The following is a 72,089-nucleotide window of genomic DNA, read 5'->3' as shown; positions in this document are numbered from 1 at the left end:
GTGGCCAGACTTGACCACGCTGGATTACAACCCTACCACGAGTGACACACTCAAGGGGTGCACTTGGTGAACACCAAAGCTCCACTGAAGTAAATCCTGATCCATGGGGTGTCTCCAGCACAGCAGCTCTCTGGCTGTAGTTGCAGCTGGTCCTCACGGCTGATTGACCTGGGAGTCAATTCCTCGCAGGGACACCAACAGCAACCAAGGCTCAACTACAACAGGACAGTGCACACAGCCCACACAGGGGAGCACCTAGAAGGCCCAGCTCCCTGGGGAGGCTGAGCCATTGGACCCTACAGGACACCTACTACACAAAGCCACTCTACAAATTCCAGGATACATAGCAGCTCTACCTAATACATAGAAACAAACACCTGGAAGCAGCCAAAATGTGGAGGCAAAGAAACATGTCACAAAGAAAGAAACAGAAGAAATCTCTAGAAGAGGAACTAAATGAAATAGATCCAAGCAAGCTAACAGATACAGAGTTCAGAATTTTGTTTATAAGGATGTTTAAGCAGACTATTAGGGAAATAACTGAGAAAATCGATAACATAATAATGTACGAATTTGAAATGAAAGCTACACAAACTGAAATGAAGAATAATTTACATGGAGTCAACAGTAGAGTAGAGGATGCTGAGAATCAAATCAGCAACTTGGAACATGAGGAAACAAAAAAACATCCAACCAGAAGAGCAAAAAGAAAAAAGAATCCAGAAATATGAAATAGTATAAGGAGCCTCTGGGACAACTTCAAGAGATGCAACATTCATATTATTGGGATGCCAGAAGGGGAAGAAAAAGACCAAGAAGTTGAAAACCTATTTGAAAAATAATTACAGAAAACTTCCCCTACCTGAGGAAAGAAATAGACTTACAAGTCCAGGAAGCACAGAGGGTTCTAAACAAGAGGAACCCAAAGAGGCCCACAGCAAGACACATCATAATTAAAATGCCAAAGGTTAAAGACAAAGAGAGAAGCTTAAAAGCAGCAAGAGAAAAGCAGTTAGTTACCTACAAAGGAGCACCCATACACCTGTCAGCTGATTTCTCAATAGAAACTTTGCAGGCCAGAAGGGAGTGGCAAGAAATATTCAAAGTGATGAAAAACATGGAACTACAACCAAAGTTGCTCTACCCAGCAAAGCTATCATTTAGAATTGAAGGTCAAATAAAGAGCTCCACAGATAAGAAAAAGCTAAAGGAGTTCATCACCACCAGACCAGCACTACAGGAAAAGTTGAAGAGTCTTCTTTAAGAAGAAGCTAATGAACAAAAGAATCTGACGAACTAAATAGATCCAGAGACACTGACGCATGCAACAGATAATCATATTTCAGAGGGAAAAGGGAAGAGGGGTGGAGGGTGGGAAAAGATTAAGCAAAGATGTTATATGCATATATGCATAACCCATGGACACAGTTAACAACGGGGTGAAGGCCTGGGGAGGGGGTGGGAGGGAAGTGGAGGGGGTCAATTTGGGGGGGGGGGAAATGGGACACCTGTAATACTCTCAACAATAAAGATAAATTTTAAAAAAACAAAAAAAACCTGAGACTGGTTGAATGAGATATAGAGCAATCTACCAACCCAACTTCTGGAATGTGAACTTCCAGAGAAATTTCAGAGGAGGGAACTGTGGGGTTCAGAATGAGTCACCTCAAGATGTTCCTCTGTGCTATGCAGATTTTTTGAGCTAAAGACAACTTTAGCCCAGGCTCAAGAGATACTTCTGCCCCTCCCTTGATTACCTAGAAGAACTTGAATTAGGTCCTTGCCCATGATGGGAGATTATCAGAGATAATCTCCTTTGACTTAGCTATAGGTTAGGACAAACTTCTATTTCCTGTAATACCTGCTCTTCTTATCATCCTGCAATGACCCTTTAAAGTTCCCAAGCCACCTTACCTCATCTCTGACTCAGGATGGCTTATATACCTGATCCCCCTTTCTATCCCTGAACCTTTCCTGCATGAGGGTTCTCTGACTTTCTCATGATTGTGGAGTTCTCATTTATATGTATATATTAAATTTGATTATTTTCTCTTGCTAATCTATTTCATATCTGTTTGTTTTGTGTTTTTATTTCATGTTTATTTGATTATTAGATCAGCCCGAAGAACCTTGAATATAGAGAAAAGTTTGACATAAGAAAGATTAAATGAAGGTAGGGGGAATTACAGGATAGTTAAGACTATGTACTCTCTCTTGAGTGTGGTCAAAGGTGTGTTCACCTACATGCACAGAAAGAGTGGTTAGGGCTTGCGTAAGGAAAAGATAAGGCTTTTACTGAAGAAGCCTGGACTGTGACTACCCACCATGACCTGCCTGTTAGAAATTCATGATCAGATCACCCTGTGAAATTAGTTTCCGTAGAACTCCTTTTCATCCACTTAACTGAGCATAGTATAAGCAAGAATAACAAGAAAAGAAAAATCATGAAATCCTTTTGTATAGTTAAATAAAGAGAGAATATGGTGAAAACAACTAAAATTATATTGTTTTAAACCCCACAAAAACAAAAAAACATGGATAACGTTAGACTCAGGTATACAAGATTAGGTTAAAGTTTCTCACCAGAGTCTGATGTCAATAAAGCTAAAATGTATTTTGTAATTCTAAAAAAAAGGTATATTTAACAAAACAGAAATAAATAATATTTATACAGGATACGTGATATTCCACAAATATGGAGATTTTTCTCTCCTGGAGTTCATACAAGTCAAAGTATAGACATCTTTAAAAGTGTTTAGTAAGTTAAGATTGTCACTAATATGAGAGAAGAATTTCAAGAATGTCTTTGCATCCAATCCAAATGCCATTTTACTAACAAGTGATAATCCATTTTTAAAGTCAAGATATTTTTCAAAGCCTGCTTTAGAAAAGATTTGGGATTTTTTTTCCATTATTTCTTTTCCCACTTTCTTTTCTTTCTTCCTCTTCATCTTATCACATCATAATAAAGAATGAAAGCACATTTATCACCTCTAAAAATAAGTAAATAAATAAAAAATAAAAATGTTTGAACAAGTCATTCAATGATCAGAGTGATCTTTTACACATGTTTGTTAATCTCTGCTTAAAATCCTTTAGTAACCCTCATTATTCACAGGAAAAAGCAGTTATCTTCAAGGAGCACTTAAGACCAGGGTCTAACCACATATTTCCCTTCATAGTCTTTGTATGTACCAAGGATTTCAAACTAGAATGTCAAACCACAACTACTTGTAAATCTTTAAATGTTTAATCCTTTCTTTTCTCTCTGAGCTCACTTGTCACCTGATGATCACCTATTTACCACACGAGTCAGAAGAAAACTTACCTTCTCTTCAAAAATTTCTGATACTGCAGGAACAACTTAATAGCCTTTCCTTTGTAGACTCATAGTCTTATTAGAATGACTAGTTGACAGGTTTGTGATATGTGTGCAAATTAAAGAAGTCCTAAATAAATGAAAAGATATCTCACTCATAAATCCAAATAAACTTAATCATTTATTTTGAGCTTTGTCTTCCAATGTTAAAATTATAAAACAAACTGGAACTGTATTATTTTAATTGCTGGAGAAGAATCAGGTCTGTTTGGAAAAAGGTGGTGATATTCTTCAAGATGTATAAGGACAACCCCTTCATCAATTAGTTGTATCCCTTTTTCGTAATCGCTAGATTCATAAAACACTGTTATCTGATTTCAGCAGTTTTCCCCATGAAGTCTTTATTCTTTTTTTAAAATATGTTTTTATTTGATTTTTAGAGAGAAAGGAAAGGAAGGGGGGAGAGAGATAGAAACATCAATGAGAGAGAAACATCATTGAGCAGCTGGCTGCCTCCTGCATGCCCCCTACTGGGGATCGAGCCCAAAACCCCAAGCATGTGCCCTGACCAGGAATTGAACCTTGACTCCTGGTTCCTAGGTAGATGTTCAACCACTGAGCCACACTGGCTGGGCATCCCAGTCTTTATTCTTGACATATAAATAGTTTAGAAAAGAAAATACCAGAGAGAAGGTAAGAAGTTGAGGAAATTTTAGGTCATTTAATATTTCTACTTCATTTTCTCTAAATTAAATTGAGTTCTGTGTAGAACCAGGTCTTTGGACAACTGTTACTAGAATAATTACTGTTAATAATTTATACTTAGTGAATTTTCTTGATTTCACATAATCGCTACATGTGTGTCTGATGTATTTGACTAAATTTCAATTGAATTTTGGAATTAGTAATTAAATAACTAATAACTAAACTGGGAATAACTAAATCTAGGTTACCAAAGTTTGAAACTAATTTTTAAAACAAGCATAACCTTTAGTAAGTATATTTGAATTTATTCTTAAAGCAATTGTAAAGCTAAAGTGGAAGTCTATGTTTATATACATATATTCAAAAATAACCTCTTCATCACTGACAAAAAATATGTACTCAATTTTCTAGTGGTGATCTGTAGCAAGCTTCTAGCTGATTAAATCCCCTGATAAGATAAGAGCAAGGCTGAAAAACAAATTCCATGATTTAGAATAATCAATAGCAGCTCTTCATACTTAAGTATCATAGCTGAATTCTATGCCAAACTAACCAGTTGAAAGGAGAAACATTCAAACAGTAATAAAATATACACAGCTTCTCAATTTTGATGACATTTTAAGTTCCTTTAAAATTTAAGAGTCTGATTCTTATTAAAGAAACATAGGACATAAGAGTTAAAGCATAAAAAACAGATAAAATTATTTCGCATTGTGCTCTGGCCGGCGTGACTCGGTTGGGCATCGTCCTGTGCACAGAAAGGGTGCTGGTCGGACGCAGTCAGGGCACATGCCTGGGCTGTGGGCTCATCCTGGTTGGGGGCGTGCAGGAGACAGCGGACTGATGTACTCTCACATCAGTGTTTCTCTCCCTCTCTCTTCTTTACTCTCTCTAAAAATCAATTAAAAAATTTGTAAAGGAGTAATTTATTTAAAAAAAAGCTCTTGCCAGTGTGGCTCATTTGGAGAATTGTCCCATACACCAAAAGGTGGTGGGTCCTGTTCCTGGTCAGGTCACATACCCAGAAGGGCACATACCCAGGTTGCAGGTTTGATCCCTGGTCAGGCATGTACAGGAGGCAACTGATCGATATTTCTATCTCTCTCTCTTTCTCTCTCTCTCCCTCTGTCTCCCTTCCTCTCTCTAAAATCAAGAAAAAGCATATCCTCAGGTCAGGAAAAAATATTATTTCCCACTGTTACAGATTTCACCACAGTGATACTTATTTGACCATGAACTTCCAATAACTGTCCTAATTCTCTACCTTGCATTTTAATTAAATTAGAATAAAACCATTTTTCAAAAATCCATGCAAAATATAATTGAATTAAATTTAGGAAAAAATCCCATTTAAAACTTTGTCTTCTTTTTGGGCAACAAACTGTTAGGTTTTATTCAATTAAATTCTATAAATATACATTTAGTTCTTACTTGCAGCAAACAAGACTTGGCCAATAGTAAAAAATAACTACTTACTGTGGACAAAAAAGGGATTCTTCGGAGAGTAACCTCAAAGGGTGGTCCTAACTGGGCAGGTCATGGTGGGTAGTCACACCCCAGGCATATAACACTTTTAGTTAAAGGTTTGTCTTTGCCTTAAGTAAGCTTTGTCCACTGTTTTTGTTCATCTAGGTTAGCACATCTTTGAAATAAGCAAAATCACCCTCAAGAGGACACATAATCTTAACTATCCTGTAATCTAATCTCCACCTTGTTTTCCCCCACTTCCATATAATCTTCCATATGTTCCCTCCTTAATTTCAAATGCATAAAAGAAGCTGCAAAACTGTCGTTCTCATAAGCATTTGAGATCTTGCTTCCCAGCATTGTCATCAGTTTGGGCTCAAATAAACTCTTATAAAAATTCTCTACAGGTTTGCTCATTTCTTACATTGACAATACTCAATAGCTCATGCAACCCAGTGAATGTATATTAGAATTCATGATCTCATTTTTATCACATTTTATATTATTTAATGTCCATATTAACTGACCTGTCATAGTTTTCATATCCTCCCGACCACACTCTCTTGAGGAAGCAGAAGTTCAGATAATAAATAAAATTTCTATTCAAAAAGTTCATTTACATCTCTTTTCAGATTGAAATAAAAATAGTGCTATTAATGACTCCTTACAATTTTTTTTTACTCTAAAGTAATGTCATTCATCAAGCCATAACAAGACATGAAGGAAACTAAAATGCATATTACTAAGTGAAATCTGCCAATCTGAAAAGGCTAAATGCTCTAAAATAATTGTCTTTTAATTTTTAAAATAAGTACTGTCATTCCATCTTTCCTGATATCCCCCACCAATCCAAGGGCACCTGTTTACTCACTGGGTTTCTACCGACTATGTACCCTTAGCTAAACTGCTTAACTTCCAGGAGTCCTGATTTCCCACCTGTAAAATGGAGATGAAAATAATCATGACTTCACAGGAAGGATCAAATACACAGAAATTGAAAACGTTTTTAACGGTGCCAACAACTGTTGGCGGGAGTTGCTTTTATCATTGTCCATTCAGGCATCCGAGTACAGAAAGGCTGTTACAGATAGCTGGGATGATGCTCACAGACGGTAAAAATGGGTGTTGAATTTAGGGTTGCTTTCTTCTTTAGTGATTGCTAAATTGCTAAAATTTTTATGAGCTGCTAAAATTTTTATAAAAACATTAAATTTTTGTTTTAAAACTCACGAAACGTCTGCAAATAAGTTGGAATGGAATTGACTAGAAGAAAAGGGTAAGAGAAGGGAAGGAAACAAAGAAGGTGAAGGAGAGAAGGAAGGAGGGAGAAAAGGTAGAGTTTGCAGCACCTATTTTTTTATTGAGTAAATATATATATATATGTACATATATATATATATATATGATCTAGACTCCACACGAGAGCTATACAAATACAAAAATAACTAATAACCAAAAGAGAGAATATAGTAATCCATATAGGAGTTACAAATAAAAAGATAGGACAGTTTGGAAGAAAAATTAAAGTTGTAACTACCCAATTAACCTACACCCTGACTTTAAAATCTGACCAGCATCTCATCTGCTTGCATAGAAGTGATCTCACCGTCTCTGTATTCTTCACAACACCATTGACACGAAAGAGGCTCACCATGAAACAGAACATAGTCAAGTGTACCAAGAGGCAGGCCCCTTCCCTTCATCTCTGATTCATTCCTAGGAATTTTATGCCTGTCTTAAAGAATGACTGGTTTGGATGAATAGACATGCACGTTATAAATCTTCAGATTTCTTCTTTAGTCTAGTTTGGTAGTTCTCATATTTTAGCGTATGTGTACTATTACTATTTGGCATTTTTGTACACAAAACCATGTTCAGTGTACTTCATGGACTGTGTAAAATATTCTCAGTAATTTTCAGTGTATGTGGCTTTTGTTCTGTAGGCTAATTGCAGAACATAACAGCTACTTAAGGTCTGAATCACTGCTTTTATTGATGGAGGAATTCCCCCTGTGATCTATGGCTCTAAATCACAGAGATAAACATCAGTCAAAGGTCCATTAGGAACAGGAAAAATGAACATTTCCAAATCAGCTTTGGAACGAAATAGGTTAGATCTGAGATTGGAGTTTTGTGTTAAACAGCACCTGAGTTTACCTTTAGAGCAACAGTGATTACTCTATGTTATTGATACTCTAATTGTGAATGGTAGTAAGCTGCAAATATTATGTTAAGTGTAGGTTTACTGAAGTAATGATCTTGTGATTCAAGTCTCAGATTTGCAAAATAAAGAATAGACTGTCTTTATATTCTGACAGTGGAGAAGCTCAATAGTGTATAAGCCCTCTCTTTAAAAACACTCAGCTTTATTCTACACTGTTTCAATTCACCCATGTATTCTTTTTTTCGGTCACAACATCTTAGAAGATGCAAAGAAAGAAGTTATAAAATTATTAGACTAGTAGGTGGAAACAGCTCAAAGGTATCATAAGAAAAGTTGTGAAGAAAAATCTCATTGAGATAATCCTAACCAGGAAATAAAGGTCAATTAGCTCAGTGATAACTAGCTCTGGTTTCTGAATGCCGTGGAGAACTCGGAAGGCTGAGAAGGAAATCTTCCTGGCAATGAAAGTTTTGATTAAAAAAAAAAAAAAGCAAACAAAAAAAAACACTATAGTGACAGACTCAAACAATTACAATTCTTTGCCTAGAAGAGAAAAACAGAAGAACTAGCCATTTTGGTCAAAGATACATCTGGCACATAATGGTGTTGAACTAATGTAACCCAAAATCAAGGACAAAAGAGAAAGCAATGGCCTGTCTTAACTTATAGCAAGAGGAAGACGACTGAAAAAAGAACAGATGCCCTGACCGTACAGATGAGCATAATAGGAACAGTTGTTGAGGGATTGTGTAAAATCCTTAACTCTTTGTTCTTTTGCACAATAATACTTCCTTTCTTTCACTTGTTTGTGTCAGATGTGGTTCTGCCTAAAGGAAACAAGAAGATTCCAGAGCTATGTTTTTTTATGACATCTGTTACACAAGTTAATACCATTTACTACGCTTTCAATATATATTTGAGATGAACACAAAGAAAACTGTTTAAGCCTATCCAACATTTTTATTCAATACTTGTTTGCCTTTTCACTTTGCTTTTACCATAGTATTTGACAAAAAGAAACTTCCTTTACCTTTCTGAGTTCAAAGTTTTGAGGCGCTTTAAACTATGCATTCCCAGGAAATAATGTCCAAAATTCTAAATAAAAATAATAACAGAATAATTAATGGACTTGATTGCAAAACAAAACCAGTGCAACTCCAAACAAGAAAATCATGTAGTATGCATGACAAGTCTAAAGGTCATGTGTCAGCGTCAAAAAGCTGTGGTAAAACACTTGACAGCCTCTTACTGTTTAAAGAAAACGTGTGTCCCTTGCACAATATTGAATCCATGACATTTCTCTCTCTGCTGGTTCACTGTGATTTGAATACATTTCTTTTCTCCTTATACAAAGTCCTCTGTATTTATGAATATCATGACTTAGATAGGAATTTATATTAGTCTTGCCTTCATTGCTTTAAGTAATTATGCTGAGCTAGTGTGTTCATTTTGGTGGTTTTACATCACTATTTTTATACTGAAATGTTTACTGTCGTATAAAAATGTTGTGAGAAAAAAATCAGTAACTGATGTATGAATGCTCACCCTATCATATGAAAAAGCCCTAATGTAATTCAAGCACCAACAGTGTAACGATGCCCAACTGACACAAATCTAGGCTACTACACTCAAAATTTAGCCTAAAAATTAGGCAAAATTGATGTAAAAAGATACATGTCTTTGTTCCTTTAGGAATTCCAATATTCAATGTAATTGTTCAATCTGAATAAAAAATTAAAGTACACATTTATTTCCTCAGTAATGAAAAAGTAGAAGTTAAAGTTTGACCAGGTAATAAAAATATTGTCTAAGTGATAGGAGCATTTATAATTTCCAAAGATTGAGCACCTGAATTAATCTGAAATATAATTATATTACTTATAAAACTGTAGAACACATATACTTATGTAAGCAAGGATTTAAGTGTTTTTTCTTAGGCTTCTTTCTCCTAGGCCTTTGCACCCTGCACTCCCCTTGATCCTGGACTGAAGCAATTAAGGAGGTGGCGCACTGTGAACAGTGGGTTAAGATATCACCTTATGGAGACATTGCCAGGCGACCAAGACCAAAAGAATGACCTCCAGGACTGCAGGTAGCTGCATTCCATTCCCAGCCTCAGTTTGCCCCCTATAACCCGATCCCTTAGGCCACTCCTGAAGACAGGTTTTGGATGCTCGTAGGCCCCCTGTCTTCTTGGTTGGCCGGCCTTCTCCATAGACGCCTTATATGAGTCAACCCTGCCTCCACTGAATTGGGTGCAGCGACAGGCAGCCCAAGCCCCACTGGGGTTTCCTGGTAACATAAGCAGTGTTTATACTATTACTATCAGTTGGGTACTTTGGATTATTAAGCATGTTATTTAATGACAGAAACCAGATGTAATTTTGTGAGGAATGAGTTTATCTCATGATTCAGTTTCCATTTTTACTCTTTCTACCCAATAGTGCCTCAAAGTTATTTGTATGCTAGGTTTTTGTGTTTTGTAAAGTAAATGTAGTTTGGTAATTAACTCTTGGGGATTTTGAGCAATGGTTTAACATCTATCTTTTCATGCAAGTTTGTTATTAAAGAATTTTGTCATCAACGCCTACAGAAATTTTACAATAAAGAAGAAAAGATGCTATCTGTGATGTCTATTAAACATTGATCTCATTTTACAACTTCTGTTTGCTTACTATTTTTATTTTATTTTGGATTTTTTCCTATTGTGGATAGTGATAGTAATAGACAGTATAGTAAATGACTATAGTAAATGTGATTTACTCTTAGAACAAGTTTTTTTAACTATTACATCATTTCTAATAAAATTAAATATTAATATTTTAAGAGAGACCAAGGAAGTCCTGTGAAAATTATCTTTCAAAATACCCTCTCCCCAGGTTTCTAATGTGAGTCTTTGCTATTATCTACACAACCACTTACTTTGTAGGTTAGTCCCTGAGAATTAAAACTCCCAGCCCTGATTAGCGCTGGTCGTTCAGCAAAGCCCGTACTCTGGAATAACACAATCATTTCAGTCTTGTACTCTACTAAATATAATTTTCTTAGGTAAATCTAATACAAAAGTCAAAGTCCTGTGACAAATTGCAAAGTCCGTATAGTACTTTTTGAACTGTCTGGTGTTTTTTTTTATATAATGAGGTCATATACAAATGTGGGGGTGTCCTAGAAAAGTAGGGCTCTTCCTCCTGCATGCCACTTATTATCTCTGTTGCTGTGAGCATATTATTTAACATCTTTAAGTGGGACTTACCTCAGTGAGAGGCACAAACATTAATAAGATAATATATAAAGTCTATAAAATGGTTCCTGAAACATATGAAGCACAAAATACTATAGGGCAACTTATAAATACATAAATAAATAAACACAAAATATTTTTGAATCATTTTATTATATTAAATATATATGCATTATAAATACTATATATTGTACAAAACAAAAATATAAATTAAAGTATAAGATATAATTATAACATGTATTATAAATATTATGTATAACATGTAATGTTATATGCAACATACACAATGTATAATCTATTTATAGAAATATTATATATTAGATTTATTGTGTTAAATATTAACATTTATTAAAAATGTTATTCTTAATATTATTGTAATCATTGCTCTTTCTCTTCTCTCTGTGCTACCATGTGTTCCACCCTAGTTACATATTTGAGAACTAATTGTATTTGCTATCATGTAAAATATCTTAAGTTCATTAATAATGTTGTCTGAGTTCTATGTTTATTTTAAAACTTAAATCACAAAATGATGTGAAGAGGTATAGAAAATAAATTGTTTTTTATTGAAAATATTTTTCTATTCTGCTACTTTTTAAAGAATTTTTCAACTTCAACTATGACTTGGTGAGCAAACTCCATCTGAGGAAGAATGTGAGATAAAGAGGAAAATAAAACTATAAGATTGACATAAAACAATCATTTATCAGTCTCTTCAACAATTTCCATCCAAATTGAGCTCTTATTATAGCACTATGTCTGCTGCTTTTATTATTGTGTTTACAATGATAAACTGGTTTTGAATATATACATATACAAATGTAATAATCCTATATTTACAATAGATATGAAGATAAATTCAGGAATTATTATTCCATTTTTCTTTCCTTATTTCCAATGTCTTTAATATAGTTAGTGCAATTAAACAATTGTAACTCAATCTGTCATCCTATAGTGATGAAAGTGCATTTAAAACTCTCCCTGAACAGGAAGGCCAAAGTGGAATAAATGAGGAAATCCTCCTTTTAAAGTATATTTATGTAATTCCAAACAAATGGAGTGGACCTCTCTTCTATCTTTTTTATTAAATAAACAATCTGCCTGGGAAAGCCACATGCTTCAGAGATTACAAATAGAGCACCTTCCCTCTGTGGAGCTCTGAAGGCAACAGGAAATGAAAATAAATGAGAAATAAGCATTGACTTCTGGCAGGAAAGTCATGTATCCGGATTCAAAACTGGATGAAGGACAAAGATCCAAAGAAGATAGTCACAGAGAACCATTGACGCTGAGAACAATGCCTTGTTTTACATTTTGACCAAGCTACACAGAAAGGGCCCAACATTTCAAATAGCACATTTCGCCTAAAAGAGATATACTTTGTTAGGTTTTTTTGTTTTTGTTTTTGTTTTTTTTACTTTTTATTATGGAAAAATTAAACATATAAAAAAATAGGGAGAAAAGTATCCCATGTACTCATTACCACACTTCACCCTCATCCCACTCCAAGTCTTTTTGAAGTAGATCCCAGACATCATATTATTTCATCCATAAGTATTTCAGTATGTACTCTAAAGACAAAAACCTTTAAAAAACATAAGTATGATACTATTATCACATGTATGAAGTATTTCAATATAAAAACTGCTCATTTCTATGTAAATAGATCAACCATTTTTCATTTGACTTTTGGGTTTTGTGTCATGCTTAGAAATGTCATTAAAATGACATTAGTAATAAATAAATTTACATATAGTTTCTTCTAGTAATTTTTTAAATTAAAAAACCATTTAGTAAGTTTTAAATGATTGCCCAGGACATGCAGAGTCCTTAAGTGCTGGGAAGAGGGATAGTGACATGTTAATCAGAGTCAAGAATGATTAATTCCTTTGCCCCCTTCCTCACCTATAAAACATCTCCTTCCAAGAAGCACCCTTCCCGACCCAGTTCCAATGGCCTCGCTACTTGGGCCAGAGCCCCGTGCGGACCCCATGACTTCTGGGCAGCTGCCGCTTCTCCTTCTTTCTTCCTCTTCCTCTTTCTCTCCTCCTTCTTCTTAAGAAGTACTTTAACTCTTAAATTCTTTTCTTACATAATTTACTAATTAGGATTTCCAGAACATTATTAAAGTACAATATCATCTTCTTTAATGGGAATTAAAGTATGATGCTGGGTATTTATAATGGCAAAAAAATAAAAAATAAAAATCTAGCTCTTTCTAAAAATACTAAGACCTTATGTTTTTTTTCCCCCAAGTAAAAATTCTGTCCTGTACAGAATAACAAAGGACAATTTCTATTTAATCCAAACATAGCCAAGAGCACATTCATACTCCACTCCTGGTTTTTATCAATAGCCAGATAAAAAGAAAAAAAGTCCTTAACTGCGGTAGTACAGACTGTTTTAAGTAGTTTTAAGAGCTGCTTTTAGCTACCCACACAATTATTTTCACACACACACAATTCTTAAAATTATTTCCAACAAGTTCTTGTTGTAGACTCCAGCAACGTGGAAGAAACTGGCTAGCCCACTCCTCTTTTTTCTCTGTGGTTTTTGTTTTTCAGGAAATTCTACTTCACTGACAGTACTCAGTAACAATTTCTTAACAATAATAAGCATGGCTATTTGTTAACTCTATTATCATGTTCTTTTTTTAACTTTATTTTTATTGTTTACATTATTACAGATGTCCCCATTTTCCCCCTTGCCCACCTTTCTCCACCCAACTTTTGCCCCCTCCCGCACTCCTGCTGTTTCCCTCTGGCCATTGCCACACTGTTATCTGTGTCTATGGGTTATGAATATGTGTTCTTTGCTAATCCCTTCACCTTCTTTTGTCCATTCCTCCTGGCCTTATCATATTCTTTTGTCACCTAATAGTGAACCACAAAGACTTTAATTCTAGGTCATTTAGGAATGTTTAGCATTAGCAAAATCCACAAGCTATCACATATTCCTTCAATCCTTTTTGAAGTCTTAGTTCTCTAGCTTTAGATTTACCTTTTTTTAACTTTAAATAATTTTTTTATTTTTCAATTATAGTTGACATACAATATTATATTACTTTCAGGTGTACACTCCAGTGTTTAGACATTACATTACTTACTAAGTAATCTTCCTGATAAATCTCGTACCCATCTGACTCCATACTTAATTATTACAATATTGTTGACTATATTCCCTGTATTGTACTGTATATCCCCACGGTTATTTTGTAATAACTAATTTGCATTTCTTAATCCTTTCACCCTTTCACCCATTTCCCAATACCCTTCCCATTTGGCAACTCTCAAAATGTTCTCTGTATCTATGAGTCTGTTTCTGTTCTGCTTGCTCATTTTGTTTTGTTTTGTTTTTTAGATTCAATTGTTGATAGATATGTATTTTTCTTCTTCTTTTTAAAGAAGACCTTTTAACATTTTATGTAATACTGGTTTGGCGGTGATGAACTCCTTTAGCTTTTTCTTGTCTGGGAAGTTCTTTATCTGTTCTTCGATTCTAAATGATAGTTTTTCTCGACAGAGTAATTTTGGTTGTAGCTCCTTGCTTTTCATCACTTTGAACATTTCTTGTGAATCTTTTCTGGCCTACAAGGTTTCTGTTGAGAAATCAACTGACAGTCTTATGGGAGCTCCCTTGTAGGTATCTAATTGCTTTTCTCTTGCCACTTTTAAGATTCTCCAAAAGAGATAAACTTTTAAAAAAATTATCAAAACCATGTTCTCCTAAAGGTTGGATAACATTTGGTTTTTGTAATTATCACCATTCCAAAAATAGAGAAATTAGCTAATTAAAAGAACTTTCAAGTCTTTTAGTAATGTGCGTATTATAGACAAAATTGCTTTTACAAGTTTATTTTTGCCATATTTTAGAGGAAAGCACATATGGGTAAAATTCTAATGTTTTATAATAATTCTGTCTCTCACTATGTTCAATCCCCTGACATATATCTAAAAGCAGGAGTGGGTGACATTTGTAATATTTAAGAACTGGGATATCACGGACATTAAGAAATCCGAACAGGCACCAGCCACAAGCCTACAATAAATCTTTACCTGTGCAAAATAGATGGAGTGTTTTTTTCAGTACCATTTTCAAATACAAAGGAAAAACAAATTCTTATGAGTTAGTCAAGATAAATAAGTGTTTGCATGAAAAATCTGAAATTCAAAAGTATTCTTGGCTTGTCATATTGTATCAACTGTTAGATTTTACAGAGCTAAAAATAAAATTCAATATTGAGTAAAAAGAAGTACTAAAAAGAGTATAATGCAGAGAAAGAGATGAGATAACAATATATTTGAAACATATTTAAATGTAAGCACTATGGAAATGTACATTTTGATGGGACTACTCATTTCTACACACAGTGCACATATTAAAAATTTTTGTTTAGATCTGGGAAACTTAATTTCTTTATTTATTGAATATATTGGGGTGACAGTGTTTAACAAATTATAAAGGTTTCAGGTGCACAATTCTACAACACTATCTGTACACTATATTGTGTGTTCACCACTCCAAGTCAAGTCTCCTTCCATCACCATTTATCCCCACTATACCCTCCTCCACCTCCCCCACCCCCCTTTCCCTCTGGTAATCACCATATGGTTGTCTCTGTCCCTGAGTTCTTTCTCTCTCTCTCTCTCTCTCTCTTTTTTTTTGGCTCAATCCCTCCACTCCCACTCATCCAGCCCCCTTTCCCACATAGCTATCAGCCTGCTATCAAAGAGACCTTGTAAACTTTAAATTTAAAATATGTCCAGAGAAAAATGGTGAGAATTGTAAAGAGACTTGCAACCTTGTGATGAACAAATTGTAAATATCTGTGATGAAAACAAGAATTAATATTTAGGCAAAATATGGTTGCTTCCAAGTATTTGAAAGAATAACATGAGGAAGAGGAAGCAACGTTGTTCTCTGTCATCCCAGGGAATAGAATCAGAACAAAAGATCCTTTTCTATTTAGGAACTACATTAATATTCAACATAGCAAACAACTTTATAACAGTTTGAGCTGTTCAACAAAAGAAGAGGTTACCTCGTTAGGCACATTACTGACCTGGCATGGCTCAGTGGTTGAGTGTCAACCTATGAATCAGGAGTTATCGGTTCAATTCCTGCTCAGGGTACATGCCTGAGTTTCAGGCTCCATCACCAGTAGGGGGCATGCAGGAGTCAGCCAGTCAATGACTCTCTCATCATTGATGTTTCTATCTCCCTCTCTCCCTCTCCCTTCTTCTCTCTGAAATTAATAAAAGATATATTTTAAAAAACAACAACAATAAAAGAAACACATCTTTTTTAAAGAAAATCCTGCCAAGTAGAGGAGTGAGTTGGAAACAGGTTTGACACAATAGCTACTTGATTGGCTTGGAGCTACATGTCTCCTAATGAAAACACCTCTTACAACATAGAGGGCCTCTTGTAAGAAACCAGCAGGGCCTGTTGTAGATCTTTGCTCGGTATTCCTGTTTAGCCTGTGGCTACACCCATGAAACCATTTTCTGAGCAGCTTGCAAAGCCTATTTCGTCTATTGCTAAACAAGAAACAAGGATACCACAATAAAGTAGCAAACACAGGCAGTTCATTACAATTTGTCCTTATTTTGAAATAGGTTCTTTTTAAAAAAATTTTTATCTTTATTGTTGAAACTATTACAGATGTCCCCTTTCCCCCCGATTAATCCCCTTTACCCTGCATCCACCCCACCTCCAGGTCTTCCCCATATTAATGTCTGTGTCCATAGGTTATGCATATAAGCATATAAGTTCTTTGATTAATCTCTCCCCACCCATTCCCCCACCCCCACATTGCTTCTGAGATCCCTCAGTCTGTTCCATGCTTCTATGTCTCTGGATCTATTCATCAGTTTATTTATTTTTTTATTATATTCCACATATAAGTGAGATCCTGTGGTACTTGTCTTTCTCTGACTGGCTTATTTCACTTAGCATAATACTCTCCAGCTCCATCCATGGTGTCCCAAAGGATAAGAAATCCTTCTTTTTTAAAGCTGCGTAGTATTCCATGGTGTAAATGTCCCACAGCTTTTTTATCCAATCATCTACTGGTAGACACTTGGGCTGTTCCCAGATCTTAGCTATTGTAAATTGTGCTGCTATGAACATAGGGGTGTATATATTCTTTCTGATTAGTGTTTCAGGATTCTTAGGATATATTCCTACAAGTGGGATCACTGGGTCAAATGGCAGCTCCATTTTTAATTATTTGAGGAACCTCCATACTGTTTTCCATAGTGGTTGCCCAGTCTGCATTCCCACCAACAGTGTACCAGGGTGCCCTTTTTTCCATATCCTCGCCAGCACTTTTTTGTTGATTTTTTGATGGAGCCATTCTGACAGCTGTGAGGTGATATTTCATTGTTTTAATTTGCATCTCTCTGATGATTAGTGACTTTGAGCATTTTTTATGTCTCATGGCCATCTGTATGTCCTCTTTGGAGAATTGTCTATTTAGGTCTTTTGCCCATTTTTTAATTGGATTGTTTGTCTTCCTTTTGTTAAGTTGTATGAGTTTCTTATATATTTTGGATATTAACCCTTTACCAGATGTGTCTTTGGCAGATATCTTCTCCCATACAGTGGGCTCTTTTTTCATTTTGTTGATGGTTTCTTTTGCTGTGCAGAAGCTTTTTATTTTGATATAGCCCCATTTGTTTATTTTCACCTTTGTCTCTCTTGCCATAGGAGACGTATGGGCAAACATATTGCTATGAGAGATATCTGAGATTTTGCTGCCCATGTTTTCTTCTAGGATTTTTATGGTTTCCTGTCTTACATTTAAGCCTCTTATCCATTTTGAATTTATTTTTGTATATGGTGAATGTTGGTGGTCTAGTTTAATTTTTTTTGCATGTATCTGTCCAATTTTTCCAACACCATTTATTGAAGAGACTGTCTTTACTCTATTGTATGTTCTTGACTCCTTTGTCAAATATTAATTGAGTGTAAGGGCTTGGGTCGATTTCTGGGTTTTCTGTTCTGTTCCACTGATCTATATGTCTGTTCTTGTGCCAGTACCAGGCTGTTTTGATTACAGTGGCTTTGTAGTATAACTTGATATCTGGTATTGTGATTCCCTCCAACTTTGTTCTTTTTTCTCAAGATTTCTGTAGCTATTTGGGGTCTTTTTAGGTTCCATATAAATTTTTGAAGTGTTTTTTCTGGATCCGTGAAATATGCTGTCGGTATTTTAATAGGTATTGCATTGAATTTATAGATTGCTTTAAGTAATATGGACATTTTAATGATGTTGATTCTTCCAATCTGTGAACATGGTATATTATTCCACTTGTTTATATCTTCCTCTATCTCTTTTTGCAATGTCCTGTAGTTTTCTGAATATAGGTCTTTTACCTCCTTAGTTAAGTTTATTCCTAAGCATCTTAATTTTTTTTTTGCAATGGTAAATGGGATTTTTTCTTTAGTTTCTCTTTCTGAGAGTACATTATTGGTGTATAAAAATGCCATTGATTTCTGGGTGTTACTTTTGTATCCTGCTACCTTGCTGAATTAATTTATTAAACTAGTAGTTTTTTGGTGGAGTCTTTAGGATTTTCTATGTACAATATCATGTCATCTGCAAATAATGACAGTTTTACTTCCCCCTTTACAATTTGGATGCCTTTTATGTTTTCTTCTTGTCTGATCACTGTGGCTAGGATTTCTAGTACTATGTTGAACAAGAGTGGTGAAAGTTGACATCCCTGTCTTGTTCCTGTTCTTAGGGAAAATGCTTAGTTTTTGCCCATTGAGTATGATATTGGCTGTAGGTTTTTCATTCAAGACCTTTATTACGTTGAGGTATGATCCCTCTATTCCCACTTTACTGAGAGTTTTTATTAAAACTTGGTGTTGGATTTTATCTAATGCTTTTTCTGCATCTATTTATATGATCATGTGATTTTTGTCTTTCAATTTGTTTATGTGATGTATCACTTTTATTGATTTGGGAATATTGTACCAGCCTTGCATCCCTGGAATAAATCCCACTTGGTCATGGTGTATGATTTTTTTAATATATTACTGGATCCGATTTGGTAATGTTTTGTTGAGGATTTTAGCATCTATGTTCTGGTCTGTAATTCTCTTTCTTTGTAGTGTCTTTATCTGGTTTTGAAATTAGGCTAATGCTGGCCTCCTAAAAAGAGCTTGAAAGTATTCCTTCCTCTTGGAGTTCTTCTAATAGTTTGAGGAGGATAGGTGTTAGCTTTTCTTTGAATGTTTGGTAAAACTCCTCTGTAAAGCCTCTGTTTGTACTTCTAATTACAGCACTTCCTTTAACATTTTGTGCAATGCCGGTGTGTGGTGGTGATAAATTCCTTTAGCTTTTTTTTGTCTGAGAAGATCTTTAGTTCACCATCTATTTTGAGTGATAGCATTGCTGGATAGAGTAGTCTTGGTTTCAGATCCTGTTTTGCATTACCTTGAATACTTCTTGCCATTCTCTTCTGGCTTGAAGAGTTTCAGATGAGAAGTCAGTTGAAGGCCTTATGGGAGCTCCTTTGTAGGTAACAGATTCCTTTTCTCTTGCTGCTTTTAAGATTCTCTCTCTGTCTTGGATTGTTGGCATTTTAATTATGAGTGTCTGGTGTGGGCCTCTTTGGATTCTTCTTGCTTGGGACTCTCTGTGCCTCCAGAACTTGTGTGCCTTTTTCCTTGACCAGGTTAGAGAAGTTTTCTGCTATTATTATTATTATTATTATTAATTATTATTATTATTATTTTAATTTTTAAAATATATCTTTAATGATTTCAGAGAGAGGAAAGGAGAGGGAGAGAGAGAAAGAGAGAGAGAGAGAGAAACATCAATGATGAGTCATTGATCGGCTGCAGCCTGCAACCTGGGCATGTGCCCTGACCGGGAATCGAACCCCGACTGCCTGGATCCTAGGTCAATGCTCAACCGCTGAGCCACACTGCCCGGGTGCTCCTATTTTTATTATAAAACAATGCTGAAAATTATGTCTTTGTATATTTATTTTTTATAAAACAACCCTGAAAATTATTCCTATGCACACAACTCAAAAAGTTATTTGGATAAATGTATAGAAGTAGAATTGGTGAAGTAAAAAGTATGCAAATCTATAAATTAATATACAATTATATGTGAATATAGACAAATTACTAGATATTTCCTTAGCACTTTTCTCAGCACCCTTTCTGGACCACTCTATGATTCACCATTACTGACAACTCACTGTCCTCTCACTTCACCTTTCCTCAATCTCTTTCATCTGTTTGCTTCTGTAATGTTCCATTTTTATCTCCTTCACCTGCACTTAAATAAAAGATTTCGGAAGTTGTTGTACTTGGCCATCACTATCAATATTGTGCTGATTAACTCAAAACAAAAGCACACTCAAAACTGTCCTGCTCTTTGCATGAGCACCTTCTCATCCCTCAGGATTCAGAGCTTAATATTCTCTCTTAAAGGAGACTGTTCCTGTTTTCTTACCACCAGCTTGCCTTCTTCATTATAAATTGTAATGATTTAATTTATTTCTGTCACTTTTTTTTTGGTCTACTTCCCCACCAAACCATACACTTCTTGAAAGCAAGAATGTAATCTATCTCGTTCAACATTATACTTTCAGCACCTGAAATAGTATTTGTTGAATTAATAAGTGGATGTATGAATAAGTGAACTTCTTGTACAGAAAATAATCTCTATACAATCTCTTCCTCCGCAGTAGTGGATAGCTTGATTATTGCATATATCTTACATGCCATGAACCATATTCCTTTGTCTATTGCTTTCCCATAATGTCTTCATGAACCAATAAATGCTCACCGTGGAAAACTTAGAAAACATTAAAGCATAAAAAATAAAAATCACATAAAGCCAAGAAAAATTTGTCACTCTATTAACTCCTCTCACAACAATCAGTACCCATTTCTATTATAAGGTTTATCACTTTACATACAACAGTTGTAAATGGTCTGTTTCCTAAATTGTATTCTAACCTTTTTTTATGCTAAGTATTTTATTTGTATGCTGCTGCCAGTGTGTATAAAAGAATCATCCTTGTGAAATAGAAATTAATGAAAATTCAGAGAGGTAGATACTAAGAACTGACAAAAGCAGAAGACTGTATAGTATGGGATGTGTTATAGGATACACTTTTTGTACAGGCTTCAAATTTAGCTCTCTTTGAATATTCACTGGTCCAAGAAAAGTGGTTTAGAACACCTTCAAAGATTCATTTTATTACAAAAGGAACAGACTTTCTGGGGTCTGAAAGGATTGGTACTTGAAGATATAGTCAGCAGGGGGTCTACTTAATTGCCTTCAGCTAAAAAAATAAAAATAAAAATCCTTGTGCCCAAATGGTATATTTTGCGGTGGTGTATTCTACTACCTTCAAGGTATCACAAGCCTTTTTTAATGATGCCATTCAGGAAATTTATTTCTTGATTTTATTAAGGTCTTTGCATGGAAAAATAAATTTTATTCTGCGGGTGCTTAATTCATATATTTAAATAAAGAGAGAAAATGCACTTTTCCATACTTTGCCAAAAAATAATTTTACAGTATCACTCACCCTAAAAGGCTTGTGAGAGTTTTCTTTTTCATATATATTTAAGTATAGAAAAAAACAATAATAAAACAAGGCCTCTTGTGATTAGCATATGTTGTATGGAATAGCAGATGTTACAAAGTAACCTGAAGACAAAAGAAGCTGCCAAAATTGAATAGATAACAATTCTGGAACACATTTTTGCCAAACGTGTTAAGTACAGGAAATGACTTGAGCCACTCTGTATTTCTTTTTATTTAAACCATGACTAAAGGTTGAGTCTTTCAGAAGATCTGAGGCAAACAGCCAATTAAAGTTATATCCAGAACCATATATATGCTGTCTACAAGAGAACCACTTCAGAACGAAAGATACACACAGACTAAAAGTAAAGGGATGGAAAAAGACATTTTATGCAAATAGAAAGGAAAAATAAGCGGAGGTAGTAATAATTATACCTGAAAAAATAGATTTTAAAAGAAAGGCTATAGTTAGAAACAAAGATAGACACTATATAATGATAAAGGGGGCAATCCAACAAAGGATATAAACCTTGTAAACATTTATGCATCCAACAGACGAGGACCTAAATATATAAAGCAAATCTTGATGGACATAAGGGAGAGATGGATAGGAATGCAGTCAGAGTAGAGGATTTTAATACACTATTGACATCAACAGATAGATCTCTAGACAGAAAATCAACAAGTAAACAACAGCCTTAAATAACACACTAGATCAGATGGATTTAATTGGTATCTTCAGAGCATTTCACCCTAAAGCAGCAGAATATACATTCTTTTCAAGTGCACATGGAACATTTTCTAGGATAGACCACATGTTAGGACACAAAACAAGTCTCAATAAATTTAAGAAAATTGAAATCATATCCAATATCTCTGACCATAATGCTATGAAACTAGAAATCAATCATGAGAAAAAAAATTGTAACACACAAAGACAAGGAAACTAAATAACATGATGATAAACAATAAATGGGTTAACAAATGAAAATGAGAACACAACAGCTGCAAACCTATGGGACACAGTGAAAGCAGTTCTAAGAGGGAAATTCACAGCATTACAGGCTTACATCAAGAAACAAAAAAATTTTTTAAATAAACAATTTAAGTTTACACTTAAAGGAACTGGGTAAAAGACAACAAACAAAGCCCAAAGTGAGTAGAAAAAAAGGAAATAATAAAGATCGGAGCAGAAGTAAACAAAATAGAGTCTAAAAAAACAATACAAAAGATCGGTGAAACCAAGAGCTGATTCTTTGAAATGATAACAAGACTGACAAACCTTTAACCAGATTTATCAAGAAAAAAAGAGAGGACCCAAATATATAAAATCAGAAATGAAAGCGAAGAAGTAACAACTGACACCAAAGCAATACAAAAGATTATAAGAAAATATTATGAACAACTACATGCCAACAAATTGGACAAACTGATGAAATGAATAAATTCCTAGAATATATAATCTTCCAAAATTGAATAGGGAAGAATCAGAGAATCTGGACAGACAGATTACAACTAATGAAACTGAAGGAGTCATAAAAACTCACAACAAACAAAAGTCCTGGACTGGATATCTTCACAGGTAAATTTTACCAAACTTTCAAAGAAGAATAATGCTTATTCTCTTCAAACTATTCCAGAAATTTCAGGAGGAGGGAAGACTCCCAAGTTCATTATATGAGGCTAACACTATCCTAATTCCAAAACCAGATAGACACTACAAAGAAAGAGAATTACAAGCCAATATCCCTGATGAACAAGATGCTAAAATTCTCAACAAAATATTACCAAATCAGATCCAGTTTGCTAGGATCCAGCAATACATCCAGCGAAAAGGTCATACACCATGATTATATGGGATTTATTCCAAGGATGAAAGGTTGGTACAATATCTGCAAATCAATAAACATGATATATCACGTAAACAAAATAAGGATGAAAATCACATGATCATATCAATAGATGCAGAAAAGGCATTTGATATAATCCAGCACACAGTTATGATACAAATTCTCCATTTATGATAAAAAGTGGAAATAGAGGGAACACACTTCAACGTAATAAATGCCATTTATGACAAACCCACAGCCAAAGTCATACTTAATGAGCAAAAACTAAAAGTGTTTCCCTTAAGATCAGGAACAAGACAGGGATGTCCGCTTTCACCACTCTTATTCAACATAATACTGGAAGTCCTAGCCACAGCAATCAGACAAGAAGAAATAAAAAGCATACAGATTGTAAAGGAAGAAGTAAAACTGTCATTATTGGCAGATGACATGATACTGTATCTAGAGAATCCTAAAGATTTCACCGAAAAACTACTAGAACTGCAAAATAAATTCAACAAAGTAACAGGATACAAAATAAATATCCTGAAATCATTTTAATTTTTATACACCAATAATGAACTCTCAGAAAGAGAAACTAAGAAAACAATCCCATTTATAATTACATCAAAAAATAAAGTAAGATACCTAGGAACAAATTTAACCAAGGATATAAAAGACCTATACACAAAAAATTATAAGACACTGGAGAAAGAAATTGAAAAAGATACAAATAAGTGGAAGCATATACAGTGTTCATGGATAGGAAGAATGAATGTCACTAAAATGTCCATGTTACCCAAAGCAATCTATAGATTTAATACAATTCTTATCAAGATACCACTGGTGTATTTCTCAGAACTAGAACAAATATACCAAAAATTTATATGGAATTACAGAAGACCCTGAATAGCTACAGCAATCTTGAGAAAGAAGAACAAAGTTGGAAGAATCAAGCTAATTGATATCAAACTATATTACAAGGACACAGTGATCAAAACAGCATGGTACTGTCCCCATTCTATCCCCCTTGACCTCTTCTACCCCACACTCACCCCCTGTAATATTTTCAACAACAAAGATAAATTAAAAAACAAGAAAAAACAAACAACAACAAAAAACAACAACACCATGGTATACTGGCATAAAAACAGACATATAGATCAATGGAACAGAATAGAGAATCCAGAAATAAACCCATGCCTTTATGGTCAATTAATATTTGACAAAAGGCAAAAAGATACAATGAGGTGAAGATAGTCTATTTAATAAATGACGTTGGAGAAATTGGACAAATATGTGCAAAAAAATTAAACTAGACTGCCTTCTTATACCATATATTAGAATAAACTCAAAAAGGGTTAGACTTGTGTGTTAGACTTGAAACCATAAAAATCCTAGAAGAAAACATAGGCAGTAAAATCTCAGACATTTCTTGTAGCAATATTTTTTCTAATATATCTCCTCAAGCAAGGGAAACAAAAGAAAAAAACAAATGTGACTACATCAAACTAAAATTTTTTCACAGCAAAGGAAACCAGCAGTAAAACAAAAAGATAACCCAGTGAATGGGAGAACATATTTGCCAATGATGTATCTGATAAGGGATTAATATACAAAATTTATAAAGAACTTATAAAACTCAACACCAAACAAACAAAAAACAATCCAATTAAAATATGGGCAAAGGACCTGAATAGACACTTCTTCAAAAAGAACATACAGATGGCCAGTAGACATATGAAAAGATGTTCAATGTCACTCATCATCAGAGAGATGCAAATTAAGACCACAATGAGATATCACCTCACACCTGTCAGAATGTCTACCATCAATAAATCGACAAACAAGTGTTAGCGAGAATGTGAAGAAAAGGAAACCCTCATGCCCTGTTGGTGTGAATGCAGATTGGTGTAACCACTGTGGAAAGCAGTATGGATTAATTTTATCAGAATAGAAATGTGCCTTAAGGAAAAATCAGCAATATTTTTTTGACATATATGTGTATATATGTGCATGTATTTGTGGTTTGAACCACAATTATTAAACCATTTTTACAGTTTGTTCTGTCATACAACTGAAGGCCATATGTTTAGTCACAGTTTATGACAGATGACTTTCTTTTACAGTTTCTGACAACACCCTTAATTCTAGCCATATTTGTCACAAATTTATTATCATGGACAGAAAAACAAGTCAGAGTACAAGTAGATTGGGCCAATAACATCATCATTTGCACTTTCATGACAAGTCTTAAATTGTGCTCAGATATTTCCATTTATCATATGCCCAGGTTATATTGTCAATATAATCCTACATTGTATCAAGGTTAAAAAGAAAGGAGGTGGTTTTCAAGTGGCTATATATATGAAATGTATATAGTGTAAATGACTCCTGGAATTGTCTAAGTAAAGAAACTAGAGAATAATGACTCATTTATTCTGGCAAAACCTTACCCGTCTCTCAGAACCCAGATTAGAAATCATTTGCTTTGGGAAGCTTAACTAATCTATTGTCCACTTACTCCCACCTGTAGTTGATTTCCTTTCTATTGTGATACCTCTATGTATTTTTAATGACTCTTGTACTTACCCCATCTATTGTAATTTATTTACATATTTGCTTGTCCTCTTAGATCATGAGCTTATGATAGGGGTGAATTTTTATTTCTCCAGCTTCCAGCTCAATGCTTTGTACATTGAAAACGTTCATTAAAAGTGTATTGATGCATATTGCTAAGTGAAAGAACCAAGTTTGAAAAGGCTATACACTGTATCATCTCAAATACATGACGTTCTAGAAAAGGCCAAACTACAGAGACAATAAAAAGATCAGTGGTTGCCATGGGTTTGGGTGGAAGGGAAGAGGGATGAATAGGTGAAACACAAGAAGATTCTTAGGTCAGTGAAACTATTCTGTATGATACTGTATTGGTGGATATATGACATGTGTTTGTCAAAACACATAGAATTGTTCAACACAAAGAATGAGCGCAGTGTATACTATGGCCTTTAGTTAATAATAATGTATCAGTATTTGGATCACCAACTGTAACAAATGTACCACAGTAATGCAAAATAATAATAAGGGAAATATGCAGGTTGGGGGAGAGGGGAGGGTACTTGGGAGCTCTGTACTTTCTGCTCAGTTTTTCTGTAAACCTAAAATTGTTCTAAAAATTCAGGTTAATGCACCTAAGAAATGTATTGAAAAATAAACGATTTAGAGGACCAGATTTTGTTTTAAGTTACTGAGCAAGGTTAATTTTTTTCTTGAACATTACAACTGGCATTCGAGTATTTAAAAACTCTAATGTCAGCATATTAAATTTGTTCAAGCTGTAGTTTGAATTTCTCAGATTGTTTACACTTCTGACACACTGCCAATAATCATTACTTGGCAAGGCAAGTATCTCCTTAGGGAATCTTCCCGACGTCTAAACATACTTTGGGCTGTCAACAGCCATACTCTGTTTGCTAATGTTAAAAGCTTTTGTGCGTATAAAGGAAGGGCTTGGTGCGCAGTACTGGCATTTACTTGAGGATTCCATGTGGAATTTTTATGACATGAATTTCTTACACCAATAGACTATAGTGAAATAGTATATTTTTAACTCAAATCTGTAATGCTTAGTTTATTTTCTCAAGTTAAAGTTTTAACCCCGGCCAGGTGGCTCAGTTGCTTGGAGTGCCATCCTGTACACAAAAGTTTGCAGGTTCGATTCCCAGTCAGGGCTCACACCTAGGCTGCAGTTTCCATCCCCTGTTGGGGCTCAATGGGAGGCAACCAATCTATGTTTCTCTCTGGAGTCGATGTTTCTTTCTCTCTTTCCCTTCCTCCCTCTCTAAAAAAATCAATAAAAAAATCATATCCTCAGGTGAGGGTTAAAAAAAAAATAAAGTTTTAAAATATTGCCCCAATATTTACTTTCTACTACTGTGTACTCAATACTATAAAACTCAAAGCTATTGATATAATTAAATCTTTTAAAATTATATGTTAACTAGAACCTCTTGTTCTTCCAATAAATGTTTATCTTTTAAAATTACATATTAACTTCCAGGCCACGTGTAAGGAGCTAGGAATATAACATAGAATCACATTGTTCCTACCTTTAAGGAGTTGGTGCTTTCCTGAGTGAAAGGGACAAGTGAACAGATAAGTATAATACAGTACAATTATTTCTACAATAATGGGTAAGTTTAAGGTTATTGGTGAGTAGAAATTGTCCACAAAACTATTGCTTTTACTGTCAGTCTAAAGATATTACAGAGTTAAAATAGACTGGATAGGAAAAACGATTAGAAAAGGAAAGAAAAGATGAAGAAATAATAAGGACATTGCCATGGTGTCTGCCTTGGGGATGTGGGGAGGTAGAGCCGCGATTCAGAGAGATAGCGGGTGGCAGGGGGGCCTCGTTCTCTGGGCCACTGGAGGCGAGAAGGGGAGGGTGATAAATATACATATGAAATTTCAGGAGCAAGGCCTGGGCTTTAGATTTGAGATCTACATTTAGATAAAACTGATGCCATGGAAATGAATGTGCAGATTCAGGGAGTCTGTACAGTGTGTGGAGATACAAGAAAACATTAATGTTTAGAAGTTGACATCCACAGGTTAACAGAAGAAGAAGACCTTGCAAAGAACCCTGAAAAAAAACCCAACAGCAAAAACATAGAGCGCAAGGTCATAAAAGTCAAGGCAAGAAAATGTTTCAAAAAGAGGTAGAGAGGATCAGGTGGGGATAAGTAAAAGGTACTAACACTAACAAAGTATCTTTGTCACCAAAATGAGTCCTTTGTTACTTAGACATTGCAGCATGGGCATTGTCATTATCGTAAGAGAAAAATTAAGATGATTCTGTTTCTTCTCCCTATTCTTGGTGCCTTGCTCGGTGTCTATCATCTATTCACTCATAAAAAAATATTTGTGAAAGGCCTATTATGTCCCATAAAATGGAGTTCTTTAGAAAGAGTAAGTTAACTCTTGGAGGTGCTTGGGATACATCAAAAACAAAACAGACCAAAACTTCTGCACTGGAAGTGGAAGAAAAAAACAAACAAAAATCAAGTAAGTGAAAGGGAAGCCAAATTTTAATGGATTGAAGAATGAATGTGAATGATGAATTTGAGATAATAAATATACACCAAAAGCAAAATAAATCAAATTACATAGCAGCAGGCTATTTATTTTAATCAACAGAAAAAATTGAAAATTGTTTACATGCCATAGGACTGATGCTAGTAGAAAAAGAAGAACTGAAGATAAAGGGGAAGAGAGCAGATAAATGGTGAAATAGTATTCCCATGAAGAGGGAAGAGACTAGATTTCAAAGTACAAATGGAAAGATTAGAATTATGTCAAAGATATGACATAGCTAGCATGATCTGGAAGCAAGGAGAAAGGAGGCAGAGTCACAGGTATGTTGATAACAAGTGGAGGAAATTCACTTTATACTTTCAGTAAAAAAATCTTCTGGCAGTGAAAGGGGAAATAGAAATAAAGGAATTAGAAGAGAGTTTTAATGTTTAAATTAGCTATAGTAGGGCATGAGAGAAAACAACAGAGAGGGCCACTCTTATCATGACAGTCTATGGTTTGCCTTCACAGTGCTCTAGCAGCCTAAGTTTGAAAATAGAGAAGGTGGACAGATTTGTCAGTGTGGATCCAATGGATGAAAAATAGCACCAAGGTAATTGGCAAGAGAGTAATGCAAATAACAGGTTGTGGAATCTAGAAAAGCCAAGGAGTGCAGAAAAGGCAAGAGAGGCCTGATAGGTAAGAGGTAGAATGCTCAACTATCTGGAGGTCTAAAGTTTAAAAGCCTCAAAAATATTACAATAATACATTTTGATTAATGAGTGCCTAAGTAAGGGGGAAAGTTCAAAAGTACAAACTGAATATTTATTTGAAAAAAAATAGTTTTATAGCAGAATATTTTGAACAAATATTGATTTAACCATTTTCCATCATATCTTAAATAATTTTCAATATTTTACTAGGTTTTTAAAATTAGTTCACCAAGAAATCCAGGTACGTTTAAAGAAAATGGTGGACTTCTTTGGAGTTGCTGAACATAGAAACATTTAGAAGAAGAGTATTGATTTGTTGAGTTAGGTAAAGTTTTACAGAAAAAAAACCCAACAGGACACGATTGGATATAACATTGTACTGATTCTTTTTTGTTCATTTGTCAGGGCAGAGAAGTAAAAGCAGAAGCTCAGCAGCAAAGTCAGAAGGAGAGCAGACACATGGTAGGGAGAGATTAATTTAATATTTGCCAGCAATTCTCAGGGAGATAAAAGGAGATGAGAAAAGGGATCTGCTTTAGTTCACTTTTGTGAAACAGTAGACTTTATTTTTTAGAGCAGTTTTAGGTTCACAACAACAAAAAAGAACAAAAGGTTTCGAAGTTTCTCATATACCCTGTACCCTCCCCCGCTCGCCTGGCCTCCCTCACTGTAAACCAGAGTATACAGCGGAGTGGGGCACTTGCTCCAGTTGATGAACCTCCATTGACATATCATTACCCACCAAAGCCATAGCTTACATCAGGGTTCACTCCTGGTGTTATGCACAAATGTATAAGGACATATATCTACCCTTAGAGTAACGTACAGAATCGTCACTGTCCTAAAAAAATGCTTGCGCTGCCTTTTTTATTCCTCTCTCCCCACTAAGGCCTGGCAACCACCAATCTTTTTACATCTCCATAGTTCTCCTTTTCCAGAATGTCATGAAGTTGGAATTATGCAACATGCAGCCTTTTCAGATTGGCTACTTTAACTGAGTAATATACATTTAAATTCCTCCAAGTCTTTTCATGGCTTGATAGCTGATTCCTTTTCAGCACTGAGTAATAGTCCATTTTCTGGATGTACCACAGTTTATCCATTTACCCACTAAAGGATATCTTGGTTGCTTCCAAGTTTTGGCAATTATGAGTAAAGCTTCAGTAAATATCTGTGTGCAGGTTTTTGTGTGAAAATATCTTCAGCTCCTTTGGGTAAATACCAAGGAGCACAATTGTTGGGTCTTATGGTAAGAGTATGTTTAGTTTTGTGAGAAAGCACTAAACTGTCTTCTAAAGTGGCTGCACCATTTTGCATTCCCACCGGCAGTGAATGAGAGTTCCTGTTGCTCTACAGCCTCACCAGAATTTGGTATTAGTGTTCTGGATTTTTGCCATTCTAACAGGTGTGCAGTAGAATCTCATTGTTGTTTTAATTTGCATTTCTCTAATGATATATGGCGTGAAGAAGCTTTTCATATGTTTACTTGCCATCTGTGTAGCTTTGTTAGTGAAGTGTCTATTAAGGTATTTGGACCAGTTTTTAGTTGGGTTGTTCATTTTCTTATTGTTAAATTTTTAAGTTCTTTGTAAATTTTGGATTGCAGTCCTTTATCAGATGTGTCTTTTGCAAATATTTTCTCCCAGTCTGTAGCAATAATAATAACAACAATGAAGATAATGCAGTATTTTGTAACATGGAGTATTGAGAAAAGCATTTTCTGGCATTATTCTGCAACTGAACTATTACACGTTAGCCCTGTTAAATTTGAATTATGATGGTTATACTGTACTTATGTAAGCGAATGTCCTTGCTTCTTGACCCAAAATATTATGGGATGATGGGTCATTATGTCCAAAACTCACTCTCAAATAATTCTGGGGGGGAAAAATTCCTTGTATTATTTTTTGAACATTCTCTAAGTTTGAGATTATTTCAAAATAAAAAGTAATGTAAAAATCTTACTAAGGGAACTCATAAATCACATGTGTAACATTACAGCTCACTGGCACGATTGACAGGCTGTATCTCTGTAAGTAATTTCATATATAATAAACTGAAGTATATTTTTTAACTATGCATCTTGCCAGTATGTTTCCACTTTCAAATGCTGAATAAACTCAATGTTTCATAAGGCCACATACTGTTTTACCAAATGTAAATATAACTATATATATTTGTATACTCTTCAAAGGCAGATTTAGAATTTGTTAGTTTATTAAAAACCAAAAATGGGCATTCCACTTACTAAAAACACTTTATGTTTACCATTTACTTTGTGCTTTTTACTGGAAATGTAAATTTCTAAAAAGAAAAAGAGAGACCGATTAATAATGAAATTCTATGTCATGTGACTATTATACCTTTACCATTTTGATGCAGTTGTGTATCTTTTTGAAACTCATTGAAATTTACAAAATGTTAACTTTAAAAATAAAGTTACTAACCCACACTTTTTCCTCATATGCCTTTCTGCAATCTAGACTTGTTTTGCCTACCTGATTTTTTGGACTGGAAATTACATTTGATTAGTTTGGCATGAGAAATTCTTATTGAACCCAGGCTGGCTCCTAGTGGTAACCATTTGCCTCACTAAGAGCTCAAAAATAATTGGTTCAATATTCAAGCATAAAATTATGTTGAAGATGGATGTCAAAGTCATCTCACTACAACTTCTGGAATTTATCTATGCTAACCTCTTCCCCTACCCCACTCCCCCCCACCCTCATTCTTGACCTGTCTTTTGAAAACATAGCCATTTGTGCATCTCTGGTCTTCTGGCACCTGTCACATTCTCCTCTGAGTTTGTTCACAGCAGCTCTTCAATCACAAAAGAAAGTGCTTAGACATTGAAGAATGTGTAGATTAATAATTAACTCATTTTAAAAGTATCCAGGTGATGCCTTTAAATCTTCTAAACTTCTTGTGATCTCCAGAACAAGTCTGCTTTGTTCTTTCTAGTTCAAATAATGTTCTCCTGGATAAAAAGACTACAAACAAAATGGCATCATGAAAGTATGGTATTAAATATTCACCATCATCTGTTACATCAGCGACTCTAGCTACTCTCCACATTTATATGAATTTTTATATTATATATTTATATTTTACATATTTATATGTACATAAATATATGTAGATAAATGTATTTTATATATATGTTTTATATACACGTCTGTTTTCATTTTGTTTTGCTTCACATATTTTAAAGAGCATTTTCATTACCTACTGCATGATTTTGAAATCAGTTCCTGATGGACTGCTCACCATAAGGCTCCAGATCTTGGGTGTTTCTTTTCATTCTTCTACCTGTCTGCACACAGCCGGCTCTCCTATTATCTTCTCAACTCTATGTCCTTTCCTCGGGGGCTTCCTTTCACCACTGGAAGTCATAGAATCTGTCTCCTCCCCATCTGTGTCGCTTTAACTCAGTCGTGTTTTATTGCATTTGTATCACTCCCTGCAATAATTTTTTTTCTATCTCCATCAGCTAGAAGAGAAGCTCCATGAAGGCAGGGATGCTGGTGTCACCGCGGTGCTTGTTACTGACCCACGCACATGATCAGTACAGGTAAGTGCCTGTTGAAAGCGGTGCCAACATTCACATTAACCGGCACAGCGGGCGCTGACCAGTCGGAGCGGCTGCCACGTGTGAGCAACGGGCGTGGACTCTGCTGAGCACTGGCCTTAGTTAATGGATAAGTGAATCGAAGCTACGTCATCTGCTTCCTGGCCAGAAACTAATTACTGCTTTTCCTATTGCCTCTTTTAAATTTTATGTTAGAATACTTTTCAAATTTGTACCTATAGTAGCGATGGCTTTCAGTTGTAAAGCAGAACTTTATTATTGCAAATCTCACAAATAATTCCAATAATAGTTCTTTATATTGACCCCTACTTATGTGATCTTTCTATTATTTTCTCTGAATTTTCTATAATCTGGTTATTGAAAGATGAATTCTAATTTCAGCATTTCTTTTTTTTTGGCCAATATGAATGCCAAGATGCCAAATTTATTATATAGTCTCAGTATACAAATCAGTTCTTTCTTTTGGATTAGAATTCAGTACAGTTATACTATTTCTGTTTCACTTCATCTATCTTCAGAGACTCAAAGCTGACAAGAAGGTAAGTCTTTTTCTCATGCTTTGCTCTTTCAGTTGAAAATAGACAAAATATACCACCCCTGTCACCTGCTCTATTCACATCCACCAAGTAATAAGTTGATTAAAGTCAGAATTTATTTCTTCATTTTTTTAAAATCCCTGCTACCAGTCACGTTGACTATAAGTGGGAGAAGTAACTTGAAATTAAACTGAGTTGATTTATCCAAATTGGATTTCAATATGTACTGTACTGTAATAATTTCACTTTTTTTCCCCTTTCCTCTTGTCCTAAATAATTTCTTGTTTTGATTCTTGAAATTTCAACTGTGCCTATGCTGTCTACTCCCTGGCCCTGCTTTCAGATCTGTTTCTTTAATACAAGGGCTACCCTGCTCCTGCCATATTCCAGTCTGACTGCCATCTACTAGTTCACAGTAACAATTGCGATTATGTTTACCTATTTATGGCGAAATTTAAATTTGACTTTATTCATTACTCACAATGACTCACATTTTCTAATGGGTTTTTTTGTGTTTGTTTTTTTAATCCTCACCAAGGATATGTTTTTCCATTGCTTCTTCAGAGAGATTGGAAGGATGAGAGAGAGGGGGAGAGAGAGAAACACTGATGTGAGAAAGACACACCGATTGGTTGCCTCCCTCATGCACCCCAACCAGGGCTGGGGGTCGAGCCTGCAACGGAGGCATGTGCCTTGGCTGCAATCGAACCCGGGACTCTTCAGTCCGAAGGCCGACTCTCCAACCACTGAGAAACCTGGCTAGGGCTAGTGTTTTTTGTTTGTTTCTTTTTGTTTGTTTGTTTTTCTGTTACTTTCACTTAAGAATTACCAGAAAACCCTTCCAAAGTACATGGGCTTTAATTGTCCCCAACTATTTTTCCTTTCCTCAAATCCTTTTGCTAAAATCCAGTCTTTTGAAATGTGTTCCCACTTTGCCACGAACTTCCTGGGATCAACAAACATTTAACGGTCTTCCCGGTACTGTGCTAGATACTTTCACAGCCATCTTATCCCCTGCTCTTCCTGCTGACATTGTTATAGAAACTGTTATCCCCTTCTCAGATTTTACACAACTGAGCTGAGAAGGATTAAGTGTCCTGCCTCCGGTTACACACTGGTAAGTGGTAAGCTGGGATCCGTGTCTACTGCTCTTTCCATTCAGGAAGACTTACCTTTCCCTTCTTCTTTCTCAAATTCATTCCAGAAAAATCTTGCTACTCAGCACCACCTAACCATACTCAGTGCCCAGGATCTTATTCCTACCACACAATTCTAAATATTGCTTAAGTAATATCAACGATGTCTTCTAGAAATGTTACTCAATTCCAACACAAATCAGAAAAAAAATTGTAGTGGGTAATGAGCGTCATAAAATGTGGCAGACTTTCAAATGTGCAGCAGAATAATATAGTGATGATGCGCAGGGTGAGGTCCTGTTGGTCAGCTCTGCCATTTACTAATGGTGTGCAGGGGGACGGTTGACTAAATATCTCTAAGCCTCACTTTCCCCTTCTGGAAATCAGAAGAAATTGTAGTTGCAATCTCATAGCATCATTTTAGGGGCTAAACGAGATAATGTGTGTAAACCTCTATAGTGCCTATTATGGAGCAAGCCCTTAATAAATAACTACCGTCTTCACTATCACCCCATCATTACCACTATTTTGGGAACATGCTCCAGGAAACGAATGCACATCTATTTAACCATGGCAAGCCACTCTAACCCCGAACTCCACAACACACTCCTCTTCCTAGTCTAATGTGAGGTTTCTGGGTAACTTTCAGTACCCATAAATCCCATCATTCTCCTCAGGAAGGCAGCATAAAATGTACTCCCTGGAATAGTGGATCTGGCTTCTAAAAATCTCCCAGAACAAACAGTGCTTCCCTGTCCTGCTCTCATTCTTTGTTTCCTATTTGCAAGGAATTCTAAGCCTGGCATAGAAAAAGTATGGGTGGAGAGGGGAGGGGGGGGGAGAAGTGGGGGGACTGGGGAAGGGAGAACAAGCCACTTCCTTAGAGAGATACACGGGCTCTCTTATTAACCCAAGCCCTAACGTTACAGATGAGGACACTGAGGATTTGACTTGCAGATGCCCACATGGCTCGATGGCATCAGCCTATATTAGGGCAAATTTCCTTTGCTTCCAAGTCACAGATTCTAGAAGCTCTGAATCTGGTTTTCTGTTATGTATTCTAACTCTCAGGACCAAAAATAGATGCACTGATGAAAGTTTATTGACCTTAATTTATAAGGGCTATTAAATTTACTACCTTCAAAACCCTAAGAATTTATGAAACATGGAAAATGATGTCTCTTCAATGCCTAGGCAAGGACCTGCTGAAAGTTTGCAGCACCCTCTCCCCTCCTCTCTGGACTGCTCCTAAACATCTGCCAGGAGTCAGAAGAAACAGCATGGCCTGCAGGAGCCTTCTCTCTCCTCACCCCACCTCACTCCAGTAAGTGTCTCTGACTCACACTCCCGTATACCTGCCTGTGTCCAAATTATTGTCTGCCTCCCAGCCAGCTTTGGTTACAAGTGCTATTGCGTAGGACCATCTGTTTTATTTACTGCATGGCTTCATGTCCTAGTGCAGGACATATCTTTGGTGCTCAAGAAACATTTGTTGAATCAATTGTACAAATTATATATGCTTAACATATGAAATAGAAGTTACTTTAGAGCAGTTGTTCACACCTGATGCCAGACGATGTGGGAGCCCAGGGTGTGGTGATTATTCAGAGGTTCCTCACTTGCAGCCCCTAGGTTACCTGCAAGAGAAAAATTTCTTCCCCCTACCCCCAAACCCTGTCGTACATCACTGCCACGTGACCATTTGGCAGAAATAACCTTGGCCATTCAATTCTGTTCCCATTTCCTGTGCCTTCCAGTTCTTACCATTCACAGGAATGTGATGTCTTGTCAGTTACAGGTCTGGCTTAATCCTTAATGCATTTATAAGGGCCCCCAATATAGTTTAGTCAATAAACAGACTTCCATTTCCAAATTGGAAAACCTATCTGTTATGAAATGAACTGTGCCTCCCACCCCCAAATTCATCAGTTAGAGGCCTAACCCTGGGGACCTTGGAATATGACTGTATTTAGAGATAGGGCCTTTAAAGAAGTGATTAAATTAAAATGAGGCTGTTAAGATGGGCTTTACTCTAATCTAACTGCTGTCCTTATAAGAAGAGGAAATTTGAATAGATAGGAAGACACCAGGAGCTCACACACACAGGGAAGTCCACGCGAGGACATAGCCAGAAGGTGGCCATCTGCAAGCCAAGGAGAGAGGCCTCAGAAGAGACCAAACCTGCCAACACCTTGATCTTGGACTTTCAGTTTCCAGAACTGTGAGAAAATCAATTCCTGTTGTTTAAGCCACAGACTCTATGTTGTGTTGTTAAGGCAGCCCTAGTAGACGAATATATGAAAAGTTAAAATACCTCACCTCTTCTGTGGAGCTAAAAATCTCTCCTTATCATCATTGTTTTTCCATTGTTGACTAAGTGTTTATCTCTGAACCTAAAAATAAATATAAACATTAAGGAAGAACATAATAGTAATAATTTATTGATCACGAAACAGTGCCAGGCACTATACTGGGTGTTTCATGGAATGTCAATTTATTCCCCACTTAAGAGCTCAGGAAACTGAGGACCACAAAGGTTGATCAACCAGACCACAATCATCTAATCAGCCAAGAGGAGAGACTGCATTTGAACGTCATTTGTCTAAGACAGTGAGTGTGGTAGAAACAGCAAAGGCTTTGGAACCACATGAAGTGGGTTTGAACCCAGGTTTGTTGCTAAATTTCAAAGTGTGACCTTTGAATAAGTCACTTGTCTTACATAAGCCTCAGTTTCAGCTCTAAAAATAAGAATAATAATATTTACCTTGCAGGGCTGAAAACGATTACATAAGATAACATGCAAAGAAACAAGAATATAGTAAATATTCAAGAACAGCCAGCTCCTCTGTTGTAACTTGTGGAGGCAAAGCCAAAACAAGAACCCTAGACCCCAATACTAACATAAGGTGCCTTATGTATGCAGGGCTTTCTGGTTTCAATAAGAAAAAAAGCCTATTTCCATATTGATTTATCTGTGATTACATAAAAATTAAATAAGCTTATACTCATCAGGTAACTAATGTATCTTCCTGAGCTGGGCCTGTGACTAGGTGATATTTGGGATGCCTGTGCTCACTCCTGGGCACAGGCTGAAGGAAAATCAGGTTAGAACTGGCCTATCTTAGTAGGTCAGAACTGAGTCAACTAAGAGGTATGTGTGTGTGAAAATATATATTTGATCAAGAAATTCTGATTTGAATTTGTCTATTTTTAACTTGTATTTCTTAAAGAAATCACTATTTAATCATGGCCGAAAGTACTGCTCAGCTAAAATGATCTCAAAATAAAAAGGTTAATTTTTAAAAAAGGAAAGAAGTACTACTCAGGAGTCAGTCACACGTTGAGTCAAAGCCACCTCCTTCAATACCAGCCCAACTCCCTAACCTCCTCAAACCTGTTTGCCTCATCTGTGAAATGGCCCCAATAACAACTACCTCACAGTGAGGTTGTAAATAGTAAATGCAATTATATATGCATAGTGCTTGGTGATAATACCATTTACATAACATTTACTACATGCCAGAAATTGGACTAAGCACTTGACTTGTTAGAATGGCTGTTATCAACAAGACAAGTAATAATAAGTGTTGAAGAAACTGTGGAGAAAAAGGAATCCTCATTCACTGCTGGTGGGAATGCAGACTGGTATAGCCACTATGGAAAACGGTCTGGTGGTTCCTCAAAATATTAAGAATAGAGTTACCATATGACCCAGCAATTCTTCTTCTGGGTATCTACCTGAAAAAATTTGAAAACACTTATTTACAAAGATATATGCACCTCTATGTTCATTGCAGCATTATCCACAGTGGCCAAGACATGGACACAACCAAAGTGTCCTTCAATAGATGATTGGATAAAGAAGATGTGGCACATATGTCCAATGAATTTTTTTTTCAATCTTACTTTTAAGTCATGTTAAAAGGGAAACTATAGTATACAGGAAATCTCACCATCTAGTTCAAATTTTCCAACTTCTCTTGATTGAACATCCATCTCATGTTTATCTGAACTTTATTCATCAAGTACAAGCACATACTTTGTGTTGGGTGCTGGAGACATTCAGAAATAAAGACACAGCTCTCCTTGAAGACACTCAGAGATAGTGACGTAATTACAACAGTGTGATCAGTGTATCCATTGTAGAGTTGTTGGGTTTTTTTCCTGTGTGTTTTTAATTGTTCAAAATATTACAGATGTCCCCCTTTTTCCCCTTTGACCCCTTCTACCTGGCACCCACTCCCTGCCCCAGGCCTCCACCACACTCTTGTCTGTCCATGGGTTATGCATACATGCATATAAATCCTTTGGTTAATCTCTTTCCCCCTATCTTCCCTCTGAGATTTGTCAGTCTGTTCCATGCTTCCATGTCACCGAATCTATTTTGTTCATCAGATTACACTGCAGAGTTTTCACAGCTGAGTTGGAAGACAAGTGAAGAAAGTGGGAGGTAAAGGATAGTCAGGTGAGCAGATGCTGTAGGACAAAGGCCTGAGGGTGGAAGAGTGGGGTAGGTTTTAACCAACACAGTTTCCTAGCATGTAAAGAGGGACTAGGGCAAAGACATGGGGCATAGAATGCCTCGCAGGCAATGCCCTAGAGTTTAAATATTTTAAGGATTTTAAAAATGACAATGTCTAAATGTGATCACACCTATGTTCTAGAATATTTACTTGGAGGACTGTGGAAATTGAATTGGATTTAAGAAATTTGGGGGCAAGAAAGCAACTCAGAAGGCTAGCTGCTATTACTATCATCACAGGAGAGTGAGGGCCTGAATAGACAATGGCAGTAGGAACTGAGAAGAAAGAAAAGGGGTAAGAGGCACAAACTATGCCTTAGATTCCAGTCTTTTCTATGTGCTGAAAACAAACAAACACAATAAAACAACAACAATAACAAAAACTCTGTCTCACATTTTCCTCCATCTCATATGTATTTTATATTAATCCAGAAGTAATTAGTTATAACAAATATTCTCTGTGCCATCTAAATTTACCAGCACTAATTATTGTCATGAAAAATTCAAAGCATTTCTTTTTCTATCTTTTTCCTTATGTTCATCAGAATATTTTGCATCATTAACGGCTCCTTTCTTCTTGAAACTATTTCCCCCACATGTGCTGCAGTGCTTTGCTCTCCAGACACGTTCCCATGTCACTCTAAAGGTCCCTTCTGTCTCTTCTGTTAGTTTTCCCCATAAGGAAACCGTTCCTTCTCTTCTATGTCCTGTGTGTGTGCTAGAGGTGTTGGATGCTGTTTGTTCCCTCTTCTTTTTTGACCCTGCTCTTCTCTTTCAACGATACCTCAACTTACTCTTCGCATTACAATTCTAATTATCACAGAATATAAATATCTCCCCTTGTCTTAACTTCTCAATATTATTTTTTCAAGACTCACTTTCAAAGCAACTTTGAGGACCTGCTTCAGTGGCTTACTGACAACATATGTCTCTCTTATACAGGGTCCCCAAACATGCTGTCCCTGCTGAGCCAATCACCGTGGCCCTGTGTCCTGTAAGCAGCCAAACGTACAGAGAGGTCGCCTCCCCAGCTGCTTAGATTTCTTTGTTCATGAAAATAAATGCCAACGGGTATTAAGCTTACAGAAATAAAGTTGAAGATTGGAGGCGGGGGGGGGGGGGGGGAGAGAGTTAACAAGAAAAAAAGAAAATGAAAAAGTGACTGGATCAGCGAAACAGCCTGGCTGAGTGCAGCTCGCACACAGTTTCCACCCAAGTTCCTGGAGCACAGGGAGCCTCTGTCCCATGCTTAAGGCTGAGCTCGGAAGCAAGTATGATTCAGCGGGTAGGCATTCCATTGAGCCAGCAGTTCAGCAGGGTGACAGCGACCTGGAAGTCCTGTGCAAGTCAGTGATGCCAGTTCTTTCAGAGCTCTCTCAAGATGACACACCGTTGATACTGGTCTGAAACAGAAGTGTCAACAGGGTTCTTAAAGAACTAGCCTTGAAATGAGAGATTCAGGGTCAGAGCACAGCTCACTTATCATCTCCAGGATCTGTACAAGTTTGTCAAAAGCACAACTAAGTAAAAAACAACAGTGGTGTTACTTAACTTGGCTCTCCCCATCCCCACCCCAAGCCACGAGATTAGAATTAAGACAAAAACTTAGACTGGGACAAAAGAGTAGAATCCCCCAAATTTTGCTTTGTTTGCTTTGGGGGGGGGGGGCAGTAAGGGAGGGAGGACCTGGGGCAGGAGGAGGAAAGCAAGTTCCCAAGCCACTGCCCTCCTTTTTGGAGGTGGTCTTCAGCGCACTGAAGGGGAAATCTTTTTTATTTTTATTTTTCAATGACAGTTTACAGGCAGGACTGTTTTGTATTAGTTTCAGGTGTCCAGCATAGTGGCCGAGTCGTGTACTTTACGAAGTGTCCCCCCCCATGTGCAGTCCCCACCCCGCACCACGCGTGGTCATTACAGTATTGCGGACGGAGGGCGATCTTTCTCTGAAGCGGCCTTTCTGCGCCTCCCGTCCGCTCGCGGGGGAGGCTGTGACCTGGGCTCAGCTGAGAGTCAGGAGGGCAGGGAGCGCGCAGCTCGGCGCCGCAGCGCTCAGGGCAAGGTGACACAGCCCCGCGCCCGGCGCCGCCGCCGGCTCATCCCCGCCCACTCGCAGGAGGGCGCGGGGCCGGGGTGCACGCGCGCGCCCGGACATAAAAGCCGCGGCGGTGCGCGCTGCCGAGCAGCGGCCGCACCATGCACGTGAACGGCAAAGTGGCGCTGGTGACCGGCGCGGCTCAGGGCATCGGCCGAGCGGTGGCCGAGGCGCTGCTGCACAAGGGCGCCAAGGTAAGAGCGGCGCCGGGCCGCGGGAACTGCCCTGCTCACACCCCCACCCCGCCAGGCCGGGGGCGCCCGGGGAGCTGGGGAGATCGCGCCCCAAGGGCCCACCTTGTCGCTTCCCGAAGCTGCCGAGGGTGATGCTCCGGAGTAGCCCTCGGAAGCAGCTGGGAGAAAATCTGCGCTTTAATCGCTGAGCGCCAGGTCCCAGAGAGGAGCGTCCTGTTGTTTGTGTCCCGTCCCCGCGCTGCCCGTGGGCTGCGCAGGTCCCCGACTCCTCTCCCCTGTCCGCAGGTAGCGCTGGTGGACTGGAATTATGAAGCGGGCATGCAGTGTAAAGCTGCTCTGGATGAGCAGTTTGAGCCTCAGAAGACTCTGTTCATCCATTGCAATGTGGCCAACCAGGAACAACTGAGAGGTAAGAGGGGGACGCACCCAGAGCGCGGACCGCTCCGGAACAAGCCGTAACCTGAAGGCGGCCAAGGGCCAGGGCCCGCCAGGGGCTGGCAGCCGGCTCCCGGAGAGCACCTACCGCTCAGCTCCGCGAGACACTTGAAGCGCTGCCTGCTGGCATCCCAGGAGCCACAACACGTAGAGGGAAGGAACGCAAGCCTGCCTGAGAAATCCTTTTATTTCAGTCATTTGGCAGCACATAATGTAATCAAAATTCCTTTGTGTATTCAAAGTCAGTGCTGCTAACAGTAATTATTAAATGATTGAAACTGCAGATGGAACTTGGAAAGTTCAACAAAGGCTAAGGGACTGTGGCAAACTTTCCCCAGAAAGCTGGAAGACACAGAGCCGGATGACAATTAAATGTAGCAGTGTTTTTCTTTTAAAACATACTAGAGTGCAAGGTCAAGGGTCATCATCACAGACATGCTAGATGCTGTTAACCACATGTTCTCTTTGGTTTTTCCCCTATGAGATGGTAGTTTAAAAATAGTAATGGCTATACTACAGTGTTAGAATGGCAGAAGAAAAGTTTCTATCAGTCTTTCTCATTGCTTTCCTGTTTCCGTCAGCTCACTTAAAATAGAACAATCTACTTGTGAAATATCGGGGACAATATTGGCATATAAACAGATGTGGTCATATAGAGTCCTCTATTGGTCACCATAGATGTGCATGAAAAAATACTTTTTTTTCTGGGGAAAAAAAATACTTGTATTTCCTAGAGCTTTATTGAAAGAATGAGTAAATCGTTGGTCACATCTTTTATCAAGGGAGCAAAAAACTTCCATAAAAGTCACTCTGCTACTCTTGTTCTTAAAGGATCACTGAAGTGTGCTTTCTCTGAAAATGTTGGGATAGTCTGTAAGAGACTAAAAATATAACAGCCTGTTAGGAGTGTTCCCCTACGGTTAAGGGAAATTGTTTTAAAGAAAGATATGTAATTAAAATCTGAAAATGCTAATAAAGACCTATAACATGGATTGCAAGCATGAGTAGAAGAGACCTATAAACACAGGACTGGTGGATCATATTTTACCAGAGGATACAGTTTTGTAGATTGCACATAATATTTTGGATCAAGAATAGAGGCATGCCAAATCTCAGCATCCATGCAGGATGGAATAAGCAGCAGTATAGATCATCTGGAAGCTATTTCCTTCTGAATTTATGTAGTTTCACATATGACATTTAACCTTAATTGTTTTGCTTTTCTTTATTTAAAATTAGTACCTTGGCCGTAAACACATTCCTTAAGGATAAGTGATTGTGGAGGAGGGAACTCAGGCACGTAATGAGTGGCCAGGAGAAGGCATGTGGTCATGAGAAATCCACATGTTGTCTGGACATCAGCACTTATTTGCACTTCAGGAAAATACAGCATTGGCTCTTCCAATTTCAGGATTTAGTGCTGCCTACAGCTTTTGAAACGGTTTAGACATGTGGCCAAGGGAGGCTTCATTGAAATCATAAAAAAGCAGAGGTGAAAATGTTCTTGGAGAAGAACAAGACAGAACCCATTTTATAAATGAAGAAATGCAACCCCAGGGTGGGGGGGGGAGGGGAGTAGGTAAATTATAAAGCGCACCACAGCATATAAACTTCACCAAGAGCTAGATTATTAAGTTGCTTGAGCCAAAAATTCAGTGGTGTGTCAGAAAGAAGAAGGTGTATTATACATTGTAAGGGCAGAATATAAGAAATGCAGTGGAGAACAAAATGAGAAAAGAAAATTAAAGAAGTAATTAGACATACATATTGAACAATCTAATTCCTATAAGGTGAATGTGGAGTTCTGAAGGGAACATTCTTAGGATGGAATGCAAAAAAAAAAAAAAAGAAGAATGTTTCTTAAATGTTTTCTACTAGAGGTCCTTTTCTAGACACAATTTGAGATCTTAAGAAGCATTTTAAAAATTCCATGAAGAAGTAAACAGTTTTTATTTTGTTGTTTCCATTCCAGTATGGTAAAGGGCACTGCAAAGGGCACACATTAAAAACTCTTGGCACCATTTTTGACAATTAACTTGCATAAGGAATTATCTATTTAGGAATCAATTAATCCATGCCCTCCTCAATAAGTCTGCTGGTTGTTAATAATTCTATGATTTCACTTGGATGTATTTTTTTTCAAGGAACTCATATGTTGGCCCCAAGCCCTGAGAACACATATTGTCATTTAGAAGAGCAACCACAATTATTATCTATAGTCTCAAGTAATAGAACTAGAACCAATGGTAAAAGGCCCCAGTAAACAGTTTAAATCAATAGAACTATGTAAAAGTCAACTCTGAGAAATAATGTGTTTCTCAATACAAAGTTAGGAGAACCTAGTGTGAACTGGCTTAGGAGGGTTTGCAAGAACTGGATATGTAGTTGTACCATGGAATGAGTGACCTTCAGGCCTCAGAATCCACGCAAACTTTACCTTGGTTGAACACAGTTTTTATACAAACTAGTAATACAAAGTAGTAATAACAGTGAGAAAGAGAAAAGAATGATAGAGTACACACTGAAGTTACAGCGACCAAATAAAATCCACTGAATGAAAAGTTGATTGTACTTACTAGGATCTCAAAATCCCTGAAAGTATGAAAATGGATTTGAATACATAAGAAGATGTGTTTAATATTACAATTTACAAAGATAATATGACTTATTTAATATTGCAGTTTATGAAGATAATGTAACTTAAATTTATCATAGTCTAAGCCACAAAGCTTCACTAACTTTTTAGGGACAGAGAGGTGCTGGCTGCTCAAATGACTTCTGAGAGCTTCAGCTTAGGAGGTTCAGTTCTCTAAGATGTATGCCCTTACCTTACTGCTTAGCAAACTTCATACGAGTCATGTATGGGTCTCCTTAAAGATAAGATTCTTGATTCAGGTCTGGGGTGGTCCCGGATTCCGCCTTTCTAATAAGATCCCAGGTGAGGCTGATGGATGCTGGCGGCTCCCAAGCCACCCTATGAGGCGTAAGGCATTGAGTCACGGTCTGGAGTGTAATGTTCACTATCAGGTGGAGAAATAAGAATTCATTTCATGATATAGGATATGACTTATCTGTGTATGTGGAAAGTAAGAACCTATCCGTAATGTCTCCTTTTTGATATCAGATACTTTCAGAAAAGTTGTGGACTACTTTGGAAAACTGGACATTTTGGTCAATAACGCCGGAGTAAATAATGAGAAAAACTGGGAGCAAACGCTGCAGATTAATTTGGTAAGTTATCTCTGCCATGCTTACTGCCTAAAAGTGTTTAAGAATGTGCTGTTTTTTCAAGAGAAATGGTTCTTATAGTCACAGAAACAACTTACAGAAAAAGAGAAGTTACAGAAAGCCGGAAAAAGGCATTTCCTTTTACAAATAGGAAGGTATTCGAGATTTTTAATTACAAAATGAATCTGTCTTAAAATAATAAAAGAAAATATGAAAAGGAACATAGTTTATTGCATAACTTAGGAATTGGCAGACTATAGCCCACGGGCCACACTAGCCCACCATCTGTTTTCGTATGACCCGCAAGATAAAAGTGGGTTTTACATCTTTAAATGGTTGAAAAAGTGAAAAGAAATGTAGAAAGGATGACAGCTACAGTCATTCATTTACACACTGTCTCTGGCTACTTTCATGCTACAGTAGCAGAACTGAGTAGTTGTGACAGAGGCCCTATGACATGTAATACATATAACATTTACTATCCTGCCCTTTACAGAAATAAAAAGTACCAACCCTGGCTTAACTTACTTATTTCAAAAATAAATCTTAATTGAATTCCAGGAACATAACAGAAAACAAGGCCAGTGCCTTTTGAACTTTGTAGTTACTAAGGTTTTGATCCTGAAAGCTGGTGTATGTGTGCACGTGTGTGGTTGCATGTGCATGTGTATGTGTGTAATTTTCACAATGTTTGATGACTCTTTAGCTCTTACTTAAGTTATAAAAATGTAGATTTGGGAAGTAAAATTTCTGTTTCATCCATTGTATCACATGTTTGTTGGTTATCCCATTTCATAAACCCACCTGCCATAAGATATTGGGGTTTAGTAAAACCTAAACCTTAGCTAAAGCAAAATGTCCTAGCTGAGCTGCGCATGGAGTGACCCTGCCCTTGCTAAAGTCATTCTCATTGACAAAGTGGGTGTAGGTAAAGTACAGGGAGTGGCCCCTACTTCATGACATCCAACCAGGAGATTATAAACTCCTTCAAAAAAGAAACTGTGTTATGTTCTTTTTTATTCCTCTCACCAATCAGCCCAATATCTTGAAAATAGTGCTTGGTCAATAAATGTCAGACTTGAATCAGCGTTCCCAGGAGCAGTTACTTAATTGATTAATAGCTTGATGGGTGTCATGAGAATTACACTAATTCACAGGAACTGAATCTAAAAGTATCACTTTGATAAGATTACACAGTTGCTCCCCAAATTTGATAGAATGCTAAACTCCTTTAAGTGAAAACAAAAGCTACCATTTGAAAATACAGACACTCTCCTTTCAGTTCTTTTCAAAATTTGTCTAGCCCGGCTGGGCGTGCAGGAGGCAGCCGATCAATGACTCTCTCATCATTGATGTTTCTATCTCTCTCTCTCTCCCTCTCCATTCCTCTCTCTGAAATCAAGAAAGATATATATATATATAAATAAATAAAATGTCTCAGGTGTTCCTGGATATCATTATATTTCAAAATAATTTTAAGACCTACTTGTCAAGCTTCCTTCAAAGTCTTTCTGGTGTATGTGTGTGTGTTTAGAGAAACCTGATAACTGCTTTTCCTGAGTTAAGATAATTCTATGATTTTTCTTCTACTTTGACCTACTAATGTAAGTAAAATAAAGTGAAATATTTTCTCACTGTGAAACATACTTATATTTTTTGGCTAAATTATACTTTATTGTGGTATATCAATGTTCAATACACAATTGAATTTGTTTAGTTATACCTAATTTAATTTTATATTTGTGTTTCTACTTGTAAATGATTGTAGTTTATACAAAATAGAAATATTATAAGAAAATAAAATTATAAGCTACTCTCCAAACCACATAGTGACAAGAATTTTTTTTGCATTGAGCTATCCTAGTGAAAAGCACCAATCATGCTGCAGCAGCTTTCTCCCATTAGTATCACTCTTGATATTTCTGAGAGTTTCAACATTAATATATATCTACAGATATTTTATAGATAAAGGTCACTAGGGTATAAAGTTTCTATATTCGATGGATTCATAGTGGACTCCTACTGTGTCTTTCCTCTGAGAAATCAGATCTCAGAAAAGTGTACAATGATTAGACTTATTATAAGAAACATGAAAATAGTGAAGATTGTCACAAAGGGTTCGAATTGTCTGTCCTCATCTAGCTGAGAGGGCATGTTTGCTTGAACATAGCCTAAGTGAATAAATACCCGCTCCAAGCTGGGAAGCTCCTACATTTCTGAAAATAGGAAATTCTTGAAGATCAGGGGAATTTTATTTGACCTGTTTAGTTACAATTCACTCTCCTGGATTCTTCCTATTGAAATTTAGCTGGCCTTTAATTTTTCTTTGGACTCTTCTGACGTAGACCACTCCTTAGCTTAACACCAGGGACTGATGACATTTGTTTAATTTTACATAGAACAAGATATAACCTTTGTTACCCATATATAACTAAAAAACATGTTACTTTGCCTCCTACTTAAGATACCCATTGCAAGAGTAGATTAGAGGCTGACCAATCATTTTCCTTCCAGGTTGATTATCTCTGTTAGTATAATGCAAATATTTGCGTGTGGTTTATATAATAATTTTTTAGACACTGTTCTGAATGTAATTTGCCTCCTTATACAATCTCTTGTGTTCTTTTGCACATTTTTCTGTGTTCCTATCCTTGTGAGTAACCACTTAAAAGACCTTACTACATCTCTCCCTCTTCTGAAATCTCATACAACATATTTATATTACTCTTATATGATATACCAAATTTTAAATGTTATTAAAATTATTATTTTAGAATGATTTGTATACATGTATAATTTATGATAGTATGCTCCAAGCTCTTTCAAGGCAGAAAATTATTGTTTTGTGTACAGAGTAGATGTTCAATTAATACTTATTGGATAAATAAACTGCCATTCTGTGATACTTTACATCTAGGGATATTCAGTTTTGTGTTTTAACACATTGTTTGGATGATTTCCTAATACATCGGGATTGCCAAACAGTATTATCTGTCCTTCCACTTTGACTCCTTCAAACTTACCCCTTCCTTATTCTCTGATCTCACCACTCTAGCCACATAGGACACACAGTAAACCTCTTCCCAGTCTTATGTTACCATTAGGTTATTCTGTATTTCCTCCTTAGTCTGAAGCTGCCACAGCAGCCTTATGTATAGCTTCTCAGAGCTTACTAGGAATGTTCAAAAAGAAGTCTGTATAATTATCAAATGTTACTCTGGCAATTGGGCAGAGGTAGATTTAACTTTGAATATTGATAAGGGCACCTTGTAATGTACTTATTTTACATTCTGAAGCTTTAATAAACCTAAATAATTCATTCCCACCAAAGTGGGATTTGCAATCTATTTCGGACATACAACTAATGTATCGAAATAAAATATATTCAAATAAAATTTAAACAAATTAGATGGTTATTGCTGAAATACAAGAGTTGACTAAAGATTTGAACTTGGAAAGGGTATGCATTTAGAATTAGTCAAAACTAGAGTTTAGTCTTGAATTTAGAATCTATGAACTTTTATATCTCTGATCTTGAATTTCCCAGTTTGTGGAAGAATGAAGATAACTTCTGAGGATGGTTAAGCTTAAATAAGCCATAATTTGTATGAAACACCCAGCATAGTGCTACTACATAGTATTCACTCAATAAAATGCATTTCTTCTCCAAAGTATAAAAATCTACATTTTCTTCATTCTCACTATCTCATTTCTATATGAGTTGGGTTCCTCTGTCCTACTTTACCTCTAAATGAAAAGCTGAAAAAATGGATAGAAACATCGTTGTCGAATGTACTCCCTTTTCTTGGCTACCAAGATGTTCATTACAAATTAAATTAATAACTACTTTCTGTTATTGCTACTCCAAAATATTTAAAGGTCCAGTTGAATTATTATGGTTAGGCAGAACTTGCTAAATTGTAAGTAATTTCCGCAAGGGGGAAGACAATAATATTTACCTCCTAAACAAGCAAAAATAGAAAAATATTGAACATGAAAAATAATAATGAAAAAGGGTTTCAAAAAAAGAGATCATGTATATTAGTATATTCCTTGAGAACTGGATTGGAGAAAAGACAAGAACCTGAAAGGCAAAGCAATAGACCTTGTCTTGTAGATTTAGTCCAAGCATGTTTTCATTTGAAAAGCTAGTTGTTATCCTGTGAATAGATGGGAAAAGTATCCTTTGTCTTCCTCCTCTGCCAAAGACCTGGGAATCAATCTTGCTTTAAAAAAAAAAATTACAATAAAGCTTACACATTCCCAAATTTTCTATCTGGTTGCATCTTGTAGATAGATGAAAACACAAAAGTGGGCTGTCAGCAGAGCTGGAAGTGCCTGAGAATGGAAGCGTAGTGCCAATACGAGTAAACAAATTCTGTTCAGACATGCTGGAGACTTGGGCAGAAGCTAACAGCATCTAACTCACTTCAGTAATTTCAGCCTTCCACGATTTTTCCTTCTTATATAAACCATTAATGCTTTGGGTCTCCATTTTAAAGGGAATCATGTGGAGATTTCACTCATCCTCTCTAAGCCTACATAATATCAAACTGACACACGGCTTAAGTGAATAGTCTTCAACTTACGTCTTTGTTCTAAACCCTTATTTAGTAGAGCTGCAACTCTGAATGCTTTTCACAAAGCTGCCAAAGGGCTTTTTAAATTAAAAGACGGTAAACACTAAGATGGCCCTCAGTTCCAGACTCATTAGCTATTGTATCATTTTCTTTGCAGTTTTATAAGGAATGAAAAAAGTAGGAATTAAGGTGTCAAAAGAAAGTTTTTCCCTGTTAGAAGTCTGAGTTGGAAGGGAGAGGAGTTCTTAAATGAGAAAATAGAGTTTCAAATATAAGTTTCACATCACAAGCTGTTTTGGGGAGTGGATGCTTAAATGTTAGAGTAAAGCAAAAAGGTGCCTACACGTGGCGATGAGTAGTGAGGCAGAGTAAACCATCAAAAGCACACTTGTGAGCCGCCATGGGTGTGATTAAGTGACAGGCCTTACTGAAGACCCTATGTCCCAAGTAACAGAAAAGCTCCAGCTCAAACTGGGTAAAAGTTATGTGACCTCACACAACAGGACTGCAGTGTCAGGGCTGTTAGACGTTGCATCTCAGCGATACCATCAGGACCCAATTTCTTATCTGCTCTTCCACCCCCATCCTTCATGCTAGTTGCATCATGAGGATGCTAGCAATATTCATTCCAGCCATGCAACCACACAAAGCAATGCAAAGAGGAGTAATATAATCATTTCTTTCTTACTTTTCTTAAAAGTAACAAAAATTTTCTCATGAGCATCTTCTCCCACCACCCTTCCCCAACCCAGCCCCACCCCATCCCCTCCAGCCGGCTGCTCCTCAGGTCTTAGTGGCCAGAAGTGGGTCACATACCCACTCTTAAACCAGTCGCTGGCGAGGAGAACTGGATTTCCACGACTGAATAAGACTAATCATTGTCTACACTATCAGAAATTCTGGGACATCAGCTTCCTCTGTATTGCATGGAGAAGAAGTAGGTACAAATGCAAAATAGAGTTTTTATTGGGAAAAGAAGCAAGTGAAAAACTGTAGAAAACTAACAGTATCCACTATTATATATTGCGAGATCTAAGATAATTAAACAGAAGATGAATGTAGACTTCCTGGACTTGAGAACTATAGGCTTCTAATAAGGGTAAAAGAACTTTGTATCCAATATTAGAAAAGAAAAAGAATGTATAGATCTTCTTAAAGATCCTAAGAATTGAATTAAAGTGCACAAAACACTTTAGGGTTACAATGTTTATCATAAAATCTAGAGTGGGCCACTAAGTGAAGCTTTGCAGGGATGTGATAAGCTCCACAACTTTAGACAAACAAAAGAGAATCCAGATCAAGGACTAGCTTTAGAAAACAAAACCAAAGCCATTTTGGCCTGGCCAGTGTGGCTCAGTTGGTTGGAGCTTGACAATTTGATTCCTGGTCAGGACACATGCCCAGGTTGTGGGTTCGATCCCTAGTCAGGGTGTGTACCAGAGGCAACAGATCGATGTTTCTCTCTCACATCCATGTTTCTCTCTCCCTTTCCATTCTTCTCTCTCTAAAATCAATAAAAACATTAAAAAAAAAAAAAGCCATTTCAAAACCCTTCATTGATAACAGTTGCAGAAATCTGCCTAGGTGCTTGGGGTAGTAATAAAAATACTGGCGTGTGATTCTATGACAGAGTGTAATGTGTGTGTTGCTTCCCTGTTCATGCCCTGGATTAGGTTTCTGTCATCAGTGGAACTTACCTTGGGCTGGATTACATGAGTAAGAAAAACGGAGGTGAGGGCGGCATCGTTATCAATATGTCATCTTTGGCAGGTAAGGACGCTTGTTTTGTTAATAATTTCTTATTGGTTATTTGGACCACAAAAGTAAATCTTCAGAGTATGTTTATTATCATCTTGGGTTTGAAATTGAAATTTTGTTTTATTTTTGTGTGTGTTTTTAAAGGCTCTATGGAATTTTCTATTGCACATCAAAAGTTTGAACTCTATGTTATTTTCTGTTATTTTAAATTGTGACTTCTTAAGTTATCTTACTGCAGTACTATTTTTTTAAAACACACACACATATATTGTTTTTCAAAGGTTGTTGTGAGATTTCTGATCAGTAATACATGTGAAAGCACCTTTGGCAAAGTGAAAAGTACACACAAAGTTAAGGTATCTCTACTCCCACGTGATTTTAGTAAGAATGTGGAGTTTTAAAATAGGGCAGATGTAATGGTCGAGATATGCTGTCCAGAGGCCGGACTTTACCTCTACTTTCTTAGGTTCTCTGGCTGGGCCTGAGAATTAAGCTGACATGAAATAGAATCACTGGAGAAAAGCATACAGATTTTTACACGTACATGGGAACCTCCAGTGGAAAATGAAGACCCAAAGAAGTGGCGAGGCCTATGCGTTTATAATCTAGGTTGAACAAAGAGAAGCAATTGTGGAAAAGCAACTAAAATATACAGGGACAGCAAAGGAAGATCAAAGGAAGATAACCAGGTCTTTTTTGTACAGGTTTCTCTTGATTCCTGATCTCTAGTGATAAAAATGTTTCTTTCTTCCTGTATAGGTAGGGCATCTTTTACATTCGATTTTCAACTCCTGCTTTCAGGAAGAAAGGGGAGGTCCAAGTGCCTTTCTTGCACCTGCTGTTTTTCAAGTCTTTTTCCCTCGAAATAATTCTCATGCCAGAGTGGCCTGTTTGGGGGTGGCCTAGTGTGTCATCCTTCAATGCTAAACTGCTATAATAAATAGACCCAAGCACATATGGCTTAAGTATAGAATACTTTTATTCCTCACTCATATTTCATTCCAGGGTGAGGTTCTTGCTGCAGGGAACCTCTGCTATGAGCAGTGATCTGGAAAACAAGGCTGGCGGCAGCTCTGTCTTTGCCATGGAGCTTTCTAGGTTACTGAACCATTGGTGAACTCCTTTCCAGCAGAAAGATAACGCTGAGGAGGCAAAGCTGCTCTTCTGAAACCCCCCACCCAGTAATGGCAAACTTCACTCTTGCTCACATTCCAGTCTGGATTTTTACTTCGTGGCTCATCTAACTATAAGAGAGTCTGAGAAATGCAGTCCAGCTTTGTGCCTGAGGAAAAGTAGATGCCTGTGGGTAGTTCATCAGCTCTGTCACAATGTGCAGTCCGAACTGCTTTACTCAGGGCAGTGTGATTTACTATCAGCTGCTATCATATTACTCAATAGTAGCTATCAGTGGTCCGTTGGCAGGAACTTTTGGAGCTACTTAGCCAGATCCCTTACTTTTAAAATTCTAGGAAAAAAAAAAAATCAATGGTTCTTGAATAGTTCAAGAGGTAGTATGAAGTTTTAGAAGTCTGATCAATAGTGACAGCAAGTCTAAATTATTCATGTCCGAAAAATAGTGAGATTTTCTTAAATGATCTGGTTGGTTTCAGCCCGTGTGGTCATTTCACAATAGGCGCCTTCTGACCTTGTTCTCCACCTCCCAGCTCCAGTAATACCTGGGCAGTCAATTTTGAAGGTACCTGTGACCATGCCAGTGTCTGATTCTCAGCATTTTCCTCATTCCTTTGGAATCATTGTTAGATGGTCTTTAAACCACCAACGCCTGCCACCAGTGGAGACTTAGGAGTCTCCTTCTTTACAAGTTCTCAAAAAAAAAAAAAAAAAAAAAAGGCTCATTTTCTGGGTTGCTTAAGGACAAAATGGCATCCCTAAAGTTATTATAGACCTAATTCTATAATCTGTTCAGGATAATCCAGTTATTCCTAATATGACATCTACTAACATTTCAATTTTAAGGATATATTAAGAGGTAAGAGCATGGGCAATACTAAGACATTTGGCCCCAGAAAAGACCAAGTTTTAGATTCTGAGAGGCTTAAACCCTAAAGGTAAATTGTCAAGGCTAAATCTACATAATTTAAAAATAAAACCATAAAAAAATACATAAATGATTGGAAATTAACAAAAATATTTAATGTTTTATTTAAAATATAAATGTGAAAAAACCTGGGGTGGTGGTTAAGAGAAAATTGCATGGACTATCTCTCTAAAGCTAAGAGGGCTAGCAAAGCTTGAACCATGGGAACCCCTTGCCCAGGATCACTGGAGGCATTGATTTCTTCTTAGGAAGGCTAGAAGGCCTCGGGGTTGGGTCAATTTAGGACTCTCTGGAATTCATTCTGTACTGTAAGAGAAGGTTTACTTGCCCTAAAAACCATAAATAGAGAAATGCAATGTAGTACTGCCTTTTATCCAATAAGAATATATAAATATATAATAAACAACATTCATTGAGCACTTGCTGTTTACATGATACTAGTTTAAATATTGTGTATGCAATTAGTTCATTTCATACTCACAACAACCCCATGAAATCGATTTTATAATCTCCATTTTGTAGATGAGGAAACTGCGGTAGGAGAGTTTTAGTGTCTTGCAATAGTTTTTACGTCAAGGAAGCAGTAAAGCTGGAATTCATGTGCAAGCAGCCTGATAAAAGACCTCTTATGTACTAACCACTGTAATATCTCACTCTTCTATCTATGAGTGTGTCTGTTAATCTCTTTAACCATGTCCATCTTTATCTGTGAAGTGAAAAAAAAAAATTCTTACAATGTGATGAAGCCAGTGTAATTTGCTAGTATCTTCATACCTCCTGGGTGTTGCTTTAATCTTTTTTTAATTCATTATTGATATTTTGGTGAGATATATTTATTACCAAGAAACATACCTTAGGTATCTTGAGGTCTTTGGTAATTTCTTGTGAAGCAAATATTTCAGAATAAAAATAAGAGTAAAAAAAGTAGAACCTCTATATTTTCAATTAAATTGGCAAAAGCATAAACCCACAATTCACAGAACAGATAGAATGAGTGGCTAACAAACAGGAATAAATGATCAACCTCATGAGTAATCATAATGATGCAAATGAAAACAAAAATAAAATTTAATGTTTTAGCTATCAGATCAAGACAGATTTAGAGTAAATACTCCTGACTGGCCAGAATGTGCTGAAAACAGATTGTCAAATACTGCTGGTATATGGGAGCCACTGCTTTCATCTTAAAATTACTAAACCTTGAGTGAAATCCTAAATTTCTGCCTCATTTGACACACAGAGTAAAGCCCTGAAAACATTTGGGGAGCTTACCAAAGTCTCAAGTCAAAACATGCCATTGAGAAGAGCAATTTAAGGATTACAATTAGAGGCCCACTTTGCTTTTCTGGCTAAGAGCTTGGTTTATCACACCACCCACTCCTGGGTGTTAATTCTCTTCTTACCTATCTCAGAGCCAATATTTGGAAACACGAGTAGATCTTTCTCTAATCATGCAGATAGAACCACGAATGGCTATAAATTCAATGATAAGATTGTTCTTGTTTTAAATGACCATTCTTGCACTCCTACAGTTAATGAAGATCATAGCATTCCAAACTGCTTCTCCCTCTGATATTTTTCCTGATAGGCAGGGTGACTCTGTTTATAGTGATTAAAATAGTTTATCTTTGTCCCTTCTACTGGATTCAGTACCTTCATCAGTATGAAGGGAGGCACCCTCCCTTCTTAATGCCCAGCCTCCACCCCGTGCATTTACACTGTTTCCTGTTGCCTGTGACCAACCTAAATGGCCTCTGCTTTACCTCTCTGCCCACCCCGGGCTTTGTCACGAAGGTGCCCTCATCTCAGAAAGAATATTAAAATGTATTGCCTTGTATTTTATCCACTCACCAAGAGCTTCTATTCTTTTCATAATGAGATTAGTTGGACAAAAATTGAAAATTTTGTAATAATAGAAGATAATTGTGGACCTCTCTGGCTTCAGACTTTCCTCAGAAATGTTATCAACAATTTTATACCCTTGAAGTCATAGCATGTTGGTAGAGGTCAGATGACCAAAATGTCTTTGAGGAGTTCTAGAGTCAAATTATTTTTCACTCAGCTTTATTGAGGTGTAATTGACAAAATTGTAGGAACAGTATTTCTGATGTTTGCTTCCTTTTGTTTTCTGAACTTTCCTCCACAGATTTGTCCTGTTCCCATTCCCCCCCCCCCCCCCCCAACACACACTGCTCGCTCTGTTAAAGGCATAGCTCTGGGTTACATTCAACTCAACCAGTCTATCATCATGATCTCTTGCATAGATTCAGTGGAGTCCTTCACTGTCATAGTAAAAACCTTGACATACTGGTTTGGTAAGAGAAGTTAATGAGTAATGACCACTGACTCAGACCGAGTATCAAATGCAATTAATAAGTTTAACAAACACAGGAGTAGTTAAAGTTGAGATTCCTCAGCATGCTGAGGGAAAGGTGTGCTCCAGTCTGGAGACCCAGAAGTTGTTCTGATCCTTGTTAACCAACCACATAGACATTTATTTCTATACGAGTTTGTATTTGTAAACGTAATATATAAACCTGCACTCATTTTGTCACATTTACCCTAAACTATTAAAAGAGAAAAAGTTGGAAGGAACAACAGAGAAGAATGAAGGCTGTTTTAATGCTGGTAATTAAGTGTCTTTGTTCCCATAAAACATCCCATAAGAGTCAAATGTGCTTCCTGTATACTTAGTTGCTAAAAATGGTGGGAAAGACAAAATAGTCGTCACAGGGAAAAGAATTTGCCTATAATCCTGCTTCCACCTGCCTACATACTCAGTACTGAGGTCTTGGTGTTCTGGGGCTTTTTCCGTGCCTCTGAGGGACTCAGTGGCATTTCGTGGAAGAGCCCACGAGAGCCTTCTTTACTCTGAGTTGAAAACATTTGAGTCTCAAGAAAACACTTGAAAATCATAATATTTTTAGCATATCTTAAATATCAACCCAGGGACATACTCACTTGTGCTAGAAGTTTCATCTAAAATAATATAATTAGCTTGCAGTTTGTGTTAAGGTGGAAGTGCTAAAGTTACTACTTTCAGTAACAAATTCAAGTTAATCAAACATATGTTGAGCATTTACAGAAAAGACATGGGGACATAAAAGTAACTAGGCAAAGTTTCTATGCCAAGAACTATATAATCAATATCTTGTATCAATACGGCAGAACGAAATAGCATAGCATAGACCATGTAAAGAGAAACATGATATTGAATTGCAAGGTGTTGGGGCTCCCACGGCCGAAAGAGCAGCAGTTGGACTGGAATGTCATAACAGACCAGAAATTTCTGGCAAAAAACATTGATCACTTTTCTTCATCTCCAGGCCAAAAATAAGAAAATCACGTGGTACCACCTCTGCCACTATGCTTGATCTGAGGCACGGGGCTTAATGTAGTTAGCGTTGTCAAGTTTTAGGCACTGAGATAAACTATTGGCTCTATGATATCACATTTAACTTTGCAAGTCCCCACAACAGAGGCCAATTTAAAAATCTTCAATTTATAGTTGAACAACTAATATCAAATAGGCTTCATAACTTGGAAAATCTGGTGAGAATTAGCAGTAGTAATAAAAGCTACTTTATTTGCTCTATATTAGTGTATGTCATGGGATGGATGAACCTGCATTTCTGGATCTTAATTGGTCAGATGCTAACTGTTATGAATATATAAGCCAACTTTCTTGCTTACTACTGGCAAAGTTTTCCATGGTGTTCATTTTGTCTTACAGCTTAATATTATTAAGAAGACAGACTCGGAGGAATAAGTAGGAAAGATTAAATCGTTATAAATTGACCTTTGGAGGAATGGATAAAAGATTTAGGGTTTTCTAGCATGGGGGATAAAAAGACTACTAGGACATGAACAGTATTCTAGAATTTAACATGCATAGATATTACCTAGAGACTTTGTTCATATGCAGATTTGGACTCAGGAGGTCTAGGGGTGGGTTCTAAAATCCTACTCCTGAAATTCTGATTCTGGTCCCTTGGACCTCACTTTGAGGAGCCAGGCCCCAGTTTGCAGAGGGATATTCTCTGAGTGGCTAGGAAGCTCATCTCAGTATAGTCATTGACCGCACTGTGAGGAAGGCAGATTTGGGTGGAACAGTAGGAGCAACTTTCTGAGAATTAACAATGTAAATTCTTAAAGTTACCTTCCTGGAACGATTTTAATTATAGAAGATATAGTGGTTTTATGAAAGCTTATGCCAATTTTTATGTCAAGTCACACTTCAAACCTTATTTGTCTATGGCGAACATGAGACTGGGGTAAAAGCAACATCAGATAAAATGTTCTATTATGTGGGAAAATCAGAGGAGGAAGTCCGCCAGTGACTCCATCAGCTTTTTGCATGCACATAGATAAATAGGTTCTCAGTAGTTCTCTTTTTACCTTCATATTAGAGAAGTGGTGGTTAAAAACAGAAAGATGGGTAAACAGGGTTTTTTTGGTGTGTTTTGGGGGTTTTTGTGTCTGTCTGTCTGTGTTTTTTTGATGGTAAAGAAAATGTGAGGGATTCAGATTCCTGCTTTCTGGCATTGCCGAGTTCCAGCTTGTCAGACAAAGATCAGTACCCTTAGATTCTCAATTTATTTTTCTTAGTTGAATTTCTGTGGCACTTCTGTATAGTCTATTTTACAGGATTTCTGTTTATTTAAAATAAAATGTTTGAGGACCCAGTACAATTGCCCTATCTGAGCAGATTTTAGTTTTTTCCACAATTTTTTGAGCTTTTTATCTTCTATGAGATGTAGAGATTAAAGTTATCTCTTTTAAATATGAGTAGAAAGAATATTAAAAATGGAAGAACAAATGTGGAAATGAAATTATGTTTTATTTTTCTAAATGACTTCCTTATTTCTTTTATAATTACACATGTACTTTTCAGGCATTTGATTTTTGTATAATTATCTCATCAGTCTGTGGCCATTGGTGTTATTATCCAGAGTGGTTATAGAAAATATGTGTTTTGTGGGTAGAATCTCTCCCTCTATTGATATTTTTTTTCTAAAACTACAGTTATGACTGACATAAACCTGTTACAAATTAGACATGTTATATTTTGTAGAGAGCCTTTTTACAATTCTATAGTTAAACTTGCACAATGGTGGGCCTAGAATAAGTATTGAAAAATCTATCCTTTTTAAATGTAAGTTATTCATTTTTAAGCACAAATAAAAGATTTCTCACAACATTAAACAAAACAATATTTCTTTAGAGACTACTTTCTCGTCACAATCCTTGGCTTTGTTGTTACTCTTAAGTCCTTTAATATTAAGACAAATAAGTTCCCTGTGCATATGGGAATTAATTTCCAAGATTTAAAAAACCCAAATTAATTACAGCAGCTAATTGGTCCTGTGTCATTATACTGGCAAAATTCCCCTGAAGTTGGATAGGGTTGACCTGACTGTTCAACCAATGAAGCGCTACACTACCCCTGCACCGTGGGTCCTCCTATTGGTTTTACACATTTCAGTAGAGTATATTTAAATACTACTTTCTCATACCTTGTACTTGAAAAGTACTAACCACACAGATCTTAAATAAGTGCACTTCAATAAAACCTTTTGAACTAGGGTTAGCAATAGTCTACAGTTTGCCAAGGTCCAGACACTAAACCAAGTTAGGACTCTGTACCAGATTTGTGGCAGACTGAGAGGAACACCACAGTGGTCACCTCTCAGACCACTGGCATAGGAGCTGCTGAGATGATAGCCATGGAGCTGAGACATATAGTCCAGTCCTTGGAGGTTAACCTGGACTGAAGACTAGTTTGGAGAACAGCCTGAGGGAGGTGGAGACACAGTGTGCCATGCAGATGGAACAGCTCAGCAGGATCCTGCTGCACCTAGAGTCAGAGCTGACCAAGCCAGGCCAGGAGTCTGAGCCCTGCTGAACATCAAGGTCAAGCTGGAGGCTGAGATTGCCACTGACCGGTGCTGGCTGGAAGAAGGGGAGGACTTCGATCTTGGTGACGCACTGGACAACAGCAACGCCACGCAATCCATTCAAAAGACCACCACTCACAGGATTGTGGACAGCAAAGAGGTGTCTGAGAACAACAACCACCAAAGTTCTGAGGCATTAAGGCAGCAGAAGTGGGGCACCCCTTGGGGAAGCAAGAGGCCAAGAAAAAGCTCAGATATCATTGGGGGGAAAAAGAAAAAAGAAAGGCAAGTTGGAGGAAAAAACACTAACAATCGGTAACCCATCCTACCTGTTGGGAAACATCCGAACCAAGAGTTAACATCCACATGTACTATGGAGATAAAGAAAAGCTCTCTATTTAGCTAAATTAATTGCAACTTGCCTAAATACAATAATTGAAAAATAAAATTCTTTATTTGTAATACCCCCCCAAACTGGAAAGAACCCACATATCTATCAATAGGTGAATGTATATACACTTGATGGGTTTAACCTTACAGTGAAATACCATTCAGAAAAAAAAAAGGAAAGAAAAATGAACTATTGATACACACTACCACATGGATGAATCTCAAAATAATTATCCTGAGTGAAAGAAATCAGACAAAAAAAGAGATTTCACTGTATGATTACATTTATATAAACTTCCAGAAAAAGGAAATTAACCTATTGTGACACAAAGCAGCAGATCAGTGGTGGCCTAGGAGGAGCGGAAAAGCAGAGGGAAGGGATGACAAAAGGACATGAGGAAACTTAGGGTGATGGATATGTATATCCATCATCCTGATTGTGGTTGTGGTTTCATGGGTGTACACATATGTCAAAAGTTATATCATATGCCAATTATAACTCATTAAACCTGTAAAAAAATATATACTGTAAAGAGAAAAGGAGACTAAATTTCTTCACATCTAAAATTAATTTATGCAGCTTTTGACCTACATGATATCAAAAAATGAGATCATGTAAGAGTAAATGTTTTGTAGGATAGCAGTGAAAATGTCCTTAGAATGTTACAAGATGTATAAAACCAGGTGCCACTTTAAAAATGCAAACAAATTTCTTCTCTTTCTGGTTGCATTTTCAGTTCTACCTTTAAAGGAAAGTATGTGCCTTGTGCTTGCTTCTTAAATAGAAACGACATAACAGTATTTGATTTCTTGCACTTCTGTGACACTTTGAACTAAAGTGTTCAGAAGTTCAGTACCTCCATGTACGTAACAAAAATTCATTCCAAATTCATCTTCAACAACACTTCGGAACAGCATCCTTGTGCTTTTTGTGGCTGTGCCATCCAGCTGATCTCTGATGAAGGTGCGCTCTGCATTTCCTGCAGTCGGTGAACACCATCCTGCGACCACACTGCCTTTGTCTGAGACACACTTAAGGAGAGGGTAAACCAGTGACTAACTTCAAAGAACAGGAGGCAATGCCTGGTGCAACTATTTATTGCCTTTATCTCAACTCCTAATACAACTGTGTACCCAGTGCAGACACCGTGACTTCTTGTTGACTGATATTGCCGAACTTAATGAACTTACGTATTTTACTTAAACTAAAAACTAAAACAAAACAAGAAGGAACCACCTGTTACAGTACTTTGAGATCACGGGGTGGACACACAATGTGTGAACTATCATTCTCAGAATTTAAACTGCTCTTGGCAGGCACCCAGGGAGTTGTTCAAGTCTGCATTTATTGCTGGACTTTGACACAACACGCTCAACTGATTGGTGGAGTTCTGGGACTATTTAGCTGGGTGGAGATGAGCATGCCTTAGAAGAATAATTAGCATGGCTTTTGATAGTAATAACATTAGAGTAACCTGAGATCACTGTTTCTTGACTCAGAAATCATGAATTTTAAAAACGTGAAAATGAGTTACTTCAAGCAATTAGTTAAAAATCAAGATATAACAATAGTTCAGTTAGACGTCTTACTGTTGATTAGGTGGAGAATTGACAATTATGAGAAATAAGCTTGATGGTGATAGTTACTAGAGTAAAGCAAGTTTTTTTTGCTGCTTTATTGGGCCATGAGGGGAGGGTAGATTGGGCCAGTAGGTAGGGAAGAAAAGATGCTATATATGCTACAGTACTGCTTTTTCTCCAGACCATGAATTTTATTTTATTTTTTTGATTAGTTACTATTGTGTATATGTGGAAAATTAAACAAATTCTAATATTGCTTGAATTCTGTTGTTGAGTACATGATTATGAAAGGAAATAAAATAGAACTATAGATTTTTGGTTTTCTTTTCCAAGGTAATAGAGTGAGAAGATCTAGGCATTATTATAGATCAAAATGGAAAGTTAACTTTTACTTTTCTTAAACACTTAGAGGTGCAATTGGTGACAGGGAAATGCATACTAATTTATAATGATGATAAATAATAATCTCTAAATTCCACGTAAGCAATTTAAACTTCTTTAGCCATTTGGAAGTCCTTAAAAAAAATGTAGAATATATACTTTTAAAAATCCAGACTTAAAGACTGAAAATTAGATGGTAACTTACTGGATTTAAAGATGATTGTCTTTATGTTTTACATAACATTGACTTCTCTTGACAGGAAGTCAGGGAGACAGAAAAAGTTACTTATCACTCTTAGCTGCATCCCTTGGCTGTAACTTACCTACCATGAATTCTGGAGAGTGCAGTAGATAGAGATCATGGAAGGGATGAACTATGCTAAGACTAGTGAATTTTACAAAGTTGTCTAGTGATTATTTTAATGTATTTTCTAAATTAATTTTTAAATGAACAGGCACAAATTATTCTTTGTCGTAGCAGTTATTAGATTTTGTCTGCTTATTGTTTAATAAAATTGTTTAAATTTATTGTTTGTTTTAGGACTCATGCCGGTTGCTCAACAGCCTGTCTATTGTGCTTCAAAGCATGGCATAATTGGATTCACACGCTCAGCAGCGGTGAGGATACGACAGCCACCATGTCTCTTTTTCTCTCTGTGTACATATATGTAGCATGAGTTCTATATAGTCGAAGGGAGCACATTCAGAATTCAATACATCTGAGTAAAAGAAAAATACTATACTTCAATCTTTATTGCAAAAAATAGTTTCAGATCACATAAAGGACCAAATAAAGAACAGATAATTTTAAAACGAAGTAGATTCCAAATGCAGATGCGTTATTGAAAAATGTCGTAGGGCTAAATAATGGGAAGATGGTTTTTAATTTTAAAATGGACTCCAAATCTAAAAAGTATTAACTTCAGCCTTCCTTAAATAGAATTTGCGGTATGCTTCAGCCATTGCCTGTCACTGGAGATGCCATAAAAATGAGTGAGAGCATGGGGGCAGGCAGGAGGGGTGGGGCAGGAATTCACTTGGTAGAGTAGTCAAAGATGATGCCTCCATGGAGGCCTAGCGCAAAAGGTGTACAGAGCTTAAAAAAATATTTTAGACCTAATTGACCACATGCATTGATAATATAAAATGGGAATGCTTGCCTGTTCATAATAACTGGAAAAAAGGCACCTTGGATAAAGCTAGACAAGCAAGGGAAAGTAGATGAGGAATGACTGAAGATGTAACAGGAGCCAGATCAAGAGGGGCTTATGGATTGTAGTAATGAGCCTAGATTCTATTCAAATGGTAGCCATCAATGTTTTTTTCTTTAAACACAGGGTGACAAAATCAGATTTCCATTTCAACAAGACCATTCTGGCTGCTATTTAGAGAATATGTTTGAGAGGACAAGTGTAGAAGAGGTGGAGACCTTGGGAGGTCTCTGTAGTGGTTAGTCTAGATGAGACAGAGAGACCAGACAGATGAAGAGAGAAATATTAACAACAGAAGAAATACTAGGGATAAAGAAAACAGATGTGTGGGCAGTAAATATTCAATCAAAAAAGGAAGATAAGCAGTTCTCACAATCTTAAATTCATTGGAAATTTTAATTTAATTTGCAAAGACTTAATCTTTAATTCAACTTTTAATGAATACATAAAGGTATTAAAAAGCAAAATAAAGCTCAAAGACCAGAAATCTCATGTTTATAATTGTAAGACTGGAAACTTGTACAGTCAATTCTTATTTCTGGTAATGTTCTATAAAATCACTTGCAAACACTGAATTAGAGAAGTTCCTTTGAGCCTCTGGCCAACATATTTTGAAATACATATGTGAATTTCTGTTTAAAGACACCTTATTTAACATGCACTGTACTGACATTGAACTCATGGCCAACAGCATTTATACCTCATGCTTGAGTGAAGCTTATCTAACACACGTATTTTCTCTGTAAGGCACGTCACAGCCTTAAGAACACTAGTCAGCACTTCAGCATTATGCTTGGTTGGGGGAGGAGTGGCATTTTAAATAGCAAAATCACAAACAAAAAGCACAAAAATAAGAAAAACATGGCCTAAATACACCGTGAAAAGGACACTTGTTTATAGTTAGAAGAGCTGAAACAAGAAAACAGCATTATTTTGTTCGGCCTTAGTTGGAACATCAGCATTGGGCAACTCAGATTTCTCACTGCTCTGTGCTTGTCCACAAATGACCCCAAAAGCTCCATGAGCATTGATTTTGGGGGGTTACAAATACATTGTAGTAAGTAAGCAAATAGAATCCTCAAATAATCAACTACATTTTGTTTTACAAACAGTTCAAGTAAATCAGTGGGTTGAAAACTAAGCCAAAGATTGTTAGTCTGAAAATACTTAAATTTGTCTTCCAGTTAATTAAAAGTATCTTTAGATTGAATCAAAGTCTTAAAACATTCCACTAACAGTATTTTTGAAGCAAATATTCTGTTATACAACCCTAATCGTTGAGAGAAAACTCGGGATATTCATTTTAAGCCTCAGCTACTTGCATTCAGGTTCCTGCAGAATTCAATAGATAAGAGCAGCTTAGATAATTAAATATTTTCAGGAATTGTCCAGTAATATTAATTTTTTAAAATTAATTAGATGAGGCTTTCAAGAATTAAATCAGCACTTTCTATACATATGCTTTTACTTTTTGCTACCAGCCAACTTTAACATTTTCATTGTTACAAAGCCAGAAGGATATCTGACTAGTATTTTTCACATCAGGGGCTTTCGAATAGCTTTAATTATCAGTTTGTCCTATGCTGTGCATTTGCAAAACTATCGAAACCTGCAACCTTCTTTTTCCAATTGGCAGATGGCTGCTAATCTGATGAACAGTGGTGTGAGAATGAATGCCATATGCCCAGGCTTTGTCAATACACCCATCCTAGAATCCATTGAAAAAGAAGAAAACATGGGACAATATATAGAATATAAGGACCACATCAAGGAGCTGATGAAATACTATGGGATTTTGGAGTAAGTAACACTATACCTATCTCTTTTTTCATATGATGGAGCAAGTTACTATCTACCCATAAACAATAAAAAGGGAAAAAATAAGGGGTTTTTTGTTTTGTTTTTTAAAAAATATATCTTTATTGATTTCAGAGAGGAAGGGAGAGGGAGAGAGAGAAACATCAATGATGAGAGAGTCATTGATCAGCTGCCTCCTGCACGCCCCCCACTGGGGATCAAGCCCGAAACCCGGGCCTGTGCCCTGACCGGGAATCGAACCCTGATCTCCTGGATTCTAGGTCGATGCTCAACCGCTGAGCCACAGCCGGCTAGGTGAAAAATAAGGTTTTAAATTTGAGAAACTAATGCAAACTTCAAAGCTTTGGTTTAGCAAACTCTCTGAAAGAAAATATTTTTTTCTAGGTTTCTGAGTAGAATGTGTTTATACATTATGAATTTTGCTTTAAGATATAGACATTGCATCGTTAATACTGTCAGCCATAATCAGATACTGTTTTAAAAAATGATGTTTAGTTACCTTTGGAAGCAATAGTTCTTTATTTGCCTAAATTCCAAGCGATCTTTACATAACTCTTTGTGAAATTTCATATGCACCCTAACTTCAACCATTTTTATAATAAGCGGGGTATCGACACATGTTTGGTGAGTGGTGTCTGAGTTAGAGCAGTTGGAGTTTCACAGTACAAAGTCATAGCAATCATGCTGACGGAACCAGACCATCTGGGGTCAAATCCTGGCTCCACTTCTGACCATGAACTTATCCATCAAACTCAGTTTTCTCACATGTAAAATGGGGATAATACTAAAACTTAAGGGACTTTTGAAAGTCCACAAATAAGTTGATCCATAAAGTATTTAAAACAGCAACAGATCAATAACAGATATTCAATAAATGTTAACTATAATTCTTTCCATTTCTACTCCAATAACATGTCTATCTGATAAGTCTAAGATCTACTGGTAGAATAAAGATGAGAAAATAATAATCTTGTCAATGTAAATAATAAATATAAATTTATAAACCCTTCCTGTCAAAATGGCAGAAGATTAGGCATGGAAATCTACCACTACATTTATCATATAATTTAGTTAATATCTAATTGAATAAAAAATGGAGGTAACAGTAGCTTCCCCATATACATTTCCCTATTACATATTAAAGGTAGTAAATTATTTAAAAGGAACTAAAAAATGAAGTGAAAATTATGCCTTCATCTTCAGTTTGAAAATACCAGTGTTTCCTTTGCTTCTAGCCCATCGATGATTGCCAATGGATTAATAATACTCATTGAAGATGATGCTTTAAATGGCGCTATTATGAAGATCACAACTTCTAAGGGAATTCATTTTCAAGACTATGATGCAACTCCATTGAATGTAAAAGCTCAGTGAACATCTTATGTATCAGCCATAACTGAAAATAAGCACAAGTAACATGTTCAGGCCATATCTTCATTTGAATCTAGCTTTTATAATGAAATGTTATTGTATGACACTTTATGCATTTGATGTTAATTTTTTTCTACCTGATTTCTCAAGTATATGGATAAGAAAATTAGGAACTGTCAAAAATAGGATGTGGACCAAAGCTAGATTTTGATCCTTATAGTCTAAGTAATGATCAAAACAAAGGATATTCAAGGAATATTCTGCTTTTCAAAAAATGTATTTAAATTTGTGGTTCATAAATATTAATGTTTTTCAGAACAGCATGTCAAAGGAGATACTTGAATTGTTATTTAAATCAAACCAGATGTAAAAGAAACCTCATTTTGTTTCGATATTAGCGTTTTAAAAGAGGGAGGCTACCTTCAATGGCAAATCTTTAGTAACAATAACTTTTACTTATTACTTATATACCATCTTTCAACTGAACATTTCAGCTCTTTAAAGCTGTGGCATATTTGGGGGCAGTAGTTATGGAATAAATCACAGTGTGCATACATCCTAAATGAAAAATCAGATGTATGGAAAGAAGACAGAATGTAACTGGCTCAGCTGTTGATCCACAGTTCAGCTTCCCATCTGGGAAAAATATTTCTTTACTTTTTCTTTACTTTAAGAACTTTGAGTCCCCAAAATCTCAGGAATGAAATTTTTCATAGTTACAGAAAAAAAGGGTAGTTAGTGTTCCTAAAATGTTATATTTAAGAAAAGTTCATTAGGAAAAAAATACAAATGTAATTTTTTCCAGATTACGTCTTTGTTTATTTGTACCAATTTAAAAAGTGCCTACCTTTCAATGAAACCTTTCTTCCCTAATCTCCAGAAGTTACTTAGTGTTCTATGTATAGCTATGAAGAAGAAACTAATTTTGTCGAAGCCTCACTGTAAATATTTTCATATGTTCAAAGCCATAATCCCAAAAGGTAAAAATAGCTGTGATGTTTTTCTGTTTTCCCTGTCAGGACTTTTAAGATAGGATTATTAAATGCACCTGCTTTGGGCCACCCTATTTGAAAGCAATCATTAAAGCTAATAATAGTGAAAGCACAAGATTTCTAATTCAATCATTTCCTCTTATAACTTAGACAAAATACAAAATAGAAATATTGTATAAGTGATTCACTCTGTCTGCTAACTCCAGAGCTCTAGTTTGGAACAAAATTTATCCATGTGAGTTTAATAAATATTTCCTAGAGATACTGGAATGTTGCCATATCTTGCTCTGTTTTAATTCTGCCATAGAGAACAAATTGTCTAGATCTTCATATAATGTATTTTAGAAAACACCAAGAAATGAACATCAGCAAACATCTAATAGAGATAAATTGTATAACTAGGCACAAACTTGTTCATACGTTGTGGCAGTAGCCAATCACTGATGTGGGTACTATATGTGATGTGTCACATATTGTATGTATTTTTCTACTGTAATGTTTAAAGCTGTAGCTTAAACTTTTCATTTATGGATAATTCTTTGTATTAGCAACCTTCCGTATTCTTTGTACTTTGATTTTTAATTTTTTTCAAATCAATAAACTATGCAGACATTTACAACTGAGTAGAACTAAAAAACGTGATTTATATTTTTAAAAGTTATTTTACATTAAAATTATCTTCCATAAATAGCTTTAAATAAATTGGTAATGTTATATGATATCCCTATATACTGGTTGAGGAAAAAAATAAATATTAAATTTGGGGGAGCTTAGTTTCCTTAATTGTATTTTTCAGTAAAAATCCCAATGCGAATAATATGTATTTTTAAAATGTCTTTATCCTAATAAATGAAGTAGGGCTCACAGAGCAGCAAAACTAAAAACGTGTGGTCACTGAAAAAAGATTGAAATTTGATATTGACATAGAAATGTCCAACATACTTATTTTTCCATATAACAATAATTTTTTAAAATTTTATTTAAAATATTACAAATGTCCCTTTATCTCCCCAATGACCCATTCCACCCCATCCCACCCCCCTCCCCAGTCCCCATTACCACCATTGTCCGTGTCCTAGGGGTTGTTCATATCTGCATATAAATTCTTTGGTTGCTCTCTCCCCCTCCACCCACCCGCCCTCCTCCCTCCCTCTGACCTTCGTCAGTCTGATCCATGCTTCCATGTCATTGAATCTATTCTGTCCATCAGTTTATTAAGTTCTTTAGATTCCACATATAAGTGAGATCATGTGATGTTTGTCTTTCTCTGCCTGGCTTATTTTACTTAGCATAATATTTTCCAGGTCCATCCATACTGTCCCAAAGGGTACAGGAACCTTCTTCTTTACAGCTGTGTAGTATTCCATAGTCATATAACAATAATTTTAGATACTTATAGTACTATTTAAGATGCAAGTGATTATGTAATGATTTCTGTCTGGTTTTGCTTTATTTGTTCATAAATTTAGGACACAGAAGAGGTCTGAAAAATGTATGTTTTGAATAAAATTTAAATTCTTTGACATATTAAATATCATATGATGGGTAGCTTTTTTTTTTTACATTAGACTTTCAAAAGGCACATTTAGCAGTGCACTGGAAAAGGTGACTGGTCCCAAGGTCACAAATGTCATCAGCCCTCCATCTCTGTCCTCTTGTTGGCTTCCCTCCTAGGCAGCTTTCTCCATGTGATGCTTCCAGGAGCTATATCCTGATTCTCACCAGCTTCCAATCTGGCAAAACAAGAGCTTGTTTTTGGCAACAGAGCTTATTTGTCTTTCTTAGCTGTGTGCCCATTACTGAGACATTCCTTGTAGTGAGAGAGAGAACTACTCTGCTTGACCAGAACCAAATGACATGCCTCCCCCAGAGCTGGGAGAATTGGAGAGTGTTGGGGAACATGAGAGGTGGGCAGGAACTTGACCTGCAACCTATAGACTAAGAAAAGGATAGAGATAATTTCCAACAGGAAAACTGTGCTGCCATTACCAGAAAGTGGGCTAATACATGCAGAGCTAACAAAAATATAAGAGATAATCTCTGTAGAGGAAAACAAAGAGTGAGCAAAGGATTAGTTGTGCCTTAATCCTTTAGATACGTGTTTTTCAAACTGTATGTATCACATTGGATAAGATATGATAGGAGAAAATGAACAGAAAATGCAGCAGGCATCTCAGGCATATATGATCATGTTCATTCTCAATGTAAAATATATTTCTTATTGTAGGTCAAAGTGAAAAGAGTTCAAAAGCTGCTTGTTTTAATATTGACTGCAATCATTGCCTTCAGACATCCTTCATTTCTGAATTTCTGACTATGCTACCATTTTAATCCTAGAGTCCCATTCCAACTTATTAGCACCACTTTTAATTCCTCTTACTAAAATGTCATCATCAGCATATAATTATACTAAATTTTAATAGGAATTTGTAAGTTTTACTTTGAAATATTAAGCTATCCCCACCACCAGTTTTCAAGTAACAATTCCACACATATATTCACTCATTCAACAAATAATTACTGAGTAATTTTGGGGCAACATTTATATATACAAGTTTTAATAAACTGTGCTCTATGTAGATATTAGTGCAGAGATATATTGATTAAGGTCTGGTTGGAAAATTGCACTGAAGTCTGAAGGAATCTCCTGGTCACAAAAGTATTGGAAGGGAATGAAAGAGCCAAATATGGAATGATGGTACAAGCCAGTGTCCGTGGAAAACAGAAATAACCAGGCATGTCATCACCGGAAGCAATTTATTCAGGAAAAATAAAGGATCGCAATCCAGAATACGCAGACATGGTGAGCCATGTGTACACACTGCCCTCAGACGAAGATGCAGAAGGGCCCTATAGAAGGGAAAATGAAATCAAGGGGAGGGGCAGTTACAACCACAGAGTGTTGTAAACGTAGAGTTCTTCCTATAGGGTTTTCATGATGGCCTAGGCTGCTTTTATTTGAAATTATACTGGAGGGTCTGTTCAGGGCAATCAGGCAATGAAAGGAAATGGCGATGTAAAAATTGGAAAGGAAAAAAAAACACTAGATATTAAAGAAGATATTAAAACACACACACATACACACATACACACAAACATAGAGTGTGTTACAACAGAAAAATGACTTCTAGGATTAAAAATATATGAAAGCACAAAAATCAAGAGGGAGCCAATAGTTAAAGTGTTCTAAATTATTTATATTTTGGGGGATTTGGTAAAAACCACTAATTAATATTAGATATTAATAAATCAATAATGCCTAATGTAATATATAAGAGAAGTCATGTATAAGCCAGTCAGAGAAGGACAAGTGCCATATGATCTCAGTTATATGTAGAATCTAATGAACAAAACAAACTGATGGACTAAACAGGACCAGAGGCACGAGTACCTGGAACAGACTGACAGAAACCAGAGGAGAGGTGCGTGGGCCAGGCAGGATGAAAGAAGGTGAAGGGATTAGTGAAAGAACATACAAGCATAGTCCCTGGACACAGATGACAGACGACAGTGTGGTGATGGCTTGGGGAGGGGGGGGCTGGGGGGAGGTGGGCAAGGGGGAGGCAATGGGAGACATCTGTAATAGTGTCAACAATAAAAATAAAGTAAAAAAAGAAAATTTAAAAAAGAAGAACTTCAAATAATAATAGTTGATACGTCCAAAGAATAGAAAGAAGAAAAAACAGTACATTTAATGGGAGACCCAATAGAAAACAAATGGGTGCATGAGTGATCAAATGGTAAATACCATTATCTTTACAGCTCTTTCCAACCCCAAATGGTTTCCCATTGCAGTTAGACTAAAACCCAGCCCTGATCTCACATGTTCCAGTCTCCTCCTCTCTGACTTCTCTCTAGGCTCAGTGGCTTCTCTGACCCTTGAATGTGTCAAACTTGCTGTCCACTCAGGGCCCTTGCACTCACTCCTCTGACTAAACGGCTCTTTTGCCACATAGCACTGGCTCTTATATAACCTCCTCAATCGACCTCCCATGATCACCACTCTAAATTAATCATTTAGCTATTCTACCCTAGGCTATCACATCACCTTTGCTTTTGCTTTCATCTTTATTCTCTGTGAATTTAACCTCTGTTATTATTATTTTTACTTCATTATGGTTTTTCTTCTCTACTACAATATAAGCTCTATAGAAACAAGGACATGGAACATGGTATGCATCAAATAAATATTGTTGAATGAATCAATGAATGAATCAATGAATGAAATGTCTGTTAAATGGCTAAAGCATCCTCAGCTGTCTTAAAAATATATATAAGTTCTCCCAAATTAGATGCTAATATTTCCATTCTTTGTATTGATCAGATGACTTCTGCGATATTGTGTTTGAGTTTAGGTATCACATTTTAAGAGGGCTTGACTACCTGGAGTTTATATTTTATCTTAACTGCAATGGGAGAAGCATACACAACTTAAAATTTTGGAGTTGTTGTAAAGAAGACAGAATAAACATAGTTTTCTCCAGGTAACAGAATTATGAGAAAGTGGAGGTACAAGGAATGTGGTATAAGGTAGCATCAGAATTAGGATGCTCTAAATGAGATTTCATTTGCCCTGGAAGCAGAAACTTCATCGATCATTGAAATGGTTGATGCTCATAGCCACCTATTAGGGATCTTGTACACAGCATTTCTGCATAAGTGGGAAGTTGGACCAAAAGAGCTTGAAATCTCTTTTAACTTTGTTTCTACTCTATAATACTATATAATGGTCTTTGCAGTTAAGTTTATACCAAGTAAATACCACTCATAGTAATACTTCTCTTTCTCAGAAAGGGTCAGCATGGTTTTCATGGACTATTTTACTTTTTTCTAACCTTTGTTAATGTCCAGTTTCTCCTATTTATTTAATATCAGGAATATTTTGGCAGGAGGCTTTCCAGAACTGCATGGCCCTACTTTGCTGCTTCTGCACTTGCTACCCCAATGCACAGCCACCTAGGTGCCTACTGCCAGCCTCTGGCAAGGACCCCTTTAAATGAGTCACAGAAGCTACCTAATTTTGGATCAGTCCAGTGCTTATTTGTTTAGATTTTGTGTCAAAGAGCTTACAAAATGTTAGCTGATAAATGATCTGTGCCATTCTTCCTGTCCATGGGAATGGGTGTGGGGAGATTTCCTTGGAAATGAGGATTTTTTCAGTATCTGTTCCCTTAAATAAAATTTTTCATTCTTATCTGATGGGTCTTAAAGTGCTATCCTAAAATTTATCTTTTT

At 36.5% G+C, this 72,089-nt stretch overlaps 1 protein-coding gene across 1 annotated transcript; it reads left to right on the top strand.

Annotated features, from left to right (window-relative positions):
* The first annotated feature begins 40,817 nt into the window (after positions 1-40,817).
* HPGD (15-hydroxyprostaglandin dehydrogenase) lies at positions 40,818-68,389 on the top strand. Its single transcript, XM_081136673.1, has 7 exons — positions 40,818-41,153; positions 41,439-41,562; positions 44,713-44,819; positions 51,070-51,166; positions 62,004-62,080; positions 64,310-64,473; positions 65,727-68,389. Exons 1-7 carry the CDS (start codon positions 41,061-41,063, stop codon positions 65,863-65,865), a joined length of 801 nt encoding a protein of 266 aa, XP_080992799.1. The 5' UTR covers positions 40,818-41,060; the 3' UTR covers positions 65,866-68,389.
* The last annotated feature ends 3,700 nt before the right edge of the window (positions 68,390-72,089 follow it).

This window comes from Miniopterus schreibersii (genome assembly GCF_964146895.1).
Source record: "Miniopterus schreibersii genome assembly, chromosome: 4".
Lineage (NCBI taxonomy): Eukaryota > Metazoa > Chordata > Mammalia > Chiroptera > Miniopteridae > Miniopterus > Miniopterus schreibersii.
This window is presented reverse-complemented; position numbering and strand designations above follow the sequence as displayed.

Excerpts from the sequence above, each read along its gene's own strand:
- HPGD (XM_081136673.1), top strand. The coding sequence starts at position 41,061 with ATGCACGTGAACGGCAAAGTGGCGCTGGTGACCGGCGCGGCTCAGGGC. Across the intron at positions 41,154-41,438 it reads TGCTGCACAAGGGCGCCAAG|GTAGCGCTGGTGGACTGGAA; the intron begins GTAAGAGCGGCG and ends CCCTGTCCGCAG. Across the intron at positions 44,820-51,069 it reads AAACGCTGCAGATTAATTTG|GTTTCTGTCATCAGTGGAAC; the intron begins GTAAGTTATCTC and ends GCCCTGGATTAG.